The sequence below is a fragment of the Crinia signifera genome, chromosome 1 (genome assembly GCF_055691185.1).
Source record: "Crinia signifera chromosome 1, ASM5569118v1, whole genome shotgun sequence".
Classification (NCBI taxonomy): Eukaryota; Metazoa; Chordata; class Amphibia; order Anura; family Myobatrachidae; genus Crinia; species Crinia signifera.
This window is the reverse complement of record NC_139217.1, coordinates 177,105,509-177,177,597: the sequence shown is the minus strand read 5'-3', so window position 1 is coordinate 177,177,597 and position 72,089 is coordinate 177,105,509. Positions and strand designations below refer to the sequence as shown.

The 72,089-nt window shown below is 42.6% G+C and overlaps 1 protein-coding gene across 5 annotated transcripts; it reads right to left on the bottom strand.

Annotated features, from left to right (window-relative positions):
- Nucleotides 1-49,375: 49,375 nt before the first annotated feature.
- PITX2 (paired like homeodomain 2) lies at nucleotides 49,376-70,839 on the bottom strand. Of its 5 annotated transcripts, none has more exons than XM_083178041.1 (5): nucleotides 70,794-70,825; nucleotides 61,996-62,068; nucleotides 61,566-61,706; nucleotides 52,772-52,977; nucleotides 49,376-50,623 (listed from the first exon to the last, which is right to left on the bottom strand). In XM_083178041.1, the coding sequence occupies exons 2-5, from the start codon at nucleotides 62,039-62,041 to the stop codon at nucleotides 50,060-50,062; spliced, it is 957 nt and encodes a 318-aa protein (XP_083034167.1). In that variant the 5' UTR covers nucleotides 62,042-62,068; nucleotides 70,794-70,825; the 3' UTR covers nucleotides 49,376-50,059. The 5 variants fall into 5 exon arrangements, with proteins under 5 accessions (XP_083034167.1, XP_083034144.1, XP_083034176.1 ...); XM_083178018.1 differs by lacking the exon at nucleotides 70,794-70,825 and adding an exon at nucleotides 65,218-65,447; XM_083178050.1 differs by lacking the exon at nucleotides 61,566-61,706 and having other exon boundaries at nucleotides 70,794-70,839.
- Between the last annotated feature and the right edge of the window lie 1,250 nt (nucleotides 70,840-72,089).

The window sequence follows — 72,089 nt, the reverse complement described above, 5'->3', positions numbered from 1 at the left end:
GAGTGATAGAGAGTGATAGAGAGTGATAGAGAGTGATAGAGAGTGCTATATTTTGTGTCTGCTGCACCCCCTTTTGTGCTGATCACTATATCTGAGGTGATCAGCAACTTTTTGGGGGTGCAGAGGTTTTTTTTTAATATATATACCTGTCAGTTGCAGCAAAGGTTGTGCTGCCTGTGCAACTGACTGCTGCCCCCCCCCCCCTGCTGCCCCCCCCCCTTTTGTGCTGATTGTGCTGATTAATTAACTGATCAGCAACTTTTTGGGGGTCCAGGGTTTTTTTTTTTATATATATATACCTGTCAGTTGCAGCAAAGGTTGTGCTGCGTGTGCAACTGACTGCTGCCCCCCCTGCTGCCCCCCCTTTTGTGCTGGTCAGTTTAAATTAATTAATCAGCAACTTTTTGGGGGTCCAGGTTTTTTTTTTATATATATACCCTGTCAGGTTGTGTGTCTGCTGCCCCTCACTGCTAATCAGTGGTGCATCACTGCATCACTGATCTGCAGTTTTTTTTTTTTTTTGGAGAGTGCAGTGGGGTTTTGTTTTTACACCCACGTTGCTTGTGTGGGTGTCCTGTGGCCGCTGATCAGTGACGTACAATCACTGAACAGCATTTTTGGCACAGGTTGATATCGTTTTTTTTTTCTGCAGTTTTTTTTAAATTGTTTTTTTTTTTTTTTTACACCCACGTTGTTTTTGTGGGTGTCCTGTTGCCTTTGAGCGCTGTTCAGTGACGGACGTTACTGACCAACATCTGTGCTCAATTTTTGGCGCAGGACCTTTTTTTTTTTTTAACCCCTTCAATTTTTTTTTTTTTTTATTGGGATCAAATTCCTGTATAAAGTATTTTTTTTTCTGCACTACATACACACTACACACTACATACCCCCCGTGTTGAAATAAAGTTTGTACCCCCCCCTACACTATACACGTGTTGAAACATTACACTTACAGAAACACAAAAATAAAAATGGCATCCCAAATGTCATCCCAAATGTCATCCCAGTCATCCAGAAGAATGTATTCAGTGGAGGAGGCATATGCCATGCTTGCCTCTGACTCTGACTCTGACACAGCCAGTGATGCAAGCGGGGAATTTGAAGGATTCGCCTTAAGCTCCTCTTCCTCCTCTGCTGATGAGGGACCCCCTCAAAGACGCCCCCGTAGAGCAGCTGAGACCCCCCCCAAATTATTGATCCCGTATGGACCCCACCACCAGACAATTTTGAGCCCCAGGTTCCTGAGTTTTTGGCCATCCCAGGAATCCAATTTGATTCAGCAGGTCTCAGAGAAATTGACTTTTTCAAATTATTTTTCTCTGATGATTTTATAAATTGAATGGTGGACCAAACTAATTTATATGCCCAGCAGTTTATTGCTCAAAACCCCACGTCATCATTTGCTAGGTGGACCCCTGCAGATGCAGTAGAGATGATGATGTTTTGGGGTCTGGTGTTACATATGGGCATAGTAAAAAAGCCAGAAATTAGGCAATATTGGAGTACAGATGTTCTGTACAGCACCCCATTTTACCGTATGGCCATGACTCGGGCTCGTTTTGAGATAATCCTTAAATTTTTACATTACACCGATAATACACTGTGCCCACCCAGAGATGATCCCACCTTTGACCGGCTATTCAAAGTCAGGCCGGTCATTGATCATTTCAGTGCCAAATTTGCAGAGATGTACATCCCTGAAAAATTTATTTGTATTGACGAGTCCCTTATACATTTTAAAGGAAGGGTTAAATTCCACCAGTACCTTCCCAGTAAGAGGGCAAGGTATGGCATAAAAATGTATAAGCTGTGTGAAAGCACCTCAGGGTACACCCACAGGTTTAGGGTATATGAAGGGAAGGATTCAAGAATTGAACCGCCAGAATGCCCCCCCTCCCTCGTAGGTGTTAGTGGAAAAATTGTCTGGGATTTAGTGCACCCCTTCATGGATAAAGGTTATCACCTCTATGTGGATAACTTTTACACTAGCATCCCCCTGTTTAAGGCCCTTGGTTCAAGAGGTACAGCAGCTTGCGGTACTGTGCGTAAGAACCAAAGAGGCCTCCCAAAAACGCACATTGCCCAAGTAATGAGAAGGGGTGAAAGCAGGGGAATATGCACCGAAAATATGTTGTTGGTCAAATATAAGGACAAGAGGGATGTTCTTATACTGACAACAATTCATGGAGACAGTACCACCTCCATCCCTGTACGAGGTACCAGTACCCACACCTCAAAACCTAATTGTATCCTAGATTACAATAGGTACATGGGCGGAGTGGATCTTTCAGATCAGTTACTGAAGCCGTACAGTGCCCTGCGGAAAACAAAAATCTGGTACAAGAAGCTGGCCGTGTATATCATCCAGATGGCACTGTATAACGCTTACGTGCTATTCCTTTCTACCAGCCAGAGGGGGACATTTATGCACTTTCAAGAGGAAGTCATAAAGGGCCTAATATTTGGGAACCAGCAGGCAGAGGGCCCCAGTACTTCTAGTACTGGCCCCCGTATTGTACCAGGGCAGCATTTTCCTAACGAAATCCCCTCCACTGCAAGAAAGGGCAGGACACAAAAAAGGTGCAAAGTTTGCTATAAAAAGGGAATAAGAAAGGAAACTATTTTCCACTGTGAAACTTGCCCCGACAAACCCGGCCTATGTATAAAGGAGTGTTTTAAAATATACCACACATCTATGGATTATTAGGTTCATCATTTCACCGTGCTTCGTGGGTCTTGCTAATGCCACATAGCACCCACCATTCATTCCACCAGAATCTGAGCTGCAAAATCCAAAAATCACTTCTTCCCTTCTGAGTCCTGCCATGCACCCAACTGGTATTTTTTGGTCACATATGAGGCATTGCCATACTCGGGAGAAATTGGGGCACAGATTTTGGGGTGCTTTGTCTCCTTCATTCCTTGTGAAAATGAAAAATTTTGAGCCAGAACTGCATTTTTGTGTAAAAAATGTAATTTTTCATTTGCACAGCCCAGTTGTATCAAAATTGGTGAAACCCCTGGGGGTTTGAAATGTACACTATACCCCTAGATGAATTCCCTGAGGGGTGTAGTTTGCAAAATGGGGTCACTTGTGGGGGGGTTCCACTGTATTGGTGCTTGGGGGGTCTTGCTAATGCGACATAGCACCCACCAACATTCCACCAGAATCTGAGCTGCAAAATCCAAAAATCACTCCTTCCCTTCTGAGTCCTGCCATGCACCCAAATGGTATTTTTTGGTCACATGTGAGGCATTGCCGTACTCGGGAGAAATTGGGGCACAGATTTTGGGGTGCTTTTTCTCCTTCATACCTTATGAAAATGAAAAATTTTGAGCCAGAACTGCATTTTTGTGTAAAAAAATGTAATTTTTCCTTTTCACTGCCCAGTTGTATCAAAATTGGTGAAACCCCTGGGGGTTTGAAATGTACACTATACCCCTAGATAAATTCCCTGAGGGGTGTAGTTTGCAAAATGGGGTCACTTCTGGGGGGTTCCACTGTATTGGTGCTTGGGGGGTCTTGCTAATGCGACATAGCACCCACCAACATTCCACCAGAATCTGAGCTGCAAAATCCAAAAATCACTCCTTCCCTTCTGAGTCCTGCCATGCACCCAAATGGTATTTTTTGGTCACATGTGAGGCATTGCCGTACTCGGGAGAAATTGGGGCACAGATTTTGGGGTGCTTTGTCTCCTTCATTCCTTGTGAAAATGAAAAATTTTGAGCCAGAACTGCATTTTTGTGTAAAAAATTTAATTTTTCATTTTCACTGCCCAGTTGTACCACAATTGGTGAAACCCCTGGGGGTTTGAAATGTACACTATACCCCTAGATGAATTCCCTGAGGGGTGTAGTTTGCAAAATGGGGTCACTTGTGGGGGGGTTCCTAAATTTTAGCATCTTATGGTGCCTAGAAACCTACATGGTGCCTAAAAAATAATCTCATAAAAAGGAGGCTCCAAAATCAAGTAGGTGCTCCTTCTATTATGAAGCCTGTGGTTTGGTCAACGTGCACACTAGGGCCACATATAGGATATTTATGAAAACAAAAGAATTGGGGGAATCAATTTTTAGTCACATTTCTCTAGTAAAATCTACTGTGTTCCTTAGAAAAATGTATTAAAATTGCAAATCTGCAAAAAAAATGAAATTTTGAAATTTCACCTACACTTTGTTTTAATTCCTGTGAAACACCTAAAGGGTTAACAAACTTCCAAAATGCTGTTTTGAATAATGTGAGGGGTGCAGTTTTTGAAATCATTTATGGGGGTGTCTCACATACAAGTCCCTCAAAGTCACATCAGAACTGAACTGGTCCCTAAAAAAATCAGAGTTTGAAATTTTCTTGAAAATTTGAGAATTTGCTATTCATATTGGAAGCCTCCTAGTGTCCAAAAAAATTAAAAGGAAGTTGAAATAATGATGGAAACATAAAGTAGACATATGGTCTATGTTAGTTATTAACTATTTTGAGTGGTATGATTATTTGTCTCACAAGCAGAAAATTTAACATTTTGCAAATTGCTAAATTTTCCATTTTTTTACGACATTTTGGTATTTTTCACAAAAAAACACAGACTGTATCGACCCAAATTTACCACTAATTTGAAGTACAATGTGTCACGAGAAAACAATCTCAAAATCACTGGGATAAGTAAAAGCAAAAAAAAGTTATCCCCACTTAAGTGATACATGTCAGATTTGAAAAAAAGGGCTCTGTCAGGAAGGCAAAAACTGGCTGTGTCAGGAAGGGGTTAAATGCAAAATGCAAGTCTGACTTTCTTTACATATTTTGTATTCGATAAATATAGATATTCACTACAATATTCACTACACTCCTAAAGATGTCTGTTTGACTTGTCAATGCGATCCTGGACATTAAATATGGGCCCTTCTGCCTCTATGTGCCCCATTATGTCTGTATGTAACTCTCTATGTTTGTATGGCCTCTTATGGCTGAATGTGCTCCTTTCTCCTTCCTGTATGTTTTCAACTGGATGGACGGTGTAATGGTTAGCATTACTGCCTCACAGCACTGAGGTTGTGGGTTTGATTTCCACCATGGCCCTAACTGTGTGGAGTTTGTATATTCTCCTAGTGCTTGCGTGGATTTCCTCTGGGTACTCCGGTTTCCTCCTGCAATCCAAAAATATACTGGTAGGTCAATTGGCTTCCAACAAAATTAACCCTTGAATGTCTGTGTGCGTGGTAGGGATTATAGATTGTAAGCTCCACTGGGGCAGTGACTGATGTGAGTGTTCAACTATACTCTGTAAAGCGCTGCGGAATATGTATGCGCTATATAAGAAACTGTTAATAAATAACTGTGTAGTCCTGTCTGTGAGCCAGATGCACTAAACTTCAAAAAGTGATAAATGGAGAGTGATAAACATCCAGCCAATCAGCTCCTAGTTTTCATGTTACAGGCTGGGTTTGAAAAATGATTGGCTGGATGTTTATCACTCACCATTTTATCACTTTTTGAAGCTTAGTGCATCTGGCCCTGTGCTTTTAAAAATACTTCTCACTTCTTAAATATGTTTCACCATTCAACTTCTTGTGAAATATGCTCATTTAACACACAGTTATAAGTTGTAAATGATGCTGTACACCTAAGTAATCCAATCTCCTCAGCTGTAAATACCGTACCATGCTCCCACACCTCTCCCCCAACCTCCTGCTATGGCTGTAAGTAACCCTGTGCTCCCAGACCAATTTTAGATTACTTACCATATGCCGGCTCCTCTTTGTCTCTCAGCTCTTGGCTGGCTCCTCTGCTCTGACAGGTAGTAGCAGCATCACATCATCATACCTGGTGATGCCTCAGGGAGGACAGTACAGCATAGGTGCAGCCGTGCAGCTCACCCCAGTAAAATTTGCCATCTCAGGGTGCAGCAAAAAGAGGAAGCATTGAATATAATATATCTTTCTGACCCTATACATTAGTTTCTTAGGAGATTATGGGGCCCATTGATAATAGATCCCATATTTAATGTGATCTAGGTGGTATCTTACCGCCCGGGATCCCATTGCAATATGCAACCACTTTGGCAGGATGTATGATTGGGCACATACAGTGACTGGAACCTGTACTTGCATTGTGCTGTTGTAGCAGTTGGGGAGTGACGGGGTCTGCATACATACACAGCAGCCATTTCATGGCCCGTCTAGCGACGCAATGAGTATTCCATAGGCTACAATGGGCTACTTCCATCTTCAAACGGTGGTAGCTGTGGGGACCAATATAAACCTATGTGAGAATGGAGTAATCACAGCAGGTATCTCCAATATGTGCTGTGGTCCTTAGTTCATATATAGTGGCAGTGGCGCACACAGGGGGGTTTATGAGTACACAGAACCCCCCCCCCCCCCAGGAGTCTAAGGGCCCTAGACTGAAAGCTGAGGGTCCCCTATTTCCATGGGTACAATAATTTAAAAAATCAGTCCTTGGGAACCGGAGATATCTGACTTCAAAGCAGTGGTTCCCATCCAAGCTGTTAGGAACCATGATTAATGGTTCAGTTCTGTTTTGTGTTCTGTTGAGTTTGTTTTTGGCATTTGACTCTCTGTTGGTCAGTCTGTGACATTGCAGCTCAAATCTTCTGGAAACTTGATTTATTCACAAGGCTGATAGATAATGAGCTCATTATTTCTGCTGGCAGGTTGGCTGGATGTGTCACAGGTGTGTTAATCACCTGAGCCCTTCTTAAGGCATTCTCCCCAGCAATGCTGGGCCAGTGATAGCTTCTCGTTTCCTATTTGCAATTTCCTGTTCCTGTTGCTGAGAGCTGCAGTCTTTGGACTTCCTGTTGGTCACCTGTCAGGTCATTGCTCCCTGCAGCTTGTACTGGCTGCACTCCTGTCCTGATCTGGATTTGTCTTGTCCTGTCTGGGTCTGTCCCGGTCCTGTTAGTCCTGGTCCTGTCAAGTTTCTTGTCCTGCTGCAGTCTGGGTCCAGTCATAGTCCAGTCACTGTCCTGGTCCTGCCTTGGTCCAGTCTCTATCCTGTCCTGGTCCCATCCTAATCTGTTTTTTACCTGGTTCCGTCCTGATCTGGTCCTGTCCAGGTCCCGTCTCGGTCCGGTTGTGGTCCAGTCATTGTCCAGCCGTCATCTGGCTGCTGTCTGCATCCAGTCCTGTCTTGGTCCCATCTTGGTGCACTATCCACTCCTGGTCCTGTCTGGATCTGGTTCCATCTTGGTCAGCAAATTTCCATCCAGTCCTGCCAAGTCACCCCTGGCTTGCACGTTATCATCCTGCGCTGCAGGAGGGTTCGGTCCGGTCACGTAAGTGCTTCTGTGGAGCATGGTTCCTTATCTTTCTTTTCTGCGGGCAAGCTGCCCTTTATCCTAAGTTATTATTATTATTGTCCTGGTCCAGCTCTCCGTGATTCGGAGAGGCCCACGACTGTGGGTTCACGCCTGTTTTGGGGTACCGTCACTTTAAGTATACTGTTTTATGTTGGCGTGTATTTTGTTTGGTGGCACCCCGTCATTAGTTGGCCTGGTGCCTGTGACTTAGTCACACTCCCTGTCCTTGGCCTGGTGCCGTTAGCCAGGTTGTCCTGTCCAGTTAGCACCTGTAGTTAGATCTTCTCTTGGCCCTGTCTCGGGCGGTCGCCGTAGAATTGTCTTACCTTAAAACCTGGTTGCATCGTGGTTGGAGCGGGCTTAACTTGCTATTTCGAACTCGGTGACTACAGGAGAAGCCTAGCAATCCGCAGTCTATGGTCACCTGCCCGAGAAGGCCAATAGAGTCAGTGTAAGGTGTGCCGTGGCCGTCCTAAACAGCGGTCCTGACTGAGGGCACGCCCACCACCATCATCCACAAGTGCCTGTCACGGTACTCCAACGCAGATCCATAACACAAGCCTGTTAATTGCTCTTCCCAGTCAGATATTTCAGGTTCTACCTGACTTAGAGTTTTTCTGAGTGTATATTACAAAATCTGGGACTCTCCCCCTTTGATGGACACTAGTAGCTTGTCTTTTCCCAGAACCAGAGATATCAGCCTTCGAGCAGCTGGTTACTGCTCCAGCTCCACACACCTGGTATGTAGTTTTATATACTCGTTGACAGATTGCTCTGCCTCCTGAACTCTGATCCCCTAGTCCCCAGTACCATTTGGTAGGTGGGATTCTCTAGTTTTTATTTCCATTAAAATAAGAAATCTATTTCCGGGAACTGGAGATATGTGCAGTCAAGCAAGCTGTCCTCCCACCAGAAAATTATGAATAATAAGCCCACTCCACTATACACCCTTCCTCTGCATATTAAACATCCTCTACCACCCTGGAAGTTATGTATCATGGCCCCTTCATTCAGCCCAATGCCCCTTTCTCCCACCTCATCTCCCACCATCTGTGCAGTAAAGGGGTAATTAGTGGAAATTACTGATCCAGGCCCTACATGCGGTTGATATAATACCCCCTACCACCTGTGGGACATCAAAGTTTCTGCTCATAGCACCCCCAACTTCTATCGGTAGGTAGGGGATCGGTAGGGGCCACAATACATTGCTATGCCCAGGGGTCTACACTGCTGTTGACGCCCCTGTATGTATACGTATGTATGTACAGGTCGAGTATCCCGTATCCGAATATCCGTTATCCGAATTATTCCGAAATACGGACATTCCAGAAAGTGAAAAAAATTTTTTTTTTTTGCTAAAAACTCACTGGGGACATTTGTAACAGCACTACTGAGGACATGATATGTAACTGGCACTATATATGTACAAGAAAATGATTGCTTGGCATTCAAATTCAGTGCTGAGATAGTACACACATTTTGTTTCACGTTTTGAAACCTTGTTTTTTGAACAAATAAAATATATTTGTGTGTATTTTATGTGGTAATAAAATATATTTGTGTGTATATTATGTGTTTATACAGCATAAATGCAAGATACTTCAAAATACATCATTGAAATATTAAAATATTCCGAAATACGGAATAATCCGTTATCCAAAATTCTCCTGGTCCCGAGCATTTTGGATACGGGATACTCAACCTGTATATGTATATATATATATTTATTATTATTATTATTATTATTATTATTTATATATATCTATAATACTTTAACTGACCCAGGATAATGGGCCCATCTAAGTGTCCATCTCTGTGCTTTGCTCTGCCCATCTCTGGAAACCCCCATATAAAAATCCTGCATTTGTCCCTGGGTGGATATTTAATATTTGTGGCTAACCCCCGGAAATGGGTGTTTTAGGGTAAATAGCTGCAAATATGTAATGATAAATGGCCCCATATGGCATGTGTCAACTTACATTCGTAATAATGAAAGAGTCTGTAACAAAGATCTTTCTGTAGTGTAGCTGTCTCCTTTGTTGAGTGGAAATACCTGTCTCCTGCTGTACAGATCTGGCCAGGGGCATAACTATAACTATAAACGGTACTTGTGTAGTTTCATGGCGCCAGTTACATAGTCAGCGCAGTGTCCCTTTCAGAATCAGCGCAGTGTTCCCGCGGCCCGTGTGCGGCCAGTGTAGTTAGCATAGTCAGCATCCCTGTCACTATTAGCGGCGTGTTCCCACAGCCAGCATAGTTAGCATAGTCAGCATCCCTGTCAGTATCAGCGTTGTGTTCCCGCAGCCAGTGTAGTTAGCGTAGTCAGCGTCCATGTCAGCGTCGTATATAGGGACGCCAATCCCCGGGCTTTTTTCAATCCCGGAATCCCGGGCTGCGCAGTGTGACCTCTGACATCAGGTCACGCTGCACGCAGCCTCAGAGCAGCGTGCCGGGATTTGAGAGCAGATGGACAGGGTTTGAGCTGGTTACAGCGCTGCCTGGCATTAGATTTGCGCATGCGCAGGCCAATCCCAGGGTCCCGGGATTGGCCACCCTACTCATATATCAGTATCAGTATAAGCCGGAGTTTACGTAGTTAACGTGTAGTCAGCATAGTCAGTATGTTCGCGGCTTGCCGGAGCTTATGTAGTTAGCGTAATCAGTCAGCATTACGTAGTTAGCGTAGTCAGTCAGCCTTACGTAGTTAGCGTATTCAGTCAGCATTGCATCACCACTTATTAGATTGTGTCAGTTATGGTTGCTGAACTATTAACCATCTTCCACCTGCCGCAGATGGAGGAGGAGTCGGTGAAGTTATTACAAAGCCACCACTTGCTGCCAGAGATACAGACCCGTGTCAACGGGCATCCTATGAGGCTCAATGTAAAGGAGCATATGTGGCATTGCCACATAAGAATCTGTGGGAAGGTGGTCAGTCTCCGGCAACACAATGGTTTCGCGAATGTCCCCTGACATTTCTGACCCTTCTGCACGTTCATATTTTTGTGGGCGGAGAAGTTGACAAGCATTCAATTTGTGAGCGCCACCTCAAGATTTCGAACAAAACCGCCGTGATATATAACAATCTTATGCGGGAGGCGTGTACCCACGATCTGATATCCCAGCCCCAACGCGAGATTGGCGGACCTGGCAAAATCATTGAGGTAGACAAAAGTCTGTTTGTCCAGCGTAAGAGCCACGTTGGATGCGTCCTACCCCAGCAGTGGCTCTTCGGTGGGATATTGCGTGAGACTGGTGAATGCTTCATTACACCAGTGGCCAGCAGTGATGCCAGGACCCTAATGTCTGCCATTCAGACACACTTTGAGCTAGGTACCACCATCTACTCAGACTGTTGGCGTGCGTACAAAATGCAAGAATTGGAGCAGACGGGGTACCACCACATGCGTGTCAATCACTGTTACAACTTTGTGGACCCAGACACTGGGGTCCATGCCCAGAATATTGAGAGGCTCTGTGGCTCCTGCAAGTCGAGGAATAAGAGGCAGAGGGGCAATGCACTCCAGTACCTGGACTCATACTTGCAGGAATTCATATGGCGGAGGGCGCTTTCCTGCGCATATTACACGCACTGACTCTTGTCCCAACTGCAGACAAAGCAGCCGACACTGAGGATGACGCAGCTGTGTCAACATCATCTGCATCTGGAGGGGCTGCTGTGTCGGAGGAATAAGTGTTTTACACCTTTCTGGGACTTGATGTTGTACAGTATTATTTAACATTGCTCATTGTTTTTCTTATCTATTCTTTGTCAGTAAAATCCAGTTGACAGTTAACACGTGTCATCAATATTGTTTCAGATAGATGAAATGACAGGTGTGAATGTGTTCCTGACACACCCCCACTATCCATGCCATGCTATCCATGCCATCCCGACTATCCATGCCACCCCCACTATCCATGCCAAGTGTGGGGACGCGGTATGTGTCCTCACGACCTGTTCATACCCCCCACTATCCACGTCGGCATGGATTTAACATTATAAAGTGTGGCGAGCGTAGTGAGCCAGCGAGCCCAAAGCGTGGTGAGCGGGTGCGTAAAACGAACCCGAAGCGTGGTGAGGGCAGCGTGCCCCATGAGGGGATGCAGAATACACGTCAAGTAATACGCGTCCTTTCACAGGGCTCGCTGCGCTCGTCACGCTTTTGGGATAGTGGGGGTATGAACAGGTAGGGAGGACGCGTCTATCTTTCTCTCGTGGGGCTCACTGCACGCGCCATGCTTCGGGCTGGCATGGATAGTGGACATGAAGTACTGGCAAATGTGTCCTTTATTGTGCATGAGATGCACTTGCGCACCGCACCCCCCTTTGTGCATGAGACGCACGCGCAACCGAACCCCTAACCTTGTCCGTCTCCCTGAAGGGTTGCCGTACCCTGCTCGTGCCATACCCATGCTCGTGCGTCAAAGGCAGATGGAGCGCCTCTCCACCAGCGCCCGCATGATCGCCTCTCCGCTGGTGTCCGCCAGCGCAGGGGATCTGGTGGTTACCGGCACTGTGTGAGAGGCGCTCACTAGGCTTGCCAGGGACTCCGGGGACAGAGCTTTAGCTCACCTGGACAGAGCTGCAGCTTGCGGGGACAGTACAGTGGCTATGCTGCCTGGCGGGACACTACGCTGACTACACAGGGCTGCCGCAGGGACACAACGCTGACTGCGTTAGGCTGCCGTTGGGCTACGCTGACAGCGTAGCATACGGTGCTGCCGTGAAACTACACAAGTACCCTATAAGCTTCCAGGCCCCACATTTAGACATTAAACCGGCCTCCGCCATCACCAGTTGTCAGCACTCTGAGATCCACAGCAAAACCAATAGTTAAATAAAAGCACACTGACACTTGAAAAATAAAACTTTAATACATACAAACCCATACATACTGAAACTTACCTATCTTGAGCCCGTAGGTAGGTCCTTGTCCATTGGTCCTGGGGTCTAGTGTCCTGGGGTCTGGGGTCCGGGTATCCGAAGAAATCCATAGGGGGACCTATGTAAGGAAATTATACTGACGAGGCTCCTCCGGTGTAGATCTGGTCCTCTTCACTCCTGAAGTAGTCCGCCGTACTTAGCAAAAAATAAACCGCAAATACCCGAACCATTGCAAACTGACAGAAGGAGACGCAGGATGTTTGTTTGCATCCTGAGGCTCCTCCTCCCGAATGCCGCTATTGTCCGGCTTGTGGTCTAGCGGCTCCTGATTGCGTCATTCGGAGTGAGAAGCTCTGAATGTAAACATTCAGTGCTTCTCACTGTTCATGATGGTCCGGGTTTTCGGTTTATTTTTTTGACAAGTACGTTGAACTACTTCAGGAGTGAAGAGGACCAGATCTATGCTGGAGGAGCCCGTGAGTATAATTTCCTTCCACAGGTGCCCCTATGGATGTCTTCAGACACCCGGACCCCAGGACTGATGGACGAGGACCTACGTACGGGCTCAAGATAGGTAAGTATCAGTATGTATTAGCTATGCATGCATTAAAGTTTTATTTTTCATGTGTGTGTCAGTGTGTTTATTTAACTATTTCTATAACTGTGGAACTACAAGTTCCAGCGGGCCCTTTAATGCCCCGCATGCTGGAACTTGTGGTTCTCCAAGTCCTAGCATGTGGACGAGGCTGTCTGGGACTCATAGTTCCACAGAATTAGACAATAGTTTTTATTTCTATTTTTTTACTACTTTCATCAGCCCGGTACCCAACTCCCAGGGGTACCGGGGACAGCCCCAGGCCCAGGCTGACTGGTCAGGGGGTAATGCTTTGGCCAGGGAGACTTATGTAAAAAGTCTCCCCCTGGATGTGGCATTACGTTGCTGGCTGATTGGGCCTGGTGCTGGTTCTTAAAATAGGGTGGACCCCTAGTCATTTTGTCCCCGTATTTTGGGAACCAGACCCGGACCTGGAGCCTGGTGCTGGTGTAAAAAATATGGGGAACCCCTACTTAGTTGGTTCCCTGTTTTTTTACAACCAGGTCCGACTGTGAGCCTGGAGCTGGTTGCGGACGTGAGGGGGGACCCCACGCCATTTTTTTTATTTATAATTTTTTAACCTTTTTTTACAGACTTGGGGTATTTGGATATAGATCCACAAACTGGTCTGCGCTATTGTGTGAGCAGCCCAATAGAAGAAGTTACTGTGGGGGTTGCTGGGAAGCAGAGTTTATCGGGCGCTTGTAGAAAATAATAAAGAGAATTGTGTAAAAAATTGGGGATTTTTTGCTGCAGCCTTTTTTTTTTTTTCTTCACATGGCCTGATTGATTGAGCGATGGACTATCTCATTATGAGATTATTGCAATAGTCTGTCTAAATTAGACTATGTCATAGGATTGAGAACATGACCTCACAAAGATTTCTATACATTGTTCTCATTAGGTCATTCATTTGTACAAGGACATATTAACAATCCTGTTATGAATTGTCTCTACCTGTGAAAATTATACAAAATCTTGTTGTGAGATCCGGTATGTAATTTCTTTTGTTGTAATTGCACGCTACGTGAAATGACTTACTATCAATCTTTTGCCATTTTTCTGCTTCTGTTCACCTGTCCACTCCTTCCGCTTTTTTATATAGACCTCTTTAATATTTTTCTGTATATCATTTCTATAAGTATTAAGATTTATGCTGCCTAAGAAATCGTATACTAGCCTGTTATGATGAAAATTGTCCATATTTTAATTTTTAACAATGACTGTTTGAATAAATTATTTTTGTATAACTTTACAGTTAACCCCTGATGAAGTCCCACTAAGGGCGAAACGCGTTGGATTACTTTCTTCTGCTGTTTCCATGTACCAGAGATGTATCAATGAAATGTACAAAGATCTGGAATAACTATTACCACTGTGTGGAAAGAAAATACTTTTTAATAAATATTTAAAGATTGAATGGACTTTTTTTCCTATGTGCTAGATTTATATTGACTAAGGCTTGGTTGATCTAATTGGAGTGATCAACCTTAGGGGCGCCAACCCACTAATGCTCTCCATATTTTCCCCCCTATCCCCCATCCAACAGGGGATTCAGTGAGTAGGGCAGCCCCGTACAAATTGACCACCATAAATTCTGTGGCGCGACACAAGGGTCTGTTCACCACAAATACGAATGTGCCATCAATACGAATACAAATTGACGTATTTTCGGGCCAGTAAATTTCTGGATACGAATACACCTATATTTTACGAATTTCCTTTAGAAAATTTCCCCCCAATGTGTAGATGCGCCTTAGATGCTGCTGTGGTGCGATTCAACTGCTGCTCTGTCAGTTTTCCTATCCCAACTGGCATTTAACTGCTGCTACTTTCGGCTTCACCATTTCACGCATAATTCCCAGTTAAAGTTTTTATCTCAAACTTTAAAAAAAATCTTGTCACCCTATCTTTAAGTAGTTTACCGAAAATACGTATCTAGTCCAACAAGTTTACTTCATCTCTGGTATCTGGTGGTGCCCACTCTCCTACTTGAACAAGCATATGAAGCTGCAACATGACCCATTCCAGGAGGGACAAAATGCTCTGCTCCTGGACCTCCCTGTCAGTGGCAGTTGCAGAGGTGGGACTGTAACACTGTACAAAATTTAAATAGGGGAGCCACACCTGCCAGTGAGTCCGGGACTGTGGTGTTTGGGGGGGGGGGGGAGTTAATGGGGCTCCCCTCTCTGAATTTTGGACTGTGCTGGCATGGAAGTCCAGGAACAAAGCATCTTGTCCCTCCTGGAATGGGTTATGTAGGGAGGTATGGTACTGCCAACATGTCTCAAGAAAAAAAGTTTTTTAATAATTGTTTTTATATATATAATACAATATTGTATATAAGAGAATAATACATAAATCATATCAGGAAATTTGGTAAATAGAAAGGTCAAACAGAGGAACCTATCTGTGAGTAGAAATGTTGGTGGTAAGTAACAGATAGCAAAAAGAATATGTAGAACAAACCACATTTCCTGTAATTTATACCATTTCAGGTCTGTTTTTTACATACTTTAGATGAGTGTTAATGGATCCACTTCGATTGGTTTATGTTAAGTGCATGCAAAGTAACAACTTAAGCTTTGTTCCATTAGTTTCTTGCAGTACGTACTAAATTAATGTCAAAATAATACAACTAAGCAAATACTGAATGATTCCTGGACAATTTTTGCACTTTTATAGGATTGCTTCAAGAGTAAATGAAATTGTATAAAAGCTTTATATATTTACAGCAAGTTAGAATCAGTATCAGTACTGACTCAAATCATTTTTGTAATATTGAACCTGGGATCCAAATGACTCCCAGAAAATGTGTAGCTAAACAGTCAATAGGTCGAGAGACACCAGTGGACAAATGTCCGAGTTCTGTGGCCGGGTTGCCGGATGAACTCTGAGTTTTTTTTAAAGGGGAAATCATTTACAAGGCAAAACTGATTGTTCCTTTTTCTGGTTAATCCGCAAGGCTGTGAATTTGCATCCTTGCAAGTCCACCAGAATCCGCCCGAATGCAGGGCCACCCACTCCCGCACCATGGGTTCATCGGAATATACATACCGGGTTGTATACGTAGTTGGCGGTTGTCTATACAACCACCAAATATGTATGGAGTGGCAGCATTGCATGTATTAGTGTGAATAAAAATAGAATAAATAAATAATTTAAAAAAAAACATCATCAGGCTCAAGGGCTGGTCCTGGTTCCCAAAATACTGGGGACAAAACTAATAGGGGTCCCTCGTGTTTTGGGAACCAGCACCGGGCCCAAACAGCCAGCAGGCTAATGCCACAGCTGGGGAAACTTTTTATGTAAGTTCCCCCGGCCAAAGCATTAACCCCTGACCCTGGTGGAGTGGGGATCATGATTGCCTACTTTTGAAAACTAGTTTCAGGGAGATTATAGTTGGTTTTAGAATTTTGCACAGCGCCCCTTTGTCATGCTCCACCCAAGGGGTGTGTCTAGTTCCATATACGGAGAGATTGTAAACGTGGGTGTGTACTTCTACATCTAAGAGGAATCTTTTAAAATGACTTATATCCAAATTCAGATGAGCCCCAAAGCCGTTACTAAGAGATATTATACTTGCTAAAGTGCTGGGAAATGGTGCTGATAAATGTATTTCTCTCTCCCTGCCCGGTTCACTGTAATGAGGGAGGAGGCACAAGGCATGCAAATGGTTGTTTTACATAAACATCCATTTGCAGGCCAGGCGGAAACTCCCACATCTTTCGATGGTCGGTAACCATTGAAAGATGTAGTGAGTGCATGCATAACAAAAGTGGCTCTCAGGTCACTAATTTATGAGTGCACATTCTGGCAGAAAGGGGCGGGCAGCTGGCATCCGGTGACGTCAGCTGCCCACCTCCTGCGCCCACGTCACTGGGCGATGATTTCCATGGGAACGTCCAGTGTTTTCATGGGAACACCCATGAAACGCTGGGTGTTCCCATGGGTGTGGCCCTGGCCTGCTACCCCCCCCCCCCCAGCCGTAATGTTGGGTGTTCGCCGTGGCCATACGCACCTGGCGCATGCACATGAGCATTGCAAAACCCTCGGACCCGTGTGAACGCATACCCACTCCCAAACGGACCTGAATAAGGTCTAGAGTTTGCCTTTAAGTATATTTCACCTATAAGTGTATTTATCTGAAATATCACATGTATGTCGCATATCTCACCAAAGATCTTAATCAACCTGGGTTATAAGCTTTCATGCTCTCACACCTCGTGTCAGCAACCCGGCCAGGTCCGAGGTGTGGTGAGAAAGGGGTATACATAAAGGGTATGGGTCATAGGGTTGACAGTAATTAGGGTACTTATTTCCTAGCACGGCGCCCACGATCTAGATTGTATGTGTCGGGCCGATATTGCAAGCATTGCATGCATCTTATGTGTTTGTGCGGCATAAGATGCATGCGATGCAATCGACGAGATTTTTACATTGGAATCAATGTGAAATGGTCCCTGAGACCCAATTTTACATTTATTCCAATGTAAAAAGCCCCCCAAACCCCAATTTTAATTGCTAACCCTCCCTCATGGGTGAAATGCCCCCCCCCCCCATTGTTAACACCACCCCACTATTGATGCCAACCCGAAGCGTGGCGAGCGCAGCGAGCCCGCAAGGGGCGGCGGTACGCGTCCTCGGACCTTTTCATACCCCCACTATTCACGTCGGTGTGGAGTTGATTTTATATAGTGTGGCGAGCGTAGCGAGCCACCGAGCCCAAAGCGTGGCGAGCGGACGCGGAATACATGTGAAGTAGTCCGCGTGCGCTCGCCACGCTTCGGGCTCGGTGGCTCGCTGCGCTCGCCACACTATGTAAAATCGACTCCACGCCAACGTGGATAGTGGGGGTATGAAAAGGTCGGAAGGCCGCGTACCGCCACCCCTCGCGGACTCGCTGCGCTCGCCACGCTTGGGGTTGCTGTTTATAGTGCCGGTGGCGTTAACAATGGTTATTGGGGGTTTTATTACGATTTTTATGTTATGGCATCTTATGGACCTCATGGATCTTATGCATCTTATGGATGCATAAGATCCATGAGATCCATAAGATGAGATCCATAAGATGCGATATTGTACATACAATTAAAAATCTTTTCAATTGTATAGATTGTATGCCTTAATTAAGGCATATAATCTTATGCGATGGGCGCCGTGCTAGGAAATAAGTACCGTAATTAGGTTTACCTTCAATAGGTTGACAACTATTAGGTCGACAGTTGCAAGGTCAACACAAGCAAAAGGTCGAAATTAGTTTCTATTTATTTATTTTTTTGGTGTCTATGTCGACATGGACACCGCATACGTGTACTGCGTCCCCTCACATGGCTCGCTTTGCTCCCCATGCTTTGGGCACGGTGCCTCGCTACGCTTGGAACACTATTATATTATCCCTCTATATCCACATGGATAGTGCAGTATGAAAAACTGCCTTTTAATTTAAAAAAAAACACGAAAAACTCATGTTGACCATTTTCATGTCAACCTTTTCTGTTGCTTGTGTTGTCCTTTTCACCATGTCAACCTAATACATGTTGCATACCTCTCAACATGACTCTCTCCAAGAGGGACACAATGCTCTATTCCTGGACTTCCCTCTTAATATATGATTGCCATCACCTGTGGTGAAACGCCTTTCTTATCCATTAACCTGTTTTAAACAGGTGATGGCAATCATAAATTAGGAGGGAGGTCCAGAAACAGAGCATTGTGTCCCTACTGAGGAGGGTCATGTTGGGAGGTATGATGTTGACCTTTTTCATGTCGACCAATATTGACTGTCGGCCTATCGACCACATCCCATAAATAAATCGTATTAGTCAAAATAAAAAAGTATTACAGGCAGTTACTAATCCTGTTTCTTTGGATAGAGAGACATCTGCTGGCTGAAGTTAAGACTGTTATTTGGGTGTTTATGATGTGTGCATTACGTTTATTCATTGCTTATACTAGTCTTGAATCTCTCTCATGATACCCCTTATATACCCAGATGAAGGTGCCCATGTTGGTTCAGCATACTAGCAATCTAGCAATAACAAACTATAGAGGTCGTGTACTGAGTTTCAAGAATTACAAATAAGAGCTCCAATTACATGCAGTGAGATCAGGGCTTAGGTGTCTAGGGAGGCAGTGACCTAGTGTGTCCCTCGGAAGGGAGCAGCATGAAATAGCTTTAGGTTAATCTTTTAATTGTTTTTCCTTTTTTGGGTGTTGAGTTTGTATCGGCATACCAGTGATGCATTCAATACAATGAACGTTGGATTTGGGATTTTGAGCAGTGTAACATTGAAAAACATTTATGGTTTCAAAGGGCAGATAATAAATATGGCCCTAAATAAAATCTAAATCTGTCAATCATTGATCTGTTTCCTATGTGTATGTTACCTAATTCATAGATGTTACCTGTCCGAGGCAGGGGCGGATCCTGGAGAAAATGACTGGGGGGGGGGGGGGCACCATGATAGGAGAGGGTTTGGGAGGGGAAGGGGGGATTAGTGGTGCCAGTGTACATGCTAAGAGAGCGGCGAGAGAGAGGAGAGCAGAGAGAGGGCATTTAAAGTACACAGGCCCACCTTGGCGACAAAAGTGAAGAATGTAGTTATGCCCAAGGCAAAGGCGCACTCCGGAAAAGGGGTGTGGCCACTCAAAAGGGGCGGTGCCCTTGAGTGTACTGTACCACACCATATATAACTTCTACACATTATGCAACAAAATACTAGACCCCATTATACTTGCAAAGAAAGAAGAAAAATATCTCTAAAATAGGTACTAGACAGACATATATATATTAAACATACAAAAGTTAAATATAAAATCAAAAACACTTGTTACGTTGGTATGCCGCAAATATAGGGTTCTAAGTGGTTCTGCCTCCAATATCTATGCTAATATTAAGTTATTAGCTAGAGAAAGAAAGTTTTTTCTCATAGGTGTCTGTTCAGCTTAGAGGAATGTAACAAATGTAACAACAAATCAGTTTTCGGTACTCTTTACCTAGAACGGCGCCCGCGATCAGAATCGCGGGCGTCGGGGGTAAAAAATCGCGGGCATCGCGGGTAAATCGCGGGTACATCAAAATCGGGTACCCGCGATTACCGCGATTTCCCCATAGGGAACAATGTTAAAAAGCCTGATTGACCGCGATTTTACTGTAAAATGCCTCAATGCCCGCGATTTTCCCATAGGAATCAATGTTAAATGGGCTACAGAGCCCAAATAGCCCCAATTAACCCTTAAATGTCCCCCCAATTTTTGTACGCCACCCCACGATCCACGCCAACCCGAAGCGTGGCGAGCGCAGCGAGCCCGCGAGGGGCGGCGGTACGCGTCCTCCGACCTTTTCATGCCCTACTATCCACGTCGGCGTGGAGTTGAGAATAGAATAGTGTGGCGAGCGCAGCGAGCCACCGAGCCCGAAGCGTGGCGAGCGGACGCGGATACCTTCACAGGTAAACGCGTCCCTTCGCGGGCTTCACAGGTGTCCGCGTCGCCACGGACACCTGTGAAGTCCGCGAGGGGACGCGTATAACTGTGAAGGTATCCGCGTCCCCTCGCGGGGCTCGCTGCGCTCGCCACGCTTCGGGCTCGGTGGCTCGCTGCGCTCGCCACACTATTCTATTCTCAACTCCACGCCGACGTGGATAGTAGGGCATGAAAAGGTCGGAGGACGCGTACCGCCGCCCCTCGCGGGCTCGCTGCGCTCGCCACGCTTCGGGTTGGCGTGGATCGTGGGGTGGCGTAAAAAAATTGGGGTGACATTTAAGGGTTAATTGGGGCTATTTGGGCTCTGTAGCCCATTTAACATTGATTCCTATGGGAAAATCGCGGGCATTGAGGCATTGAATGCAAAATCGCGATCAATCTGACTTTTTAACATTGTTCCCTATGGGAAAATCGCGGTGATCGCGGGCATCGCGTTGCGGCCGTTTATGTGCTGCCCGCGATGTCGCGATCACCGCGATGGGCGCCGTTCTAGGTAAAGAGTACCCAGTTTTCCATAAGATATTAATAACAAATGTATCAAACAGTGGCTACCACAGAGTTTATTGTGAAGAAACACTGTGTCTGATGAGAGATAAAACTCCAGCCTGTTGTTTGAATTTAATGAGGCAAAGAATGTATATTATTTAGATGTGTTTATTAGAGCAATAATTAAGCACAAAGTATACTTTAACCCTATATGAAGCGGTATCTACAGTTGACCACATTTAGTTCAAGTGAGACAGTTATAAATGAATGTCTATGGCTCTTAAAATATGCCATTGTTTTGTTCAGCAGCTTAGGATTATCAAATAATTTATATGAAAACCATTTTTAAAGAATCTTGGTGCAGGTACAGGTGTATAAAACTTGAATAATTCTGAAATAATAAAGTAAGGGTTGCTCTTCCTCCTCCCCTCAAGACGGAAAAGAAAAAAGAGAAAAAGGAGGCTAGAGAGAGAAAAAGGAGAAGAAAAGAGAGAGTAGGAGAGAGATATAGTATGGGAGAGAGATAAAGTATGGGTTGAAATATACCTGTTGGTCCTGGATGTGCGTTTTCTATCCTACTTCATATACCTATGGCAAGAATGAGTTATTTGATGTATTACAGGGAAGTCCCCTTGCCTGTTTTTAGTCAAATACCCTTAATAAGATTTGCCGGCTTCCACTGTCAATCAGTGGGCTTCTGAGGTATTGTGGGAAAACACATTTTATTAAGGATTTTGGGGGATATCAAAGGAAAAAAAACTCCTGTTCTTCCCTACTAGAGCTGCTACTGCCCGACTATATATATATACCTGTAACAAAAAGTAGGGGATTAGCATTCCATCTTAGAGAGGGCACCCTTCTCATTTATAATGCAAGTCCCACGAATTGTCAGCTGCCATCAAAATAATTTGGTGGGCTCTTATAGGTATAGTGGGTGAGCGTGCTCTATTTGCAGGGGGAATTATTAGGAGGAAAGGTATGAAAAACTGTTGTCCCCTCTGGTCTGGCTGCCCCCCTGAATAGAGGAATCTCCAGCGTAGGGTAGGTTTGCACAGATCAGGGTGGATGAGTGTTTCCAAATAGCAAAGCTTAAATAGTGCAGGTACAGCCAGGGCCGGTGCAAGGCACCGGAGCGCCCCAGGCGAGTCGGGGTGGGGGTGCCCTGGTGCCGGGGGGAGGGAGGGGTGGGTTGTACCTGTGTAAAAAAATTGCTGCCCCGGCGTCCCTGCAGTGCTGGGGCGGTCAGGGGTGTCCGTGCCATAGGGGTACCTGCGGCGCCGTCATGTGTATAAAGCTGACTGCGGCCGGCGGGGTCCCTGTAGTGAATAGCAAATAACTAGCGCTTCCCGCGCCGCCGCGCGCATAGCGCTAGTTATTTGCTATTCACTACAGGGACCCCGTCGGCAAACAGCAGCTGGGAAGAGAGAGCGGGGAGGAGAAGCAGAAAAGTACCTGGCCGTCCGGCCACGGCTGGAGCCTGAGGCTTTCACCGGAATCCCGCTGCGGAGGATGCCGAGAGACTGCATCTGGACTGTGATACATACTTTGAGAAAGCCTCTTCCGGTGAAACAATCGTCAGTGAAGTCCAGCTGCAGTCTCTCGGGGCAAAATTCATATAATGCCACACGGATTGTGCCAAAATTCACATAATGCCACACAGATTGTGCCAAAAATAACATAATGCTACACGGATAGAGCCAAAATTCACATAATGCCACACAGATTAAGCCAAAATTCACATAATGCCACATGGATTGTGTCAAAATTCACAATATGCTTCATAAACAGGGACATTGTGCTCCAAAGGCGCGTATTAAAATTGTACACCATAATGCCCATTACTTGTTAAGCCACACATCATAATGTCCATTATGTATTATGCCAAACACCATAATGCCTATTAAAAATTAAGCTACATAAGTGATGCTTACCTACATGCTCATTGCCAAGGGTTCCATGCTCATTGCCATGTGGGATTACATGCTCATTGCCAAGGGGGAATACATGATCATGGTTACTGGGGGACATGTATGTTTGATATTTGTGGTCAGAACTCAGAAAATGTTCTCCCTTTAGTAAGCTCCTATTTAGCAGAAGGTAGATGGATCAATGCACACAAGAGCATCAGAACTGTATCTGAAGAACCTCTATGGTACAAAATCATTCACAGGGAACTTATTGATGTTTCTCCCATTAATGGTCATCCCTTCTGTATGTCTTACTAAACTGCAGGCCAAAGCATGGGCACAGGGTTTTATTGGTGCACTGGGGAGCAGAGCTATGCTCCATGACCAGGCACCAAATAGAAAAAAAATCCATTTGGGGGGCTCAGTACCATCCATACAGAGAACCACTTGGCTCTTTGGCATCAATGGAAAAACAGGACATTGTTTAACCATCAATGGTCAATGACAATTCCTACATGCAGAAGATATCTGGGCATAGAACATACTAGCAACGCATGTGCATTATCAGTGCAACCTCTGTGCAGAGTGACCAGCATTTTATAACACAGCATGGGCTATCAGAATATCAGACATCAAATGGAGAATGACAGCAGAATGCAATATAAACACATCAATATAGCTGTCAGCCATCAGTAGGGCATGCCAAAAGGGAGTGGCTAGTGCTGTGGGAGTGGCTACTGCCTACTGCAGTGATTGCATCACTGCAAGGGACAGGAGCAATTCCACCTCTGGGTTATTTGCATCTGTTACCCTCTGGTGCTTGGTACCCGGAATACAGGACATGATTCAGACCTGTTCGCACAGGTCTGAATTTGGACGCTGCCCGATGTTTGCGGTACTGCGCATGTGCATTTGCCACAATATGCATGTACTAGGCCCAGCTGAGAGCGCCTTCGGCAAATTTTTCTATTTGTAAGGCACTCAACTTGATTGAAAGGGAGTGGCCATGTGGGGGTGTCTGGTCAAATGCAGGCACCCACCCGGAATCGGTTGTTTTGCTCGCAGCCGCTGAGTGAGTCCAGGCTAGTGAAAATCGAATAATTGTTCCTCTAAACAGCCACATGTGAACGGATGTGTACCTGCACACATCGGTTAGCAGCCCTGCAAACTCGTTCGTAAGGTCGGATTTCACAGGGCAGGGGTTACCTTCTCGCTGGGCTCCGAACACTCGCATACAGAGGCGGCTGTAGCGCCTACCAAGTAGTCCAGGGGGTTCAGCATAAGCTATTAGTACCTGGCCCCTGGCCAAAAGGAGTCATGAGGGCGAGCTTAGCACTACACTAGTGTATGCTGTTTCCCGGGCGCCCCGCGGAACCTGATTCGAAAAGAGCTGGCTATCCCCGGGGGATCAATTCAGCACATATATTACATGCGTGATAACATACATGTATATATGTGCTGTGTGATGTCCCTCTGCGCTACTCATTAGGCGCTGCAGCCCAGGTCTGAATCAGGCCCACAATCCATCCGGACTTAGGGGGCGATTCATACTTTATCGGTCAGGTCCGAATTTACTCCCCCGGGCTATGGTGGGGGTTTGCGCATGTGCAAATCCCTGGAGCGAATGGCTTTGGCGAGTTAAACACTTGTCGGGGCATTCACATCATGATGAACAGACAGGGGGCGGATGCCAGCATTTAATGGGCAGGCCCACAAAAGTGAAAACAGGCGTGCCCATGCATCCTTCAGATGGGTGGCTGGTATCATATGATGTCAACACCCACCCCCATCTCACTGGAAAGCAGCCACATGAAAGGTGATTATAGACTTACTCTTCAGAGTGAGGGCTGGAAAAATCCTTTAATGGTAAGCAATGATCGAATGATATTTTCTCTGTGCGGCCGCATGCCAGCAAATGTGTAAGAGTCACATGCTGTGTGGGGCTTTAGTTGGAGAGGGGAGGGCGCGTGCTCGGTGGGGTGGCATTTACCTACTCGCTAGGCTATACGCTGCATAGCGAGCAGGTCTGAAACGGGCCCTTAGCGAGCCTACATTCCTTTCCTGTATCTGTGATCTTGGTTTTCCATTTGCCCAATCTGTGTCTTATTTATGTCCTGGTACTGTCAACTAGCAATTCATTGGTGGCCTGAAGGTGAGAGTGAATGGTGTAAGGTAAGTGCCTGAGTATAAGTGCACTCCAGTAGGCTTCTTTGTACAGCCACCCTTCACTAGGCCACTGGGGTGTTGTATTTGAATAAACACTGTCTGTGAGAGGCAGTGATGGATATTTGCAAGTCTCAGTTTCTGTATTTCAGGACTGGCTACCCTCCCGGAATGACCGAGAGGGTCCTGGATATCGGGTCAAACTCCCAGCCCCCTTTGAAAGGTAGGCAAGCCTCCCGGAATCCGGGCAGCCTCCCGTGACCCCCCCGTCCATGGGAGCAATTGAAGCGGATCGCATCACTGTAGCCCTGCCCCCCACTGTGCAATGTCTGAAATACTGGGGCCACCAAGACGCACATTGCCCGTGACCCCACACTGGTCATCCCCCATCCTGCCCTGTCAGTGGCTCTACCCAACCCTGCCTAACTGAACTGGCTGCCCTCTCCCGGAGTAGGCAGCCAGGATGTAGGCAACTAGATATATTTTTTGGTAAATGTTTTGGAACATAATTAATATTACGTAGAGGAAACCTTTCAATGGCTATGATGATATATACACATGTTGCACAAGCTACTGTTTGTCTTTGAAGAAACTGTCCAATTTACTAGCAGAAAGTTCATTCAGAACAAAGCTTTCTATTTTAGGTTACAGCATATTTATCCATGGCAGTCGCAGAACGTCAGCTCAGTGAACAATGACACATTTATCTATAACACAAGATTTTGTTATTTTTAATACAGAGTGAAAGGCATTTCATTCCCATCAGATTACTACTAGAGTGCATAGGCCACAAGCCACTACTTGCAAGGAATCTTATTGGGTATGGGTCATATGGTATACAGTAATAAGGTTGACAGGTCATAGGTCATTATTTTTTATTTAAATGCTAAAGGGGTAATTATTTAGAGAGTAAAAGGGGTAATGTATACGGCCCCCAGAGCCAGATTAAGGGCCTAATGGGCCTGGAGCTGAAAATGCCCAAGGGCCTATTATAGGAAGTGGAGGAGGTGAGGTCAATGCCATGTAGGCATGTAGAACCCATACACTATACGCCCCAAACTATAAAATGTGTAAAATAAGAATGACATTTTAATACTAATGATTATGACCAACCATGTGGCCAGCTGGTGTCTGTCTGGTGATCATCATGCTGTCATGGCGATGGGCCTATTTTTATATGGAGGCCTGGAGCTGAAGCATTAAGAGCTGAAGGGTTAAGAGCTGAAATGGGCACAAACTGATGGTATTAAGAGGTGCATCCCTTTATGATACCCCCTGCAGCAGTACCGCAGCGGAAGGGCTTTAAAATGCAGTAAAAAATACGCATTTTTACTTTAGCGCATCACGCCCGAGCCCTGATAACTAATGTTCTATTTATATGATGTTAGCCATTATAGTCTGTAGTCTAACTTTTGACCAGAAAGGGATCTATGTACTGTATCCAGGGGCAAACTCAGGACTTTCAGAAGGGGGTTTCCAGAGGGGCGGAGCAAAGCACGGAGATGGACACTTAGGTGACCCAGTATATGCCGGGTCAGTTAAAGTATTATAGATAGACCAAATGTAAATAAATAATAATTTTATATATATATATATATATATATGTATACATACACACACACACACATATATATAACAGCAGTGTAGACCCCTGAGCATAGCAATGTGTTTGGGCCCCTACTGATCCTCCAGCGGTAGGGGTGGGGGAAGCTTTGATGTCCGGTGGGTGGTAGGGGGTATTATATCAACCGCTCAGCATGTAGGGCCTGGATCAGTAATTTCCACTAATTACCCCTTTACTGTACAGATGGTGGGAGATGGGGTGGGAGAAGGGGGCATTGGGCTGAATGAAGGGGCCCTGATACATAACTTCCAGGGTTGTACAAGATGTTTAATATGCAGAGGTGGGGTGTATAGTGGAGTGGGCTTATTATTCATAATTTTCTGGTGGGAGGACAGCTTGCTTGACTGCAGATATCTCCAGTTTCTTGAAATAGATTTCTTAGATTTTAATGGAAATAAAAACTAGAGAATCTCACCTACCAAATGCTATTGGGCACTAGGGGATCAGAGTTCAGGAGGCAGAGCAATCTGCCAACAAGTATATAAAACTACATACCAGGTGTGTGGAGATGGAGCAGTAACCAGCTGCTGGAAGGCTGATATCTCTGGTTCTGGGAACAGCACAGACAAGCTACTAGTGTCCTTCAAAGGGGGAGAGTCCCAGCTTTTGTAATATACCCTCAGAAAATCTCTAAGTCAGACAAAACCTGAAGTATCTGACTGGGAATTGCAATTAACAGGCTTGGATGGGGACCACTATTTTGAAGTCAGATATCTCCGGTTCCCAAGGGACGATTTTTAAAATTCTTGTACCCATGGAAAGAGGGGACCCTCAGCTATCAGCCTAGGGTCCTTACACTCCAGGGGAGGTACTCAGAAACCCCCCCTGCGTGCACTACTGGCTTACTCCACTAGTGTCATAAGGGGGTGCCGTCTGCACCTGAGTGTCCCCTGCTGTGGGGTGACACCAAAATTCCAGTTCCTCCTGTATAGGAGTGAAAAAAAATAGGAAAGTATGCTGTAAAGTGATATAAAGGCTGTTGCTATACTTTTCACTTGCCCCTGGGATGGTTTCCTATCAATGTCAGTGTTCCAGCATGTGAATTTTGATAAATTGCCACCGAAATGAATTGATAATTTCAGCGATAAAAAATAGTGCCACCTACTGCCACCAGTGATAAACATGAAATGAAAGTTAAGGTGCGTACACACGTACAGATTTATCTGTCTGATCTATCTGGTAGGAACAAAAACCTGGAAATGTATGGGAGCAAATGACAATTAAAAATTTCCACCCAAATGCAGGAAAACAAAAAATATATATATGCTTTGAGAAATTTGTTATATCAGAAAGATTTAAACAATTTGTTTGACTGATCAATGTCTGTTTTCAAGCATTTGGGAACAATTTTTTGATTGTCATTTGCTCCTATACATTTCCAGGTTTTTGTTCCCACCATCGATAGATCAGACAGAAAAATCTGTATGTGTGTATGCACCTTAAGAGAGAGAGAGACACAGGTTAAAAATGACAATCTGAAGAAGGTGTGTCTCCAAATGCTGACTACCATGGCTCTGCATCCAGTGAAAATCCAGTTCAACATGTTCTCTGAAATAACAGCTACACCTTCTCTGCATAGTTAGGATTTGCCACACAGGACCTTATTGTGGTCCACAAGCTCGCATGCGAGCGCAATTTTCTTTAGATGTGCATGTGCATTTCTGCGCATGTGCCAGGTGCGTGCAGCCATGGCGAACAGAAGACTGCGGGCGGGGGACGTGGTGCGGCTGGCTGGTATTCGCCCATGGGAATGCCCTGCAGCTGTGCAGGGGAATTCACCCTGCGAATGGGGGGATGGCAGCAAATGCGAACAGCATGCAGGTGAATCATTCCACGCAGCGCATGCCTGTCAACCAGAATGTCTCCCACAATTTGTGAATGCTCCAATTTACTCCATGTAATGTACTGGAGGGAATATAAACAAGTGCTCACTTCAGATACAATGGCCAATTGCTACATTAAAAAATTCAGAGCAGCATTTTCACTGCATGATATATAATCATTACTGAACCTTTTCCAATATACCAATAGCGCATTTAGGGGGTGATTCAGATTCACTTGCAGTGATCCAAATTCGGCCTCTGCCCCGATGTTCATTTCTGCGCATGTGCAAACCCCGACAGAAACCGGCCGCAGCGAGATATACACTCGCTGGGCCGTTCGCAACGAAAAGAGGGAGGGATGGGGCGGACGGCGGCAGGTTGGTGACATGGATTGCCCATGGGAACGCCCAGTGTTTTATGGTTGCCATAATGAAAATGCTGGGTGGTCCCATGGGTACGCAGGCAGGCCGATGCATCCCGGGGGCAGGCGGCTGACGTCACAGGAAGCCGCCCGTCTTGTCTTCGTCCAGATGCACACAATTAAAATTAAGTTTTCACTGATTTCTATTTGCGAAGGCAGGAGAAGTCATTGGAGGGTCGGCGACCATCCAATGATTTCTCCTGTAGAGGAGGCATGTGAGGGGAGGAGTTTGTGTTATACATCCCCTCGCATGGTACCGAGGGGAATCATCGGCAAGGGGGCGGGTATTCATTGGGCGGCGTCACATGGACTCTGTAAGCTGCGATGTTCCCAGCTTACCGAGCAAACCCTTGGTTTGCTAATGGACAAAACCATATGCACTGCAGGTGGGGCAGATGTAACATGTGCAGAAAGAGTTAGATTTGGGCAGGGTTTGTACTTAAAACTGATATCTATATTGAAGTGTAAAAAAAAAGCAGCCATTATTTACCCTGCACAGAAACAAAATAACTCACCCAAATCTAACTCTCTCTGCACATGTTACATCTGCCCCACCTGCAGTGCACATGGTTTTGTTCATTAGCAAACCAAACGTGCTTTGCGAGTGAACCTGAATCAGGCCCTTAGTTTCACTACTCATGCAATAGTTTGGCAGGGATTTACACAAATGTTTCAATGTTGTAAAAAGAATAAATTGTTACCGCTGTATATTCCACAAAATATGTATTTATTGACTCCGATATTAGGATTATCTAACAGTATGTAAAATACTGAAAGTGCTTATTAAAATGACATAAGAAACAGTCCTGCTGTCATACTGTTGCACAATTGGCAAGCTGAGATTTATCAACTCTGACTTGGCCAATCTTACTGGTAAATAAAAATATATTTGAATGAGTTTAAAACTGGACTGGGCTTTAATTAGGTCATTATGCACTGCATGCTGGGAGAGGGCCGGGAATGGAGGAGGGTAAGTGTGAGTAATGGATGACTGGGGTTAAGCAGCAGAATTGGTTAAGGGAGGGAGGAGGCAGAGTACTTTAGGGTGAGGAGTGGGAGGGAGCCGAGAACAGGCTAGAAAGGGGCAGGTAAGACACAGACGGCAGCCAGCTGAAAATGACTATGGGGTACTTGTTTCCTATCTGGGCGCCCAGGTTTTCAACGTACGGCACCGTAATGAAATCGGATCGCATCGCATCGGATTCGGTACTCGATGATGTACAATGGCATACGATGCTATTCGATCCGATCCGATTTAATTTTAAATCGGATCGCATCGCATGCGGTGACGCGATCAACCCCGATTTTTACATTGGAATCAATGTTAAATGGTCCCTGAGACCCGATTTTACATTGATTTCAATGTAATAACCCCGCAAACCCACGATTTGTATAGGAAACCCCCCCCCCCCCGATGGTTTAAAATGCGCCTCCATTGTTAACGCCACCCCAGTATTGACGTCAACCCGAAGCGTGGCGAGCGCAGCGAGCCCCGCGAGGGGCGGCGGTACGCGTCCTCCGACTTTTTCATACCCCCACTATCCACGTCGGCGTGGAGTTGAGAATAGAATAGTGTGGCGAGCGCAGCGAGCCACCGAGCCCGAAGCGTGGCGAGCGCAGCGAGCCCCGCGAGGGGACGCGGATACCTGTGAAGCCCGCGAGGGGACACGGATACCTGTGAAGTATCCGCGTCCCCTCGCGGGGCTCGCTGCACTCGCCACGCTTCGGGCTCGGTGGCTCGCTACGCTCGCCACTCTATTCTATTCTCAACTCCACGCCGACGTGGATAGTGGGGGTATGAAAAGGTCGGAGGACGCGTACCGCCGCCCCTCGCGGGGCTCGCTGCGCTCGCCACGCTTTGGGTTGACGTCAATACTGGGGTGGCGTTAACATATATACTATATATATACTATGGGCCAACCATAAAAGCGTGAACGAAATCGGATCGCATCGCATCGTTCAATATCGTGTATGTGCATTTGTGGTATCCGATGCGATGCGATCCGATTTTTATACGGAGAATAGCATGGTGCGCAATTAACGTAGCGGGCGCCCAGATAGGAAACAAGTACCGACTATGGTGCTAATTCAGTTGGTTTCCGAAAATATCTAATTGGTGATTTATGGAGATATGCGCATGCTGTGAAGCAAATATTTTGCAGGCACATCGCTGGGCCAGACCCAGTGTGTGGGGAGGCCTTGGGGTGGTCCCTGCACATGGTACATTTGCCCCACCTGCAGTGCAACATGGTTTTGTCCATGTGCTAAAAAAGCTTTCTTCTGTTGTTTAACCTGAGGGATGATTTTAAACAGGATGGTGGATAGCGCACTCTGTGATTGTTTGCAGTGTTGGTCAGTTGAGGAGTAGGGGGGGGGGGGGAAGGGTTGTAGGGAAGGAGGGGGAACAGGGGATTGGGGTGGGTGAGAATAGGGTTAGGGAGGGGGTAGGGTAGTTGGCAGGGTTACTGGGTATTTAAATGATGGTCAGAGAGTAGTTTATGATAAAACTCATGATTTATTAACTAAAGATAGTAATACGATACGTTAGGCTTGTGCTCCAATGGAGCTGTTGGTGACACTGTCAATGGTTCAGTGGGTGTTTGGGGAATCACCTAACTGTCCCTATTTGGAGCCCTAGGGGGAATAGGGATACCAACAGGTTCCCTTCTACCATACGTCCTAATAGGACCTATGTCTCCTCATAGGGGTGCAGTTTGGGTGCGGGTGATAAGCTGTCTCTGTGTGCTGCGGTAGTACCAAATGCTGATGCTGGTCAGGAGCCCCGTGGGGATCAGGACACCAACAGGTGCCTTTAAACCATAAATCCAATTTGACTTATGTCTCCTGGAGTCTCCTGAATAAATGGGTGTGCAGTTGGTACAGGCGTGCTGAAGTCCTGGAAGGGAGAAAGATAAGCAAGTAGCGGCGTCCCGCACCTTGCTTCTTACCTCTTTCCTGGTGGATGTACTGTGCCGTCCAAAAGCTCTCCTGGAGTCCAGAAAGCTCCTGTCTGTGCCGGGATCAGTGCGGTGTCTGCTGTGGATGGATTTCCCGCTGACAGCGTGTGCTCCGAGATAACCTGAGGGATGGATAGATAGATAGATAGATAGATAGATAGATAGATAGATAGATAGATAGATAGATAGATAGATAGATAGATAGATAGATAGATAGATAGATAGATAGATAGATAGAACTAATGTCAATACAAACCAAGTGTTTTTGCTACTTTTTATTTAGACATGGAATTACCTGAAAATGTGGTTTAACACCATCATCTTAAAATCTTAAAGAGGAAATGCCCAAGTGGTTAGGCTTGATTGGTTACTTAAATATTGTGACCTGCTCCTTGACGCTAGTGGGATGATGCTACTTGTTATCAGAGCACTTTAAGTAATTAGTGGATCTATAGCATTAAGCTCATTAGGAAAAAAAATCAAAGGTTGATCTGTAATTTTTGAAATCTATAACAAAATACACAGTATATGATTTATACAGATTTACATTTATGTTAAACACCTATAACTTTTTAGATTAGTATTAATTTGTTTTTATAATTGTACTCAGGAGATCGTAGGGTAATATTGTTGAAGTACTAGTAAGATGACATCCGCATTTTGAAACACGGGGATATTTTATACTTGGGAGCTAAAACAGAAGTTTCTTAATGGCTTCTCTTTCCTGGCTCTGTGACTATGGGCCTGATTCAGAGGAAGTTGCTTTTGTAACTACATAGCCGGATGCAGTGGATTCATAAACTTATCCTAATGATGCAATTACATGGATTTATACAGAGACACTAATGGTGTCTCTGATCTACAGATAGCAGTCACATAGTTGCAAAGACTATCATAAGGATGGCTAAAGGCCCCCATACATTAGGCCGACTTGTCCTTAGGATAAGTCGGACCCAATTCTCCTGTGAGCCGCCCGGCAGCTCCCCGGGAGGCTCACATACAATTTGTCACTTGATAAGCCAAGAGGCAGGCGGTGAGGGGCAGGGGGGCGCCGGTGATCCTCATCAGGGGGAGCAGTAGGGCGGGCGGCGGGTCCCTGAGCACTTAGCTGGCCGGTCTGGGGCGCAGGGAGCCGTGCAAGAAGGCACTGCCGTCAGCGGGAGCAGGGGGGGCAGCACAGAGTACCAGGGAGCCAGGCAGGAGAAGACGCTGCCGGGCAGCAGCGGGACTCGGGAGCAGAACACTTAAAAAAAAAAAAAAAGCCCATGCAAACGCATAGGAAGAAATTGATTGGCTGAGACCTCTCTCAGCCAAATGGCTTCCTATGCGTTTGTATGGGCTCCTGCCACTCGCGCTGCCGCTGCAGCGTCTTCCCCCGCCCCCTGATCCCTCTGCCCAGCTCTGGTAGGTCCCCCCGCCAGCTGCAGTCCCCGCACGGCTCTGGGCAGCACATAAGATTTAGAAAATCTTATGTGCAGCCCGTCCGACCTCCTGACTCCGATCTGATGCGCACGGGGCCGCGCATCGGGTCGGAGGGGATGTCTTCATATGCGATTTGGGCCGATTTTACGGCCCGATTCATCCGATTCGGGCAAAATCGTGCCCAAATCGCATAGTGTATGGGGGCCTTAAGGCTTTTGGCAGGGCCGAATCCTGGAGAGGTATGACAGCTTCAGGTACAGTTGCATGGCTATACTGCCTCCTCCAGTGCCACATCTCCTCTTCTCCCCGACCCTAAGATCATAGGACAGGGCCTGGGTAATCTGTGCACTCTTTTCACGTACACCTCTCTGTACGGAATGCAGTTGAAATCCCGGCGGTCGGAATCCCGGCGGTCGAAATCCCGACCGACGAAATCCCTCTTTGTCCCTCTGTGGTTGTCCACGACACCCACAGAGGGAGAATAAATTAGTGTGCCAAGCGAAGCGAGGCACCAGGCCCACTGTGTGGTGAGCGCAGCGAGCCGGCAAGGGGGGGACGATCCACGTCCCCCCTTTGTTGGGATTTCGGCCGTCGGGATTTTAACCGCCGGGATTCCGACCGCCAGGATTTCATACCAATCCCCTCTGTACTACTGACTATCCTACAGCTAAAACTTTATTTTACACTATTATCCTATCCCTTTGGATGATCATAACACCAACTCAGTACTCAAGGACCCCACACAGTTCACGTTTTATTAGGTAACCTGGCAGGAATACTGTGTATCACCAACTGTCACATTTAAATATCTTGTACCTGGAAAGCAGGAACTGTGTGGGGTGCTGACTGCTGAGGACCAATGGGGTTATTCAGACCTGATCAGTTCTCTGCTAATTTGCAGACCCCTGTGATCAGATAGCCACCGTCCTGCCAGAGTAAAATCCCGCCCTGTGCAAGGCTGTGAATGGCTAGCTGCAAATCCATTCACAACTCATTCACCAGCAAATGATTTTTCCATTGTGAGAAGTCCAGAGATGACGTCACAGGCCTTACCTGCAGTTCCCCTAAAAAACTCCTAGTAAACGGCCTGGTGACACCCACAAATGCCAACTTCCTGTTAATCAGATTAATAATAAATTAATAAGATCTTTATTGGACACATTCTTAACATAGACAGAACAGATGTTCCTTTCCTCCTGATAATGTGTGCTGTCCTCTTCCCACTGCATTAGTGGCACACAATGGAGATGGAACTAGTCCATTCTAGCCACCTCTGGGTGGAGATGTTTTTTGACAGTTAACATAAGATTATTTCCAGTGGCGCCTCTTACCTCTGTGGAAGAGGTGGGCTACCGCAATGCCAGGCCCCCCCTTCCGCTGCTGCTGCTGCTGTTGGCCCTCGCTGCCACCGGTGCCTGCTGGTCCCTGCTGCGGTTCCCAACCCCTATCAAGGGACTGGCGCATGTGCAGTAGCTTCTTCAGTACAGCCCCAGTGCTGACACCTAACCTTTCTGGGATGCTTCGACAGCAATCCACAGAAGCATAGTCACTGTCCTGGGTCCTGAGTATGCGCAGTATTGTCCTCGGTACTGCACATACAGGGAAGCCATTTTTATGGGCTGCCGCCGCAGCAACCCATAGAGGCATCTCAGAGGGATGGAACACCTCCCAATGGTACTGCCTTGGGTGACTGGCAGGTCGGACTTCCAATAGGAAGTCACTGCCAGTCACATTGCAGCCTCACAGACTGCATCTGGCTTCACACAATGGCACTGCAGCCCATAGGTAAAGACCACCACTGGTTACTTCATATCCTAACATGTCCCAGGACAGCTTTAGATTATTTTGTAACAAATCACCTGGGAGAGATTTCCTTTAGTCTTCAAAAATATTGTGGTAACTTGAACCAAGCCCCGCTGACAGCAAGCTACAAAAAAGAAAGAAACTATTTCAGAGGAGGAATATAATTTGGCTTCCTACATCCTATGGAAATGTGTCTAAAATCTGCTCAATAAAAACTTAGGGCCTAATTCCTACTTGATAGCACTGCTGCAAATTTGCGCGGCCAGCAATCAGTTTAGCCTCCACCCCGATCCCACCATGCAAATTCATGTGCTCGCTATGTGAATGGGTGTGTACAGCTGCACATCCATTCGCACCAAATTCCATTGGAAACTGCTCACCATCAAATGATTTTTACACTGGGCACCAGTCATCCCATAGCGCAGGACTTTTGCTCGGTGGCTGCCATGAATACAGGCACATCTGGGCTGCTACTGATGTCACTCACCCTCCGCTAACAGGCTTTATCTTCCCTGACACTCCCAGAGTTTCCTTTTGGCACACCCAGAATTTTTCTTAGCACTCCCATGAAACAGAACGTTCCCACCCCCCACGCCCACTCCCTGTCCATGCAAATGGCCAGCAAACAGAAACATATGCAGGACTTGATCACATCCGGACTTTGAGCACGCGCATTGCAGACCATACGCATGTACAGTGCATCAATAATCAGCCGCTGTGTAAATTCACAGTCGTGCGATCGGGTCTGAATAAGGACCTAAAGGTGGCCATACATCAGAAAGATATTGTACCCAATCATACAATCTCAATCGATTGTAAGATGGATTGTATGCAGATTGTGTGCACATCTTGTGTACACAATCATACAATCAATCATAAGATGGATTGTATGACTGATTGTATGATCGATTGTATGCAGATTGTGTGCACATCTTGTGTGCACAATCATGCAGCAGATGGATTGTATGACTGATTGTATGATGGATTGTGAGTAGATTGTGTGTCCAAAAACCACCAAGGACTGCTGGGGATTTCAAGGGAAATTGTACACAATCGTGAGCGCAATCGATCTTAAGATCGATCTTTCTGATGTATGGCCAGCTTAAGTCCAACTTATTCAGTGTCTTACAGACAAATTCCTACTTTTCTACCTATACATTTTTGTAGTTTGTTGTTAAAGGGACTGTCTGGGACTACCCTAATAAGAAAAGCACTTCCCTTGACATTTGCAAAGTTTTTTCTCCATATTTGTTTGACTGTATCAAAGGTGCATATGAGCGCAATAATGTCTTACTTTGTCTAATTGTGCTGTACAGGTAGCACTGGGATGTATTCAAACTACAGACACAACCAATAGTGCTAGTATCACCCACAACACCTAATATTCTGCAACAACCTGTTATTGGACTTTTATAACAGCAGATTAAGATCTCTGTTACATACCTGGGGTAAGAAAGTGACAGTTGATTCTCTGTACTCCCTTAGCTGTGTAACTGTACAATGAGGGGCTTTTCTGCTAATTATTGCTCTCCTTTAGGTCATGGTGAGGTTGATAGAAGGAAGGCGTGAACAAATATTGGATTTGCCCTGGTTGGTGAGGGAGGATGTGGTATTTCGTCATCAAAAGGGCATTTTGTGCAGTGTCAGGATGTCCCCAGAATTGGACTGGAACAAATACCTAAAGGAGGATTACATGGCCTAACTTTAAACTTTTTCTAATCCGAAAATTCGGGGCACCCAGTCATACCTTGGAGATCAAAGAAAATATCTTCACCAAGCGAAAAAACAACATAGGCAAAATCATACAAAAAAATGAAAACATCAATAAAATCATGTCCATTTAACAGCCAATTACCAAATTTAAATTCCACAGACTGCCCTTAAGCAGTGCAAAGCGTGGAAATGTGCAACAGTGGAAAAGTTGTCTCTAACATCAGCTTTGAGTTAGCATTTATCAAGTACATTCTAGAAAATGTCAGAAGCTGTAGACAGCGTCTCTACTGTCTTCTTCTCCACTCGTATCACTGGCTAGAAACCGATTTGACATCAGATAAGAACCACTTGGCCCATCTAGTCTGCCCTTAACACATGAACACTTACGCACTAGGGTTCATTTTTTAATGGGAGACGATTAACTTACCATATATTTTTGGATTGTGAGAGGAAATTGGAGTACTCAAAGGAAACTCATGCAGTTGGGGCTGTGGTAGGAATCAAACCAATGAATCAGAGCTGTCATCAGAAATTGTGGGGTTCAGGACTGCCTGAATAGGCAGGATCCCCCACCATCATCCCCCTCCCCACTACCATCATCACAGCAAGCACAATCCCTTGCATTTTACCCTTCACCCATTACTACACCTAAACATTCCTGTATGGACATTAATAGAAGCTGCCTGAGAGCTCCTATAGGAACTTTCTGCAGCTCCAGCCTCACATTCTGCCCCCTTTGCAGCTCCCACAGCTTACCATTCTGGGAAGCAGTTGCTGGTGCTGGGATAAGGGATCAGGAATGAGAAGGGCTGCAGGCAGGAGGCTGAGGTCACAGTGGTCCATGTGCGCAGGGAGAGGGGAACCACAGCCAGTGGAAATGATGTCTACTTACAGGGGCTTGGAATCCGGTATCCATGCAGTGACCACATCAGCATTAGCACCGTGAGGAAGGAGCCCATAGCAGGCAGCCATGGACTGGAGAAATACTGCAGACTGGCAGCCAATCAGTAGCTACAGCTGCAGGCTTTCAATTGGCTCCTGGTCCACTCGCTCCAATTTGCTCTTGGCTGGAGACAAATTAAAAATATTGCTGGTGCTATGCTTTCTGCAGAGGGTTCATGACAATCCACCTACTGACCACTGCCATCCGGGCCCCCTTAGACCCAGCAGTCCCTTACCTGATTGTAGCTCTGACCTTAATGCAGTAAGGCAGTAACGCTAAGCATTACATAATGCCACCTCTACTTAATAGTGTTCAGGAAACCTAAATAAAACAAATATTTGCAAATTCCGCTAACTGTGTGGCATTTGTAAATTCTCCCAGTGCTTGCCAGGGTTTTCTCCAAAAACTCAGGTTCCCTTAGAATACAGTGTTCGGGAAAACCACACAAAAAAGTGGGTCCCGGGGACCCTTCACTTCTAAAAATTGGGGTCCTACCGGACCTTTTCTGGGTCCCAACGGAATAAATCCTCCTCTCCCCTTCTCCCTAGCATGGCACATGTGGGTCAGGGGGGGGGGGGGGGTATCAATTGGCCCACTCGCATAAAGGTACATATATACTAGAAACTAACTAAACCTGAAAACAAGGACAGTGCGCGCCGAAGGCGCGCGCAAAAAATTTATGGCATGTTTTTTTTTGGGGGGGGGAGTGGTGTCACATAGTAGTACATATTACAGCACACCCCGTAATGCCCAGTACACATTACAGCACACCCCGTAATGCCCAGTACACATTACAGCACACCCTGTAATGCCCAGTACACATTACAGCACACACCCCGTAATGCCCAGTACACATTACAGCACACCCCGTAATGCCCAGTACACATTACAGCACACCCCGTAATGCCCAGTACACATTACAGCACACCCCGTTATGCCCAGTACACATTACAGCACACCCCGTAATGCCCAGTACACATTACAGCACACCCCGTTATGCCCAGTACACATTACAGCACACCCCGTAATGCCCAGTACACATTACAGCTCACCCCGTAATGCCCAGTACACATTACAGCACACCCCGTAATGCCCAGTACACATTAAAGCACACACCCCGTAATGCCCAGTACACATTAAAGCACACACCCCGTAATGCCCAGTACACATTAAAGCACACACCCCGTAATGCCCAGTACACATTAAAGCACACACCCCGTAATGCCCAGTAAGCATTAAAGCACACACCCCGTAATGCCCAGTACACATTAAAGCACACACCCCGTAATGCCCAGTACACATTAAAGCACACACCCCGTAATGCCCAGTACACATTAAAGCACACACCCCGTAATGCCCAGTACACATTAAAGCACACACCCCGTAATGCCCAGTACACATTAAAGCACACACCCCGTAATGCCCAGTACACAATAAAGCACACACCCCGTAATGCCCAGTACACATTAAAGCACACACCCCGTAATGCCCAGTACACATTAAAGCACACACTGTAATGCCCAGTATATATTATAGCACACACCAATAAGCCCAGTACACATCATAGCACACACTGTAATGCCCAGTATATATTATAGCACATAAGTGCTGCTTACTTACATGCTTGTTGCTAGGGGTTACATGCTCCTTGCAGGGGTCACATGCTGGGGGGGATGGGGGCATTTTATGCTGGTTGCCACATGGGGAGGGGACGTTTTATGCTGGTTGCCATTGGGGGGGGGGCGCATATTAGGTTCGTCGTTGTCACAGTGGGGGGGGGGGGGGGCTGGAAAACATGCCGACATGCTGCTCAGCAGAGTAGGTGAGCGGGCTATCAGCGCGGCGTGGGACTGGATGTGGCTGGAATAGCTGACACGCTGCTCTGAGTTGCATTAGCCACATCCAGTCCCCCGCCACCCTGACAGCGCGCTCATCTACTCTGCTGAGAGCGGCTGTTACAGCATCCCATCCTGTCCTCCCCCGCTCTCAGCAGCGGAGTGGACTTAGGACGCAGAGTTTGAAACGGTAACCTGCTCTCATGCAGGGAGCGTGGTGCGCAGCGGCAGCAAACTGTATAAAACCTACAGTGATTGGCTGCCGGCGGCCACTGTTCAGTGATTGGGTCCCGGCGGCCGCTGCAGTCACAGTGATTGGCTCGCAGCGGCGGCTGACAGGATTAGTACAGCGCATCCTCGGGGACCCCTTTAGTTTTAAAAACTGAGTCCCCGGGGACCGTTTTAGGGTAAAATACGCGCTATAGCGCGTTTTTGCGAACCCTGAATATGCTGGTTCCTCACATAGGCCCTTATTCTAGTTGAATCGGACGGATGCGTATTTCAGACGGGCACCGAGTGTTCTTAGCCCCGCTTACCGTACAGATCGGTAAGACGCTGAGCGAATGGACGGAGTGGATGTTTCATGCGAACACCTCCCCCATCTGTGGGAACCTCCCCCATTCTCCGATGGTCACCGACCATCGAATGATCGACCAAGCTGTAAGGCAGCACCGAGTGCTCCAGACCTCTCGGACATTTTTCAGTATGAAAGCAGAGATATTGGCGGGCAGCTGACATCCGGCTATGTCAGTTGTCCGCCCCCCACACGTGCGTCATGGCCGGATTACCATACGTACCGGATTACCAATGTTTTCATGGGAATGCCCATGAAACGTGGGTCGTACGCATATGGTAATGAGCCCAAACATCCCTTCACACCCCTCTCCACCCCCTGCTCGGATGGTTCCGATCGATCATTTTCTGCACGGAACTCATGCCGTGTTCAGACGTGCGAGGCATTCGCACATGCGCAGAAACACCTCTGCACATGCGCAAACACCAAACATCGGCTGTCCGACCGCACACGCAGCCGTCCGACTCAATCAGAATAAGGGCCATAATCCAAATAAATATTGTTAGGTTAATTGTCTCTTGAACAACACCATTAACCCAAGTGTGTATGTGCATTGTGTACATATACATCTGTTTTGGGCAGAATAGATGGCCCAAATAATTCATAGCTGCCATCTAATTGTATGTTTCTATGTTAATTAACAAGCCAGTAATATATGCTCATCATTTTGTTCTGGACTTTAAAATGTAAAGCATACTTTGCCAAAAAAAAACTTTTTTCGTTTTTTTTTTTACTCCATATTATTCCCATATAAATATTAATGCAATACAAAAAAAATACCAATACAATCATGTGTTACTGTGAAAAATCAAATACCACTTTTACACCGGAACTGCCGGATCGCACCCAGGTTTTTAAACTCGGCTCCAACTCGGATGCGAACCGACATTTGTTGTCTTTTATACCAGTGGCCCCTGGCATTATGCCGTGCGGGCGACGTTGGTGCAGGCGGACCCTGATGTGGCGCTATGAGGTGACATCATCTCCAAGCGCTGTAAAACCCACCAGCAGGAACCCCTACGACACCGGCCGACATACTGCGGGCACACCCAGCACTCTGAAAATTTGCTGGGCTGCCCCCAGCCTCCGTGCACCCTCAGCTTCATTCTGTGAGGTGAATGGATGCTGCACACATTCATCCATTCATCTCCTCCCAGCCTCCACTGCTGTCTGCATAGTACCACAGACAGCAGCAGAGGCTGTATGCAGCCCATGCACAACCTTTGGACTTACCGTAGGATGCTGCGGTCTGGAGGTATGGGCTCCCCTATTGGTGAAAATGGGTTCCCAGATCGGATGACCTGGGTTACCCATTTACACGGCCTCTGACTCAGAGGAAGCACCGTGTCTGACCCTGAGCATTTGCCGGGTCGGACACCCGGGGAACAGGACCCCATTTACACCAAGCCCCAGCCCGGAGTAGATCGGCAGTAACCTAAGTTGAGGCTCTGGTGTAAATGGGGTATAAGGTGGAAGTTTACCAATTTTCGAGAGATATATTTGAGAGATATAAAGTACCAAACAATCAACAGTCTGTGCCAGAAAAATGACAGAAGAGTATTGGTTGGTACTTTATATCTTTGCACCTTTTTCTCTCTCCATGGGTATATTTACTAAAGGTCAATTTTGGTTGGTGTGGGTCGATATATATTTGTATTATGATTATTATTATTTATATTTTTATGTTTTGATGTTGTTGGGGGGTCGTCGATGTTGATCAATTTAAAATGGAACTTAAACAATGTTGGACTTCCAGGTCCAGGTCCTAACATTAAAATATTACTATACTAAGTTATCTGTCAGTGAATGTGTTTTAGCCCTGGAAGCATTTGTCTGCATAAGGGATATAGTCAAAAAGTCAAAAAGAACAATGTTGAGTTCTATAATGAAGACGCTACAATGTTGACAGTAATTATGATGATATTGTTAAAATGTGTACAGGCAACATGTTGTGAAATGTCGACATTGTCAGAATGTTGACATAAGGGTTAGGCTGCAGGTGGGGGGGGGTGTTGGGGTTAAACTGAGGGTGAAGGTGAGGGTTAAGTGAGGAGGGGGTGATAGGGTTAGTGTTGGGGGTAAGGTTGAGGGTTATGGGTACAGTACTGGAATGCTGGTGCACTGGAGGTCTGACACAGAAGTGGCAGCCACATGAAGACTGTGGCGTGGAAGACACAGTTAAAGCTGCCACACCTCACACAGCAGGTAAGTCACCACTGGGCCACCAGGAAGAATTGTGTACATTGCAACATGTCTAAATGATGAATGTCAACATGTTGTACCCTATACCCTGAACAGAATTACTGATACATTCATTCCGACTAATAACAGGCAAGCACTGTATGGAAAAAAAAAAATCCTGACAACCAATCTGCAACAAATTTAGTGCAAGTTAAACAATGAAACCAAAATTATTATATGTTGTGTGTTCATTTTTACACTTTTTTTTAGTAAATAATATTATTTTTATTATTAATAATAATAATAATAATAATAATAATAATAATAACAACAACTTGGGGCAGTATGGATGGTGTAATGGTTAGCATTACTGCCTCACAGCACTGAGGACATTTGTTCAAGTCCCACCATGGCCCTAACTGTGCAGAGTTTGTATATTCTCCCCATACTTGCGTGGGCTTACCCCAGGTACTTTGGGTTCCTCCCACATTCCAAAAATATACTGGTAGGTTATTTGGCGCTTAACCCTACAATGAATGTGTGTGCATGTACATGTGGTAGGGAATATAGATTGTAAGCTCCACTGGGGTAGGGACTGTTCAAATATTCTCTGTGAAGCGCTGTGGAATATGTATGCGCTATATAAGAAACTGTTAATAAATAAATAAACTTAGAAAAAAATACTAAGTAATTCCCTGTCTAGAAGCATAAGAAACATTGCAAGTGTCAAAACTCTGTACATACACTAATCAAATTGTGCAGCAGTATGTAATATGTGAATACATTTATATCTAAAACATGTTGATTGATGAAAGGAATTTTCCATTAATTGACCTACAATGTTGACAAGGGACTACTTGATTATAGTAGTACAACATGTTGCTAATACTTGGTAAGTAGCATATTTATATAACTGCCTATTAGTTTATGCAATGTGATGCATTTTTACCATTACAAGCCCTGTGTGAAGTAATGCGCCTCATTTCTAGTGGAAACAGTAACAAAACTAGAAAACAGAAAATACAAGTAGTCTAAACAATGGAGAATAGTTCAATAAATGCTCTCATTTTACTCTCTCCCCTACAACTTTAAACAGTTCACATCTGTTTGCAAATTCTTGCAAAGTGACCATATTCTGCAACATGTATATAAATATTGGCTGCTCCAATTAATACAGAGGAAAACATTGTTATCTTTATGAGAAAATAATAGAATACCAAGAAAAATTAAATGCGATGAAATAATGTCACTGTGGTATAACAACTAATTTGATGTAGTGTGCCAAACCCATTCATTAGCTGTATTTAGCTGTGCCCTGTGAAAGCTCTGGGGATTTAAATACCTTCTATGTTTAGATATGCAGATAGCAACTAATCACATTGAACCCTCCTCTCCCAACCCCCTCCGAGTTCCCCCAATCCTCATTCACTCACAAGTCGTTCAGCAACTTTACACTTTGGGTTGGGTTATACTACCAGGAACCTGGAAGGACACACAGACAGGCAGACAACACAGACAGACAGAAAGCATCACAAAACAGCTTGTGTGCAGAAAGCCAAGTATTGGTGCCTTGTGTCCAGGCAGATGATCCCTGTTGTCTTTAAAATGCACAAAATAACACCCAGCGTGAGGCATGGGGTGATCTGTCTACACTTAAGACTACATGATGTTCATCGTGTATTCAGGCCACATCATTAAGTGCATTTCAAATGCCCCAGGTTTTACAGTATGATCTCCATCCGAGTATAATAGTGAACACTGGTAATACTAGGAGATAATTATCATGAGTAGGCGACATCCAAAGGCTGAAAATGATACAGCAAGAAATCTGCTTTATGCAAATTCAACACATTTGCCTGAAAGTGTCCCTTGGCTGCTAAGCATGTAATGCCTATCTATGTATCACCCTCACTGACACTGTGCTCTGGATTATAGTGCCTAGCACTGGGTGACCCCATCTCCCACACACACACACAGCATCTACTCCTCACTTTTGTGTGATTAACCCATGAGTAGCCAGAACCACACTCTCACATATATTATGATACCGGCTTTTATAGCAGTTAATGGGTCAACTGACGCTTCCAACATGGATTTCTTGGCAGAGCTGACAGTTACACTTGTATTTTTTTTGTCTGTGGCTACCTGGCTGCATCGATCAAACAGGATAATAGGAGGAATTACTAACGCGCAAAATGCTTCCATCCTGGTGGATGCATTACTAACCGGATTTTTACTCCAGATTGACCAATATCTGTTTATGTAATGACCCTCTCCCTTTAACCTATGTGATTTTAATGTAGACTCGGAGAAATTCAAATTTAACTCACGCACCAAACTCTTGTATGTTCATTTCTAATTGGTAAGGACAAGATAATATTATTAAACAAGAATACACAATATGACTATTTAAATAAAAGATGTGTATTGCCTGCAATACTATAAATTATATATATATTATTTTTTTTTTTAGTTTACACTTTTTTAATACGGACAAAAAGTCACCAAAGGAATTCATCTAATACCACTAAACACAACTAATGAGGAAATAATTCTAAAGCGAATCAGCCGAATGATTTGACATGCTAATGAGATGGGACATCTATGAGGCAGGCTAGGGAAGATGTAATCAGGAGAATGTCAATGCGCAGTGATTCTACAACTGTGGCCTGGCCCAGGGTACCTTTGTGATCTGTGTAACCTTTACCCAAATTGGGGCTCTTTGTTTACTCCCACCACCCAATCGGATTACGTGAAGGTTTAAAAAAATAATAATAATCTTACAACTTCACAAAATCCGAATCGATTTTATTAGAAGTGGATGCATATTTGACAAACTTGCATTACAATTACAGTTTTAGTAAATCGCCCGGTGTCATAAAATGTGTAAATCTTATGTATCATATCTTATTTAACTATCAAATCCGATTACATACCGCAGAAATTAACGAAATGCAGCCACATTCAAGTTACCTAACCAATTGTGTACCAGTTCTTGCAGTCCAAATTTTTAAATCTATCTATCTATCTATCTATCTATCTATCTATCTATCTATCTATCTAGATACACACATATATATATATATATATATATATATATGTATATATATATAATTAGATATACACACACACATATATGTATATATATATATATATATATATATATATATATATATATATATACACAAACAAACACAGACACATCATATATATGCATGCGTGTGTGTATGTGTGTGTGTATGTATATATATGTGTGTGTGTGTGTGTGTGTGTGTGTGTGTGTGTGTGTGTGTTTATATTTAAACTTTCATTGTTCAATAAACAAATATGATTTAAAAAAATATATATATATAATGTGTGCTTATTATTTGGGACATTTGGCACATAGATGCCGGTTTGTGAATGCAATAAAGAAGATGATGAAGTAAATCTAGCATAACATGAAATGAGCATCAGTTTATGGATACTTTGTTCTTTATTGCCATATATAACATGCAGAGCGTAAACATTGTATTATTCATGCAATATACAGAGAGAGCAGTCAGAAACCCCAGCAATGTATATAATATACCCCCTCTGCTCTCAGTCACGCCGTGTGGTTCCCCGTTATTACTTAGCAGTACTTAGAACAGGACTGCGGCTGATGTTGCTGTTGCATCTGTGGTGAAATTCCTATTAATATTAAAGGGGACCCATTTCATGTACTCTTATATATATATTAGCTCAGGAAATCTCATAAGAAAGTTACACTGCTAATCTCAAGAGGGTAAAAAGTCAATGGTCAAAGCACTGGTCCCAGATTCACATAGAAATCAAATATTAACATCTGTATAAACGTCCAGTGATACTTCTATGCGATACAAGATGTGCTGCTGCTGCTGCTGCTGCTGCTGCTGCTGCTGCTCAACCTGCTGGAGCCTTAGGTCATACAACGCATGCATGCTACACAGGTCACTGGTGCACTTTGTATCCTGGAGTATGTGGGAGCCTTCTTCCTGGGTTGTAGACTGTGCAGAGCAGTAGTGGATAGCGATATAGAGAGGTGACACACATGGTACCCCTGGCATTACTAGGCCACGTAACGTAACTCTTCTTTACACTTTTAAATTTCAACATTACAATAAAAAAGTTAAAAAAAAAATGAATAAACAAAATCTTCAAATTGTCTTTCTGTCGCTTTTATGTACGAATATTTCAGCTGTAACTATTACATTTTTATTGGCTTGGATCTATTTCGGTCAATAATTTACGACAATATTTCTGGAAACAATGGTTAGTATTTATTTATTTTACACGTCATAACTGTAACACAATCTACGTAAGAAGCAGAATGCAGGTCTGTGACATAAGACTCAAACGTACCATGAACAAAGCCTTTACGATTGTCCATATATCATATTTTTATGATGTATCTTTAAAGGCATTTACAAGCAGGAACAAATTGAAGATCATAATTCAGTATTCTGTCAAGAGTTTTGGAATACTGCTTAAAATCTGAAAGGAAGAAATTCTTGTTGGAGAAAAAAAAAGGACTTCATAGAATGACATTGTCTATAAAACAGTATTTGCTTAGCATATGCAAATATTTATTCAATATATAATGTGTAGGAGTGTTCCAATGTGTATCAAAGAAACGTGCTTAAAATGAGTTTTCTGGCGCCTATCACAAATACAACACAGTGATAATTACCCCCACCCCACCCTATTGTCCTATTGATGTGCACCCCAATGGTCAGAAATAAAGATAAATATCATGTTTTAGTCGTTTAAAAGAATAAACAGGATGATATCAGGTATATGTGCTAAGTAGTATTGCCACAGATCCCATCTGATCTGCTCTCCTGGGATCTGATCATTCCTCCACGTGGGGGAAAAGTGTGTTGCGGAATAATCTGTGATTGATTCAAACATAAATAAAATACCAGAAAACAAACGTTATGTTTTGTCCGAGACTTAAAAGAAAGATCTGTGATGAGTGAGTGATCAGGTGTGTCCTGTTTAATGTAGAAATATGACCTTTGTAATCGTGTGATTGCTAACTTTCCTGTGCATGAATGTAGTTGGCACGTTACTCTGGGCTTTGTACGAATGTGTCTGATGGCAAGGTTCTGCGGATCAGCCCTTTTGCTGACTGGTGTCCAACTCGCCACCCTCTCCTAGGGATGTGGATTGAGTCGTAGACACCTTTGTTTATTTAACTTGTAAAGGACAGTTAATACAGTGAAGTCTTCTCATTATCTGACCTTCTTATATAGACTTAGGACAATGGGACAAGCACTCTTCAGATAATAACTTGGGAGTATCTATTTTTTTTTTTTTTTTTTAAATGAGCGAACGATTGTAAGGCAGATTTATGTTATCATTAATGTATGCCCTAAGAAAATACCGTGTATTTCAAATATATACTTCTTATCGGTGATATGTACATTTATGCGTACCTGATGTCTGTAGAATTTGCTTCCAAGCCATTTACAGCTCTGATACCCAAATTAGACAAAATGAGACAAGACATATATTGCATTTTATTCCAATCACAATTAGAACTGTGTTTGGACAAGATACCTATTCTCATAGACGAGTTAATGCATCTAGAGAATGTGAGGTGTGGAGCAGAGCAACTATGGAATCCTATCCCGGTATAAGCGTGCAGCCCGGCCCTGGACACGAGTTATTACTGAATTTGGAGTACGGGATAACTCACGAATGAATAATAAGATCAAGGCACTCACCAGAAATAACTGTTGACACGTTGGAATAAATGGATTAAGAAAGTGGAACAAAGTTTAGCACAGAGGGCATAGGAAAAGGTCCCACCATGGAGCCACAACTGCCCCAATACTGATGTATAGATACTGTACTTGCATTATAATATCTGCGTCCCACCTTTTTCTCTTCCTCCATCATCCCTGGGGGTCAGTACCACGGACCAGGCGTCCAGACATTTTTCCTCTCCTCTCTGCTTCTTATTCCATGTGTGTAGGGAGAAATGAGAGTAGATTGCCACCACATACACCGCCTGTTTTCCTTGTTATCTCCTCTAAGGATCCTTCCTCAGCTCTGATCACCTTTAATCCACCCCCTTCACCACACCACGAATTGATACCAAATGTACAGGGGGAAAGAAAAAAAAAAGCATTGATTGCTCCCAATACACAAAGCTGTCTGTCCTGCCTCCTCCACTCATCACCCCCAAATACAAGGCAAGGGGATGGGGGGTTAGCAGTCTCTGTGCCACCTGGCAGCCGCACTCACAAGTCTTCAGAGGTTAATGTACAAACCTTGGTAATAAAGCAGTAAAGAAATGCTCGTATCAGATTTTAGTGCGGGGTAACCGTGGATCATTGCGGCTGGAACAATGACCCCGTATGGATTACAGAATTACAGAGAGCCGGGGAGACTGTATACTGAACAACAGGGACACAAGTGAGGGCTCTACTGGTTTGTATACGGCGACATATATATATATATATATATATATATATATATATATATATATATATACTTACTATTTTCCAATGGAGGCCTTTCTGCCTCATTTACTTTAGTAATAGTAATTAATGCTATTCTGATTTATATTGCAGTTGCATTGCGAAAAAAGCTGCGTTTTTTCGTTCTTAAAACTAATAAAATAATTTTCATTGTTGACTCAATTATAGTTTTTCTTTTTTTCTTTTAAAAAGTGACTTTTCAAGTTTATTTATGTGAATTCAACAAGCATACGTATATGCATATTAGAAATTTTAAGGGGCTTGCACATTGTAGATAGATAGATAGATAGATAGATAGATAGATAGATAGATAGATAGATAGATAGATAGTTAGATAGATAGATAGATAGATAGATTGTATGTATGTATGTGGTCTATACTTTGCATAAGATCTGTGCTGATTTTTTTTGGACACAAGACAGCCTGTTTTCCCGAAGAGATACGTTTATTGTTAAAGCGGCATTTTCTTTTTTAGCCAAATAATCTTAAAACAATACATTAGAATTCATTTTACAACCGGATTGTTCAATTATATATCAACCAGCGTTATAGAAATTCAACAAATAAATAATTACACTTCTATATGCAAAAGTCCAGCGGGTTTTCTTGTGTGAGGAGGCTACGGGACAGAAGTGGACAACTTGTAATTGGGTCGGGGTTGGTGTGGGGACCGGGGTACTTTTTACAATGTTCTGTGCTTTCATTTCATCATTTCAGACAGAGGGGGGGGGGGGGGGGGGGGGGGGGGGGATCTGCATTTTTTTCTGATCCACGGGAGATAAAACACAGGTTGTGTTTAAACATCTATTTGCAAAATGAATAACAATAAAAAAAAAAAAAAAAAGTAATGCACATAAAATTTGAAGTTGCATTTTTTTTGTTTGTTTCTGAAACAACAGGGGCACCCACCAGATGTACTATTCTATGTTGATGCACACGACGTTTTAATAGGTCAGAACTACAGTGTCGCTTTTGTTATATACATTCACCTGGAAGCCGGTTCTGCTCTGGCTCCGTTTGCATGCTTTATTTGATTAAAGCCTGGTGCATATTAACACTGTAAAGATCTGATCGACAACTGCTTTTTATAAAATTAATTTGACATTTCAATATATATATATACATCCTTTCAGTCCTTTTGTTTTTCAACAAAGCTAAACTTAAGAAAAAAAAATGAACAAGCTTATAGTATCATTCAAATATAATATCCAGTCAAACGTGTCCATATATATATATGTATCAGTGTCCTGTTGGTGTCTTTTAATACTTTCAAAGAAATCACTGCAGCCGATTCCTTGAAAAGAAGACACATCTGAGTTTCGCAGTTAAACGTTTCTTTTTCCCTTAAGGTCTTTCTAGAGTCCAGATATTATAAGTCTTTGAAGAAAGGATGGTTCCCAGGCAGCATTTATACATGCACATATAATATACATCACACGGGTCTGTCCACCGCATACTGACACGCACTGAGATTGGATCCTGGGTTTTGAACACTGGCATATCCAAAACTAGAGTGCTGCTTGGCTTTGAGTCTAAGGCTTGCCAGGCTGGAGTTACATGTGTCCCTGTAGACATAAGGGGGTGTTGGAGGGGCGTAGGGGCAGGCTGGTGTTGGCACGGCTGAATTCAGAGAGGGGTTGCTCAAGTTGTTCAGGTTATTCAAGCTGTTGAGACTGGAGCCTGGCACCCCGGTGACAGCAGAGGGCACCATACTTGAGGACATACTCATGGAAGAGATGGAGTTGGGGGAAGAAAACATACTCTGTGAGGATAAAGGGTTGACATTCATAGAGTTGAAGAAAGGGAAACTTTTGGTGGAAAGAGAGGCCGAGGTCAGGCCCTTGGCTGCCCAGTTGTTGTAGGAGTAGCCTGGGTACATGTCGTCATACGGTTGCATGAGCCCATTGAACTGAGGCCCAAAGCCATTTTTGCACAGCTCTGCTTGCTGGTTCCTCTCCCTCTTTCTCCATTTAGCTCTGCGGTTCTTGAACCAAACCTGCAATTAAATATAACACCCAGGTCACCTGTGCTCCACAGCTTACACGTGTCACACAACACCCCATTGTCTGGGGCAACATACTATATATATATATATAGTCTGTCTTCACATTTATCTGCCGTTTCATGGGAGCCACAACAAACACCCACAATACAATTTATTATCGCGAATAAGATCTATCTATCTATCTATCTATCTATCTATCTATCTATCTATCTATCTATCTATCTATCTTTATATTTATATCTGGTGATACTGTGAATTATACAAGCCTGGTTCACTTATAATTGCAAGTACCCTTTTTCCTCCATTAAATAAACTGAACCTGTAGATCCAGGACAAAAGCTCAATAAATAATTCAGAATAAACGAATTTGAGACAAAAGGTCATGGAAAAAGTTAGACCTAGATATTTCATTTGAACAGGTTGCAAGATTGTGAAAGTAATTCCATTTACCAAGCTTTATAGAAGATAGATCGCTCCCTGCAACAGCAAAAAAAATGCCGCATTTCTTTGTGAGACATCATAGACTCGTCAAGTGAGCAGCAGCATGCCTCTGCTCAGGCAGGATGGAGAACAAATGTTTGCTATGAGACCTCTACAGATCCTCCCTGTGCTAATCTGCAGTGACTGAAAGAAACTTCTGACCCAACTTGTCCTCTCTGGCTTGTTGGCAAGACTTGTCTTTTAACTACGTGTTAGAGTGAGATCCCTGAGTCCTCCCTGTAGACAATGGAGAGATCTGCAATACACATCCTGGGTGTCTGAATTGTCAGTCACCCTCCCGCAGAGAGAGTTTGTGTATTGGAGTAGTCCCTCAGTCTCCCCTGTTTACACAAATCATGTTGTACATTACAGATCGCTGTTAACTGTACCATTAATCCCTAGCACTCAATTGACAAGAACCACATTAGGCAGTCTTTAGATTCCCAAAATGTTGCTAATTTGAGCTGAAAAGATATAATGAATCCGCCCTGATAACACATCCTGCTTTCCACTCCATTGCCCACGAAAGACTTGCTTGCAATTACACTGCACTTTTTATCTGTATAATAAAATGTGTTGTATATCTCATTTATTCACATATTCTGAAATAAATTGCATGAATGCTAGTCCATATGGCATTCCTTTTCAAGGATTTAAATTTGATCACAGCACCATAAAACGTAGACCTAGGTGTAACCTTAGTGGGATTATTTATTATCACAGGCCTTAGGTAATACTACCTAAGATATTGTTTACATACTTCAAGACGATTGCTTTGTTAATATTTGAATCTACTTTGTCCCTGACACAAATGACTTCACCAACAAAGTTTAGAAAGAACACACAAATTGCGTTCAAGGCCCCATTCACCCACAAGCCTATAGTTTTAGGTGCTATAAATCTTATCTTTTGCAAAGCAGAGATTATATGCACCCTGGTTGGGTTTGCACAGCAAGCATAACTCTTGAAATCAGTCTAGCACTGCTAAAATATAATTTACCAGACACACACTGATATTTCGTTCTCTTTGAACATGTGTAAGATTACAAATATCAGTTATAAGCAATAAAATCCACATATGGTGGAAACAATCCTGTTGTGGTTCTCCCAAGAGACAACTTAAAGGCATTTTGCATGTAGAAATGCCACATAATTATGAATTTATATTCTACTTGTCGCGCAGATGTTTCAAAGCGCATTCATTGCAGCACAGCTATAGTGTATAAACCGGGATTATTTGAATGAAGGGATGTTTTACTTTAAACACTGGGTTTATTTTATGCTACGTGCGTGCGATATTACATATTTTCTTTACATATTATTACATATTTTAATGGCATTCAGCAGCATTTTTAAATCTCAGGACTACAAGGAATGTGGCACATAACTTTAATTCCCAGAGCGAGTATAAATTAGATATAATAAATTCTATATCCCTTTTCATTATGCATTTATACATTAAACAATATTTATTATTATTTTAGCACATTTTCTAAGCTAAATGCCGTGTATGATATATATATATATATATATATATATATATATATATATATATATATATATATATGAGACACTGCACAGTGTCGTGTGTCTAGGTTATGTTGTTGTTTATGCTGTCTAGGCCTCCGATGATTGAAGTGTGAGTACAGTTGTACTTACCCTGACTCTGGCCTCGGTGAGGTTGGTCCACACAGCGATCTCTTCCCTCGTGGACATGTCAGGGTAGCGGTTCCTCTGGAAAGTGGCCTCTAATTCCTGCAGTTGTTGGCTGGTGAAGTGAGTCCTCTGTCTGCGCTGTCTCTTCTTCTTGGATGGGTCATCAGCGCTGGTATCGTCATTTTTACTTTGGTGATTTTTGTCCTTATCTGCAGAAACAGGCATCAGTATACACATTATTTATTTTCCCCTATAAATTGAAGAGGCGCAGGGTGAATACGAATAATACAACAGGCAGTGACTAATGAGTTTTGCCCTTCTGGCCTGGTGTAGCACTCAGAGGGTTCTTGTACAAATCCTGTAAATCCTCAATACCTTAGGGCTGTGGATTGTTCTCCCCTGGCTGGGACTAATGCACAAATTCTACAGAGATTTATTAAAACAGAATAACCCAACTTCTTACAATGATCTCCTTAATAAAATAAACAAACACCCCTGTGCCCTAATTATGCAGGTGCAGCTAGAAATCTCTGATGTAAAGTAACCCGCACAGCAAGTCCATTCTGCTTTATTCATTTAGCTGCAGTCATTTTGATGTGTTTATTGCGCCCAAGTAATCCTTACTAATTTATTTCCCTAATTATCTGCAGGATTTCTTTTTTTTATTTCTAGAAGGTGCGCAGCAGCATACCATGAGTCAGATGTCCAAGGAACAGCAACACACGCAGAATTAGTTGACTCACTATTTATGACAAGTTGTAGTAATTGGCTATTTATTATAATTTATAATACGGTTGTAAAATAGGATGCATTACAATTAAAGTCACATAACACAATATTTACAGGGACCTTATGGTAGGTCAATTCAAGAAGAGATGTGAATACATAGAGTAATCCTGAAGTCTGTTGAGCCTTTATCAGCAACATTTTACCAACATTTCATTATATAGCGCCAACATACTCAACAGCGCTCTATTCATATTATTTGTTCATTGTAAATAAGTTACTTGCAACAATAGTTGTACATGGCATCAGATGACACAAACTAGCTGGAGATATGTCATCCTACATAATAACGCGCAGGATTCTGCAGGAGGCAAAGGCACAATAATTCCCAAGAGACTTGTTTTGCTACAAGGAAATGATAAGTGACAAGTATGCAAGCTAATATATAAAATACAATCGAGATACTTCTCTCTGGAGAATATAATGCCGAAGTCTTATTTTAAAGAGCTATGTCAGAGGGTGTATTGTAAGTCTATGGTACTTGTGTGGGTGTGTGGTCTGGGCCGATTCTTACCTGCAGCCTCTGGGCTGGAGGTGTCCGAGATTGTATGGACCTCCAGCCTCTGCTTGCACTCCCCAGACCGTTGCCCCAGTGAGGACGCCATGGAGACAAGAGTCACTGCCTGATGATGGGAAGAGGCTGAAGCCAGTTTACTCCCGGCCAAATGATCCAAATGTAAAGGGTCTTTCATAGAGTTCATCGATCAGGTGTGTGTGGGTGTATAAGAGAGCAGGCTTCCAAAAAAAATATCCAATTCAGATTAAAAAAAAAAAAAAAAAAAAAAAGGTGCTTGGATTACAAGAGAAAAATCCTCTATAGCTTGCAGTGAGATTCAATTCCACTGTGTGTCCAACTGGTGGCACCAAAATATAGATATAAGTACTATGCAGCAGCACAGGCTGGGTGGAATAGTTTCAGCAAGTCACTTGTTAAGTGCAGGCTTAAGGAGCCTTATTTTTAAGTCCTGCTGAGTCCACTACAGTCATTAGGCAGATATTACTTTCTGTTCCTCCTTCTCTCTGGTACAGGAGATACTGGAAGCTAGAAGGACTGGTGCAGAAAGATTCTTCTACTGAGCTACCAAGCATTGCATGATGTAGCTGAATGAGTGGACATTAGGGGAGGTATATGAAGTGTCAGTGGGAAGCAACACCACTGTATCCAACAGCAAGATGCTGATCCCATGCACTATCTCCAACACAGGGCTGCACTTTCACAAGTGACAATGGAGATTCAGCAGTGGCTCAGTCGCTTCCCTGTTTGACTAACATCTTAAAACCAGAGATTTGTCCTACCCAGCTCCCTGACGTCACTCACACTCACCCCCTCCTCTACTGTCTGCACTCCCAGCACTGCGCGTCATAGCCAATCACAGGCTCCCTCCCCTACACAACTGCTCGACGTCACCCACACTCCCTCCCTCCACACTGCCCGCACTCCCCGGCCTGCGCGACACAGCCAATCACAGTCTCCCTCTGCCCGCCGCTCACTGACGGCGCTACCGTAATTATAGACACCAATCCGCACTCTAGCAGGGCGGGCCTACAGCTTGACTTCTTCCCTAATTGTAAGGAAGGTACTGTGCAGCAGGGGAGATGCACCGCAACAGTCTCTCCGAATTAGCCATAGAAAACCTGACCGAAGCGATTCATGCCAGATATTAACTATCCATTAAACATATGATAATGGTTTGGTATTCAGCATGATAAAATATACGTCATAATGCATGTTATTTCCGATATAACTTATACAAAACAGCCAATCTGCATAGTTGCATGCAATGCTATCACTGATCATAAGTGTGCAACGAAGGCAAAAATGAATCCTAATATTTACAGCTATACACAGAGCATATACGTCTTGCATTACTATATTAAGTCACGTTGCAGGTCCAATACCTATTTACGATGCTATATATGTTTATGGTACGATGACAGCTAAACTCCCCATAAATACTGACACTGAGCAGCCAAAAAGGCAGCAGAAATCAAGAGGGCGTTCTGGGTCCTGATAGCTCAGTATCTGACCTTCTTCATACCAGGTTTGTGTATTTCCTCAGACATGTAACGCAGCGCAGGAGCCCAGCATATTATCGCCTGACAACTTTATGACAGCTCTCGGGGGAAATAATTCCTTTTTATACAACTCAATTTTGTATTTTATATTCCATTTATGTACATTGCGCCTCATAGACATGTCTGACAATCACAAGCATCGCTAAAGAAAAGCTTCATATATCAATGTCTGCAGGCTGTCCCACTCACCCCAATCCCCCCACCACAGCCTAGACTGCCAGATACACCAACAGTCATCTTTATCAGGGTACATGTCACAATTATAATACAACCAAGGTTTAGTATATTTATGGATCATCATCCATCAATCATAACTGTATTTATTCTGTTTCATATCTATCTATCTATCTATCTATCTATCTATAATAATCTATCTATCTATCTGTCTAATCTATCTATCTATCTATCTATCTATCTATCTATCTATCTATCTATCTATCTATCTATCTATCATAATCTATCTATCTATCTATCTATCTATCTATCTATCTATCTATCTATCTATCTATCTATCTATCGTCTGTAAATATCTATCTATCTATCTATCTACCCATCCATCCATCCATCCATCCATCCATCTATTATCTATCTATCTATCTATCTATCTATCTATCTATCTATCTATCTATCTATCTATCTATCTATCTATCTATCTATCTATCTATTTATCTATCTATCTATCGTCTGTAAATATCTATCTATCCATCCATCCATCCATCCATCCATCCATCTATTATCTATCTATCTATCTATCTATCTATCTATCTATCTATCTATCTATCTATCTATCTATCTATTCAGATAGATCAAAATCAAATTACCTTAAATGAATTTGGATTCTGTTCATTACCTTCCGCTGAAATGACGCGTTTTATCCCTGAGATGTGACACAGTATCTCTCAGACCCCACAGCGTCAGATACAGACAATGCTGTTACGTGTGTAGTGCCTTTTAATCTTATAAGACTCTAATTTGCTTAAGTCTTTTAAAAAGGGGTTTAGATTGGTCCTAGCCGTATTCTTATTGAATTCCCTCTAATTCCCACCAGATCATACAGTATATGTGTAAAGTAAATATTTCCAGATTCTGCACTACAGTTGATGACCTATAACAAAGTCAATATGAATTTGGATCAATCTTTGACTATTTGTTTATTAAATATATCTGTCCTCTGCCAGGAGTGGGTGGTGTGATCAGTGGGGGTGGGCCCTTGCAGTGGAAGAGAAGTGACAGGAGTGAAATCATTCATGTAATACTGTCTATGCAAGATCAGTATATTAGTAGGAAGCATATTCAAATGTTAACATTTACATAGGGGTCTATATAAATGAAAAAGACCACTACATAAATAAATCAATTAAAATGGTCATTCTTTATATAAATATACAATCTGTCAGGGTATGACGTGTCGGGTATGACGTGTTTACTAGTATGCTTAATTGTAAGCTCTTGTGTCCAGGGACGATTTTTTACAATCTCTATCTCTCTCTCTCTCTCTCTCTCTCTCTCTCTCTCTCTCTCTCTCTCTCTCTCTCTCTCTCTCCCCCCCCCTCTCTCCTTCTCCCCCTTTTCTCTCCCTCCTATATATAAATAAAGATTATTGTATTGTATCCTGTAAAACAAGTATTTTAAAGAAAGTCAACAGTATACTGGAGTCTATTATACATGCAAATGAGAGTTTGGGAATAGGAATACAACCTTTGGTGTGATAGGAATCATACACTTCAACAAGGTTAATAACATAATCTTTGTAACTCGCAGCATAACTCATACTAGGAAAAACTGTGTCCAATACGATAAACAAACCACTACAAATGTGATATGTATACTAAAGCGTCATTACTCTGCCCTCCTACATATACACAGATCTGTCAGAGCCTACGGGGCACAACATTAATATTGATCTTAATAACAGACCATTTATTGGAGATACACCCCTGTAACACATACATCTTACCATAGAAAGTGCTTAATATTTCAGTTTATTCGAATTTCCCTCTTGCAAACATAACCCTAGTCCTAGCGGGTGAAATGTTTGGTGACTGCATTAAATAATTCCTACATTATATCTGGTGCTAATTAAAATGTATTTTCATGAAGATATTAAAACATATATTGTCAAAAATGGAAAATCAAACGATTGCCAAACATAATTGACATTGTGTCATCTCTTAAATATAGGGTGTAGCTGAAATGAATACAAACACTAATAAGCCAATTATGTTTTATTGTATAATAGCAGTAATAAAGTAATGTTACCCAGAACTTGTAAATGAAAATACTCTATTTTCCCAAAATACTACACTTACTCTATATTACTAGAGCCTGCTGTGGCTGTACATATGGTATATATCCCATATAATATGCATATATGCACAACATTAGTCGTATTTATTCCTATGTGCCAATTAATTTTAGCATTTAAAGAAAACGAAAATTATATTTAATTAAAAATCAAGAAAGGCGCAGCAGCAGATTAATTATATATATATATATAGTAAGGCCATGATTTGGAACTTGAAAGATTTCCTTGTGCTTTATTGCTATTTATAATGCATACATTCTGAATAATAATAATAATAATAATAATAATCTGAAAAGGTGTCTGAAGTGCATTTATTTATTAGATTGAATACAAACATGAAACGTACAACTCTCCCAAACACCTTTAAAATAATAATAATAATAATAATAATAATAATAATAATAATAATAATATATATATATGGGTAGGAAAACGTAATTAATTAACATAATTACAGTTTTTTGAGACATACCTCTAACAATGTATCTATTTGACAAAACTCCAGGCGTGCTCTTTTAATCACACCCCATTAAAACCTACTAATTTCCTTTAAAATTATTGGTTGTTTCCCATGGGAGAATTTTAAGAAACCTTTAACACTACCGGTAACATAAACTTAGCTCATGTAAAGATCACCACTGGGCAGAAATCACATTTTGAAACCATATTTGAACAGGTTATTTTGTTAACCTCCTACTCTACCCTTCATAACCTAATATTTATGGTACCAGAACTACACTGCAATTCTATTTCCATCCAAAAACCTCTATTTGCAAAATATGCTATTCCAATAGACATTAACTCCAGAAATAATAATGCAGGTGCAGCTCTTGACCGTTCCTGCGTTTAAAACATTAGCTGAAACAATCAAGAATATTAAAGAATATAATTTATTACACAGTAATTGGACATGATGGCGTGTGATTTAAGATGATATAACGTGACAGCATTAAAGGCTGTAGAAAGGCAGGATCTGTTAGCTGATGCTCCAGTTTAATGTAGTGCCTGTTGCCCTTTGTACAGCCCAAATGTCATTCATACAGTTTATTGGCATAATATTCCCTTAATAGATAAATTGATGTTGGTGGGGCCTTTGCAGCCTGATAACATTGTCTTTCACTCTTCCACATATCGTGGATTACTGCTCATTCTCCTAGATGGAGAGCCATTAATTACCATTCAGTCAATATTAGGTAAAAGACAATGCTTTTTACATAGGATTAAGAAGACATCACAATGTTCCATTAGTATATTCCTGCTCACGGAAAAAGCTTTGCTCATACATTTCTTGTTCCCCCGAGTCATCCCAGCTACTCTGCATATATTATTGGTAAGCAGGAGAGAGGAGGAAAACAGCTAACACCAAATAAGTTTTACTGAGACACTTACAGACAAGGCTGGCATAGCAGACACACTATGTTTCTAATTAGATCGGCATTAATTAATGTTAGTTAAATAACCGCTGAGCGGAGAGATCAGTAGTCTACATTTCCAGAGCGCAGAAATCTAAGGCAATGTGATTAAATATGTAAATAAGGAAAACATTATAAGCAGCGGCCAATAGCAGTGTTTTCTTCATTCTCACCTGTTAACTGAATTAAATGTGGCCATACATCTAGTTATTCATTTCTAAAAGTCGCGGGCTATACATCTAGTTATTCATTTCTAAAAGTCGCGCAATGGAAGAACTATTATATTAGATTCACTTATTTTGCATTAGGTTTTAAAGATCAAAGCTATAAAACGGCACAAATTAGAGAAAGAACCGACAAAATATTGTACAGTAAAACGAAGAACAAAATAAAAGTTCTATTCTATTGTTACAGAAATAACAATGCAAAATAATTGAATTGCACGGCAACAAATGCTCCGCCTTGTGTAAATTATCGCAACTCTTCTTGCATGAAGTGTATGACAGAATTGGCCTCTGAAAATCCAAATATAGGACATTAACGATTACAGAGGGGCTGGGGTGGTGTATAGGCACGCGTGGGTACCGATTTACCCAATAACAGGCGTGACTAATAACTATCTAATCACATACCCATATAATCCAATATACACAAGTAAAACTAGAATTAAAAGTCAAATACCCATATACAGAATCGATGCTGCCATTTCTTACTGGAATGGAACATCCTTTTTTTTTTTAAGTTTGCGCGTAGAACGAAGATGTATTTTTATCTGGCAATTGAATTTTCATGCCAAATGCTACATTATACCAATAGATATTAAAAAAAAGTGTACTTATTAAGTTTTTAAGACACCGGGAATTTTACACGTTCTCCAACGATCGTGTCTCATAATAAATAGTGTCGAAAACCATCATTCATTTGTTTTCGGCGTGGAAAGTAAAAGTCAGGATGTCATGTAACATATGGAATATCACATTTAGACATAGCTGGTAGGATCATTCTTTCCTGCAATGAGCCCATAAATTTATTGCAAAGCCCAATCGTTTGAGTTGTGTCCTGTGATTAAGACCACCTGTCCATTTGAAGGGGGACATTGTTATTCCCCACCGCATAAATGAATGGGGTTGCAGACCAGGCGGGGATCATCATCTGATTTCTACAGTGACAGAATAACACAAATAAGTCCCCAGCTCTCTACAGAACGGCTGCTTTTATTTATTTAGCACAAGATGGGAATACAATAATGCCTTGAGTAAAAGATAATCAGACCCCTATTCTCATCAGCACAATCAAGCAATATGTTACATTTGTTGCTACGAGTGATATCATTTAAACCACACAATAAATAAGTAAATAAATAAATAAGGGCACGAGCAATTGATTGTGACGTTGCTATCCTGTTTAGAAGTGAATCCAGGTGCCCTAGCCTTATTAGATTAAGGCGTACCATAGTTATCAGTTTTTATACAAATGATAAAATATAGAAATGTCGCTCTATTAATAATTTAATTGTGTATTTATTTACTAGAATAGCCAATTCATTTGACCCAATTTATTGCACGAGGAATACTGAACACATAAATCATTTGCTCTGGAATTTTTCATAGATCAACAACGTTTTATTGTGCAATAATAAAAAAAAAACCCGCAAAGACATCAATAACAGCAAAACCCTGCAACATGACCACTTGTCTAGAGCAATAGGGAACGTATCGTCACTACACATATCGTCACTACCGCTGTCTGACGGCAGAGGGCGCCTTAGGATCATAACTGGGAAAGCAGCTGCTCGCCTGGAGAGCAGGCCCAGGCTTCTAGATGGTAAAATACGTTCTTTAGTGAACTATTTCATTGTTTTCTCCTTCCCCTTAGCTCAATAAATTAAATTACTATATTCTCTCGTCTCATACTAATTTTCTTAGCTAATTTCTGATGTGCACAAGGGATGGAAATGTTTAACCAATACTAGGCACAGATATGTGGAGCTTCTGAGATGTCGGCGTTGTGGGTGAATACTGGTGAGCAGGTAATGCTGCATTTGTTATAATATCAGTACGTTTGGGAAAAATTCTCGAGTCGCATTAAATGATGGGGAAACCAGTTTCAGCAATAATTGAAGCCCCCCCCCCCCCTTCCTGGGACAGTGTGCTATTTTTCTATTAGACGGATAGCCACTACATTATATGCCCAGTGTAAGGCTAGTAAAACATCTTACCACTGGCACTCTGATGCAGTCTGCCAAACAGCTTCCCTGTTTCTTTCCTGCTGATTATGGTCCCCTCTGTAGTAGAGAAATCACCTTTCTTCATATCAGGTTCCTTAGAGAAGCGACACTCCACTGCAGAGGGCTGAACTCCTGATTTCAGACAGAAAGGAGATTTAGACATGGGGCTTACTACAGGAGGTGGGGGACTATCCTCTGTCACAGTCTAGGTTAGGGGCATTCTACCCTCCTCTCCTGACTATCACTAGTCTAGCTGAGGCCCAGGCAACTGTTATATGCGCTGTTCACTTTATTAGACTTTTGTTGTTTCCAGGTATGTATTGAACGCTACGCTCGTATTGTAAAGACCAACAGTTCAATTATTATTTGTTCAAATAATAATAATAATAATAATAATAATAATAATAATAATAGTTTTTACCTATTTGGACACAGGCGGTCACCAGCTTGCGACAGTTAGTCTCCATTATTTCGTATACTGATGGTCTCCTTGTCTGCAAAATATTGTAAATGAAAGAAATGCTTATTATTAAATATACAGTATATATGCTTTTAGTAAGATCGCGTCACACACAACACTCACTCCATATCTATCTATCTATCTATCTATCTATCTATCTATCTATCTATCTATCTATCTATCTATCGTATCTATTTATCTATTTATCTATTTATCTATCTATCTATCTATCTATCTATCTATCTATCTATCTATCTATCTATCTATCTGTCGATCTATCATCTATCTATATATTAAAAAAGTATGGTTATAGCTAAAACAGCACATCCATTTGTCTGAACCAGTACAGGCAGAATTGGGAAATTTTTTTTTTAAGTTTGCTAAATCGCAGCATAAAAATACCGTTATACACCCACGCAAATATGGACGTAAATAGTAAATGTTTTAACATTTGAATATCAAAACGCATTTCAAAACAAAGTTTCTAGACCACATAATGCGTGTGTGTATTTATGTACTGTGAATATAATGTGTGTGTGTTTGTGTGTGTGTGTGTGTGTGTGTGTAAAAACACATATCCCTATTTGAAGTTGCTCAATACAAAATCTTAATTATTACTGTTGACTTCTTGCAGTTTTCCATACTTCAGGGATGTGCTTCTGCTCCTTTATTTATGTCATTATCTTCCAGGAAAACATTACCTAATTATAGGGAGGGCGATCACTTCTATTACTGAGTGGTGGCGCATTTGTTAAATTACATTTCAATTAATGAGGGATCACCTAGGTGAGACTCCGGCCTACAGAAGCAGTTTGATGGCGTTACACGGATATGTGTGCAGGAAGAACAATGGTACATAGCTTTTTGTGCTGTACTACATAAATATACATTAATATTATCTAGCGTACACAGCTAGAGGAACACTCTGGCTGTTGTTAGCTTGGCACTCTGGTCCTTGTCACTACAACACCACATGTAAAAAGCCTTGTGTGTTTCTTGATGTTCTGTGTTGTTGATTTTTTTGTTAAAATTATAATGAGGTTAATAATTGTGCAACTGCTTTTTTTGTGGTATGGCAACAATGACATGGAATGATGATCTGTCCCTCCCAGCTCACCAAGCAGCAGTCATGATATATTTACTATTTTCAGTGTTCCTTCTACACTGTGATGCGCCTGGATTTTCCCATATTTGTGCCAATGAGGAGCAGAAGTTTGGCTGGCCCACAAGTGAATGATTCTGCAGTAAAATCGCAGGATTAGTGCCTGATTGAGATGTCTGTTCGTGAGATATTACAAAATTCATTATCACATCTCTCTGCTAACTCGATATGAAGTAACACAGATGGGATTTTATTAGCCCAGGATTGGAATGTTTACTTATGATAATTTCAGAGGAAATTTGCATGTCATCATCTCTAATCTTTTTTTCTCTCCTTTAATGTCTGCACTGGGTGAATAATTACTTGATGTCTGGATTGATGCATATTTTTAACCTGGATCTACGGCCTAATAATTACAATGATCATTTTTTATTTTGCTCACTTTATGGTCAGCACTGCCCACGTTATCTTATCACAGAGTTGTATCATTTGTCAGACAATATTGATTATAGCACGTGTGCTTGGAGAAAAGTAACACTGGTTTATTGTCTAATAATAGTTACACAAACTCAAGTTCAACATTTACTTTTATAGACGTATTTATTTGCTTGTTCATTAAAAACGCATTAAACATATATTTTATGTAATAACGCTTTGCAGGTATGGCAGACACACAGGGGCAAAAACACACATAACATACAGCTTTCAAAGTGTTTGTACATGGTTATACACACATACTTCATGTGTCTGCGTAAATATACACACACGTATATAAATATATATACATACAGTTTATAAGTAGAGTGTGTATTGATGTAAACAGACTCACACTAATTTACACTACATCAGACACAAGATTATGTTAGGCACACATATCAATACAGATACATACGTAAATGTTAATAGATAGATGAAATATATATATATATATATATATATATATATACATACACACACACACACACACACACACACACACACACACACACACACACACACACACACACACATACAGGATAGATAGATAGATAGATAGATAGATAGATAGATGTCAGTATAAAAATATTGTGTGGGATACAAAGGCATACATTGCTACACACACACTACACAGTGTAACGATTATCAGAGAGATGTTACAGGTAGCTGCTAGCAATGTGTGGAGAGTGTGAGAACACAGATAGCAGGCCTATCTAGCACCATGTTGTAAACACTTGGGATTGGACCACCAACCTGCAGGCCACCCTACTACTAACCTTCACATTATTTCCTTTTACAATTCAAATAGTATTCTTTCATGCTTCATTAACAAAAGCACAACTCACATACTTTACCCCAGCTGTTCAGTAGCTTCCACCCAAATGTATGTATTATACGGCCTTACTACTGCTATTGCAGTCCACTTCTGTGTAGCCGTTAAAGAAGGGATTGCCATATGTAACTTCATGTCTGCTGCACATTGAATAATATTTCACACATATCAGTATCGTGTTAACAGTCTTCAGATCTCAAACCATCTGGATTTACTTTGTCTTCTGTAAGAAACTTGCCTGACATTGTAACACAGCGTAAGGGGAAGTCCTGGAGCTCTCCCTTTGCTAATCCAGACAGCACTGCACCCACCATGTAGCTGGGGAAACAGACTGTAGGTATCTGTGGCACTCCTAGACCTCATCTCACCTAATTGCACTTTATACCTTTTTAAAATGCATTAAAGGCCAAGTGTGTGGGCAATTATAATTCCCAGTTGCTAGAGTTCACTAAACGGTATTATTAAGGTATTAATGTAATGGAAAGTGAAATAGTCAGGCGGCCTAACTGGTTGTATGTAGCAAGGCATAGCAGCCTCCCAGCAAGGGGTGATAATTCCCATATAGTTAGTATTGTAGAATAATCATATAAAGTAAAGATAGCGATGTTACATACAGTGCACATGGTTCCTCTCTGAATTGCATGCATGGTAGATGCAGCATAAGGGATTATGTCAGGAGCCCTCGCTGAGTACAAGGCCAGGGTGGAAGAAATGTATGAACTTTCCTGATCTCCCAGTTTTAGATTGCAGTAGGATTGTCTGCTGTACTTACCGGATGGGCTTGCAGAGAACCTCTGCTTCTTGCTAGGCAGAAATCCTCACTGCGGGCTCTGCATATGGGATCACACAGCACCAGGCGCAAACTGAAGAATCCAATGCAAAAGAAACCAAAAGCAATGTCCCAAGTTCCTTTGGGGTTCCTGATAAGGCTGTTAGATGAGAGGTGTCTGTTCCCGGGTCTCTCTCTCTCTCTCTCTCTCTCTCTGTCTCTCTCTCCCTCTCTGCAGTGGGAATGGCGTGACGTCACAGAGATTCCTCCAAACTCACTCAGCAGAGCAGGAGGGGAGAGGGTCACACAGAGGGAGGGATGCATAGGGATCACACAGAGGGAGGGATGGAAAGGGATCACACTACAATCTCATCATCAGCTCGGGAGAAAGCAAAAATATCTAGAAAATGGCATTTAAACCAAAGGGGCAGTCGTTAAAGATAATAATAATAATAATAATAAAAAAAAAAAAAACCTCGAGAAACTTAATAAGTAGTGATATGGAATTATCAATACACTAGCAATGTACGTGTCCAGTTGTCAACATTAGACTTAAGTTAAATCTCATAAAAGAGTGGTGACATTAATTATGATAGTAATTACCACGAGGAATATTGAACACAATAACACTTCTTGGACAAATATTAATTACATATTTTCATATGTATTTATGTGAATTAAGTATATAAATGGCTGTATGTGGCTTCCAAAAGATAGAATAAATATGATGATGGCAGGTGTTTATTATATACATTTGTTTAAATTGTCATTTATCCTGCATTATATAAAAGGTGTGTCTGTTTTAAGACTATATATATATATATATATATATATATATATATATATATATATATATCTCACTGTATTCATAAAAATAACATACTCATATAAAGCAAACCATCATTTTTTTAAAATATGTGTATACCTGATGTATACGTGTATACGTGTATACCTGACACGTTATGGTATAATAATTTTAAGGATTCAATTTGTTGCTTGTGTTCCAGCCAAAAATAGTCCAAGGGCAGTTAGTATATGTATTAATAGGTTAAAATAACATCGTTTTGGGGTGCAGGTTGTGGGCGTTCTGCCTGTTCCCAGGCTGCTCCATGTAAGACTGAAGGCCATCACTGCTGGTGTATAGCATATGACATTAGAGGGCTCTGTGAATGAATCACTAAAGACAAATTGCTATTAACAAGACCCTAATAAAGTGTAAGTGTAGAATGTGTAATGCTGTAGGAGCAACCAGCAAGCTGTCCCTGGGGCATTTTTTTTTTATTTTGAAAAAAGGGGCACAAAATGTGTAGTAAGAATATTATGCAGCAGCTGCACGTTATATAGTAATCTTTTTAGTGATACATGGGAGATTTACACTACATACAGACACACAAACTTGTATCTGGCACATATATTATTATTGTTATTATTATTATTAATAATAATAATAATAATAATAATAATAATAATAAAATATCATCATAAATATTGTATACTTTACAATGAATCAATATAAATAGTGTAGTGACAATATATTTGTGTAACTTCATACTATAAAAGGCTATCAAAAATATAATAATTATAATTTTTAGATATAATGTTTCCAAAGCAGGTAGAGATAATTATATTAATTCGATGTTTTACCATTTAGAGAGAGCAAATCTGATCGATTTTATTTCATGTTTTAATTAAGCCATCCAATAATACTAAACGCCTTATTTGGGATGATTATTGCTTTCCAGCAATGGTTTATTTTAGATTCCTGAATTTTTTATTTTTAATGTTCTAACGAGCTACCACTTCCATTAAAACGATCTTTAATCTTCGTCAACGGAAACCTCTTTATAAAAGCACAACAAAAATAATACCTTAAAGAATTATTATTTAAAAAAAAAAATACTTTACAAAAAAAAAAAAAAAAACCATCCACCCACCAATGCTATAACGGCAACGAATAAACGTAAACCATAGTGAAGCCAGCTAACTTTCCCAGTGCTTTGTAGTGTAGATAATGTTATTGGTTCCATCAGCAGACAGTGGCTGTGTGATTGATCCGGCGATAAACTATCTGAAGAATTCTACAGTAGCAGCAGACACAGCTATCTCATACTGTAAAGATGGACAGGCTCTGCAGAGCAGCCAAGGCTCTGCAGTGCCTTATAGTCATGTACAAGCCAGCAATAATATATATACAATTAGCTTGCTAGGGCTGCTGTTGGACATATATAAGTGAATTTTGGTATTCTGGCAAATAAATCATAATCTTTCTTGGCTCAGTAATATTTGCTACAATATCACTGTGTTATGTACCAGTTTTGTCTAACTATGTACCGGTTACTTAGCACCAATGTTATATTTACTGTGATAGTTATGTGCAATGATGATAAATACAACTCAGAAAGGACCAGAGCATCCAGTAATTCAGTACAGACTAGGCATTGCTGAGGTCTGTGTGGGGAACAGTAGGCAGCAAGGGTTATTTCTGTCTGTGTTGCCTCATTGTACTCATTATATTGTAGTGGATATGGCGAGGTGCAGATCCCTGTTGTCATATAATCTTTCTATAGGTTGTCAATTGTCAGTGTGTACATAGTGTGTAGGTGACAGGTATTTCTGTGCCACCCAGACTGTACATAGTTTGTATTGTGCAGGTGACAGGTAAGATTATGTTAGTCTGTAGCTGGTATGTAACATGCAGGTTAAGATGGGTCAGTCTAATAATCATGTGTGATGCTGGACGGTAGGGTCAGTCTAGCCAGTGTGTCAGTTACAGGTCAGGGTCCACCAGCCTGTTCATATGTGTGAAGTGCATGTCAGGCGATGTCTCTGTCCATGTTGTGAGGAGTAGGTGAGTAAATCCATAGTGCAAGGTCAGTAGGTGTCAGTAAATTTAGAGTGTAAGGTGCAGCAGGTTTCAGTGTCAGTCAGTCTATAATGAAAATGGCAAGTGACAGTAATTCCATAATGTAAGATGCAGGCCAGGCAATGTCAGTACGTTCATGGTGTAAGGTGCAGGTGTCAGTAAATACATAGCGTGAGGTGCAGGTCAGGCAGTGTCAGTAAGTACATACTGTAAGGTGCAAATGAGAAGGTCATTAGGTATCAGTGAATTCATTGTATAGGGTGCAAGTCAGTAATTGTCAGTAAATCCATAGAATAAGGTGCTGATCTGGCAGTATGAGTAAGTCCATATAGTGTAAGGTCCAGGTCATGAAGTGTCAGTAAGCCTATAGTGTAGGGTAGAGGTCAGGCAGTGTCAGTAAGCTTATAGTGCAGGCTGCAGGTAAGGCAGGGCCAGTAAATTCATAGTATAAGGTGCAGGTTAGAAATTGTCAGTAAATCCATAGTGTAATGTGTGGATCATGCAGTGTCAGTAAATCCGTAGTGTGTGAGTCAGACAGAACTGACTGTGACTGTCCCATAACACAGTATGCAGCTGAAGAGAGCAGCTGGTGGAAATGGAAATGGCCCGTAAAGAAACAGACGATCCTGCATGATTTTCATCTCCTCCTCGAGTGTAAGGAACAGGCTGGACATACGTTTCACGCTCCTAATCCTTCTTCTACATTTTTAGTCATACTCCCATTAAAGATCTAATTAATGTCCCCGAACCACCAGGGAATACAGCATTAGATATGCTGCCAGGAAACATAGGGTCATGTGGTCTGCGCAAACTATAGAAGGAGACTGGAGACTTCAGACATTGGCTTCTGACTCTTGGCTTCTCTGTGCCAGTGTAATGCACTAACCATATAATGCCCGTGCAGACAGGCCATGCATTCTCACATTATAGGGCACTGCTCTCAGGCACAGCCACAGACTACACACAGGGAAATCTATGGAATTACAGCAGCCAGGCAGTTGGGCTCAGCATGAAGATGACATAATCTAATCTTACATTTCAAGGTCACACATTGCAGCAATAGCTTTGTCTGGAATATATGCCTATATACCATGCACACATTATGTGTGTGTGTGTGTGTGTGTATATATATATATATATATATATATATATATATATATATATATATATATATATATATATAAACATATACACACTACGCACCCCTATCCAAATTGATCATGCTTGCAGAATGGAAGCATGGACATGTTTTTAGGAGAATTAATCACCAATTAACAGCATGATTATCAGAGTAATAGTTACCCAATAAACAGCACACAGAGTAATAACCACTAGTCAATAGCATACATAAACAGTGAACAGCTTAAGCATAATTACTATAAATTAAACCACCATTCATTTGCTTAAGTAAAATGTTCTAATCACCAGGCATATTTAATATATATGAATTATTATCAACAACATTATTAATATAGAGTAATAATTACTACCAGTAGCATGAATAGAGGAATTATCACCAGGCTACTGCATACTATAAGGTAATAATCACCATCAACAGCATAATTAGAAAATATGTTGGAAGCCAAATCCCTACAATTGTGTAGCAATTACACTTGTCTACTTGTGCAGGTCTAGAAGTGATTTTATTGGCTGTGATTTCCTATTAGTGAGAGCTATGGGGTCCACTTACACTTTACTTTCATCAATGATGGATTATGATCTATACCCAAGCAGGCATTTTCTTAACTAGATACTTGACAACAAGCAGGTATATGTAAATAGTAAATCGCTATCTGTTTAACAACTCCAAACAGTATCGATTGGGCGGCTGTTCGAAATTGTCATCCCTGTAGTGATAATGTGCTCATTCAGGGTTACCCATCCATGCAGCGCCTATAACAAAATCACAGATAGAAAAAAAAAAAAGAAAACATTTAGGAGCTTAATGGATCTGCATATAAATTAAAATTATCTGCCCTTTGTGCTTTTCGCTGCACAATACAACCCAAATGCTCTCGTGTTTTAGTAATATTTAATTGTTTTTAATATATTATTGCATCCTGGTGTACGGGCCATTTGCTGCCAAAAGAAGAGATATAGATGATTGCCTCTTTATTATGGATGTGCAATAATAACGGAGCTGGGTATTAGAACAAGAAGGGAATGGCGATTCCCACCTCCTGAGCAAGGACTCTGATATACACACATTGATGTTGTTCGGAAGACCGCATGCCTAATGAGCCGTATGCCGAGCTCCTATTGGAGCTGCTGCAAGGGTTAAATAGCAGGTGAATTTCTCCCAATGCCCAATTCACCACAGCAGCATCTATGTAGCATTATGATATAGGAAATATTGCTTGATATTCTGACATATATATATATATATATATATATATATATATATATATATATATATATATATATATAAGGATATCTCTCTCTCTCTCTCTGTCTGTCTGTCTGTCTGTCTGTCTGTCTATCTATCTATCTATCTATCTATCTATCTATCTATCTATCTATCTATCTATCTATCTATCTGTCTATCTATCTACCTGCAAAGCTATTTGTTGAGGGTAGTAAGTGATCAGATGTGACCAGTCTGCTGAAATGACTTGTTGCCCCAGTCCTGGTTCACAGAAGACTGGTCTGGCCCATCTATTGGTTTCCTGAGGCCCACATACTACAGTCACAAGCACTGTACACACAAACCACGTACCTGTGTCTGGAGACCACAAGCTATTTCTTCTTCAGATGAGCTCTGTGGAAGAATCTGAGAAGTTCAGAGAAACAAGTAAGATGCCTGGCTATGTGAGCTGTGTAGCCTCAGGGGTTAGCCAGCATCCCTTTTCATTTCAAACACTTATTGATTTGCTGTTGTCATCTTTGGCGACGCAGAAGGACACTTGAAAGAATTTCTGATAGGTCTCTGATCTGAGAAAAGAGGTGACCTGACCGAGATCTTCCCAATGTTTTAATTACCACGTCAACAGCGCCCCTCAGCCTGCTCTCACTTTTCCTCCTCTTCTCAACTTTTTAAATTATTCTGCAAACTATTCTCTCTCTCTCTCTCTCTCTCTCTCTCTCTCTCTCTCTCTCTCTCTCTCTCTCTCTCTCTCTCTCTCTCTCTCTCTCTCTCTCTCTCTCTCTCTCTCTCTCTCTCTCTCTCTCTCTCTCTCTCTCTCTCTCTCTCTCTCTGTCTGTCTGTCTACCTCTCATTCCGCGCAGCTCTCACTTGACCATGAGTCTGTCAATCGATTGACTTCATCTACAGTGCATTATATCAAAAAGCGCTTTAACCTTCAACTCTTGACTTGGTGTTTTTACTCAGTGAAATAAATCAGTGCTAGATGAAAAGAATAGGTTTCGATCAGATATCATAACCAGTGTAATACTGACACCATTATGTGTTCACTGTCTGTCTCCCCTGAGATCTCCTACTTAATACACAGAGACCTCAATTTGCCAGCAAACCATCTGCAAGCCAAGACTTTGTGCAGGGTACAGCGCTGTCACCGAATACAGCTAAAACTATTGCTATTCCTAAAGGTGCCCACACACTAGAAAGATCTGCGATCTTAAAATGTGCGCATAAATTAGCCTTCAAATCTTTTGTCCGATCTGGACAAAAGATTTCAGGCAAGCGCACATCTTTACCAAAGATTTTTCTTAAGATCCCGTGTGCGTTCCTATGGATCTTTTGTTAAATCTTCTGATCTTTTGTGCAGCACGTAAGATCAGAAGATTTAGCAAAAGATCCACGGGAGCGAGCATCGGCCGATTTTCGACCGATTTTTGACCGATTATCGGTAAATATCGGTCGATATATCGGCCGATTTATCGAAAATCGGCCAATCGGCCCAAAAATCGTTCTAGTGTGTGGGCACCTTAAGATGTGCTGCAGCAGCTGATGCCTATTAACGAGAGCTAGCTTCCCAATCCTATAGGACACGATATAAATCATAACAAGGATGGAGAAGTTATCTTACATTTTAACTATTAAGCCTGATTTTTT

Coding starts and splice junctions, on each gene's coding strand:
- PITX2 (XM_083178041.1), bottom strand. CDS start 62,041: ATGGAGACTAACTGTCGCAAGCTGGTGACCGCCTGTGTCCAAATAG. Junction 61,707..61,995: donor GACCGCCTGTGTCCAAATAG/GTAAAAACTATT, acceptor GTCTGAAATCAG/GAGTTCAGCCCTCTGCAGTG. Junction 52,978..61,565: donor ACTGCATCAGAGTGCCAGTG/GTAAGATGTTTT, acceptor CTGTTTCTGCAG/ATAAGGACAAAAATCACCAA.